Source organism: Tupaia chinensis, unplaced genomic scaffold (genome assembly GCF_000334495.1).
Source record: "Tupaia chinensis unplaced genomic scaffold, TupChi_1.0 Scaffold000316_1, whole genome shotgun sequence".
NCBI classification, from domain to species: Eukaryota; Metazoa; Chordata; class Mammalia; order Scandentia; family Tupaiidae; genus Tupaia; species Tupaia belangeri.
Genome location: NW_006159809.1, coordinates 2695459 through 2763587, shown reverse-complemented (window position 1 = coordinate 2763587; position 68129 = coordinate 2695459). Strand labels below are relative to the sequence as shown.

The following is a 68129-nucleotide window of genomic DNA, read 5'->3' as shown; positions in this document are numbered from 1 at the left end:
TGCTTTCTGGAAGCTCTAGGGGAGAATCTGTCTCCTTGCCTTTTCTAAAATCCAGAGGTTGCCTGACTCATGACCTCTTCCTCGACCTTCAAAGCCAATGATGGCCCGCTGAGTCCTTCTCACGTCACTTCACTCGGACTCATCTTTCATCATCAAATCTCTTTCTGTGATTTCTTCTGTCTCCTCTTCACTTTAAGGACCTTTATAATTATACTGGACCTACCCTGATAATTCAGTATAACCTCCCTAATTTTTTTTAAGAGAGATTTTTGCTATAAGGCATGTGTGCTCATCACAGAGACAGAGAGAGAAAGAGAGAAAGGAAGTGAGAAATCACTCTCCAGGGGAGATGGCCACACCACAATCCCTACTCCTCCATTCTCCTCTCAGGATTTTGGGCACACACACACACACCTGATGTCAGTTTTAAGCCAACAGGTCTAGGACTTGAACCGTGGTTGATAACATGGGAGTCCAGTGACATAACTATTATGCCATCTGCTGGTCCCTAACCTCCCTATTTTAAAGCCAATTGATTAGCTATCTTAATTCCATTTATGACCTTAATTCCACTTTCCATGTAACATAATAGATTCTAGAGATGAGGATATGAACATCTTCATGAGGCTCTTGTTCTGCTCTGTAAGTCCCAGTGGTGGATTTCTGGCTCAGAAATAGGCAGGGTATCATAGCCCCAGGAAAAGAACAGAGTTCATGATAGAGCTCCAGTTCTAGTGAGGAATAGAATATAAATTTAGAACAGAAGAAATACAGATCGTGTGGTCTGAGAACTCACATGGTGAGTTGAGGGGATGTTTATGTTGGGTGGGGATAATGACAAAAATCAATGCCCATATCAAATCGTTCTGTATGTACTTAGATGCTAGTTCCTGCTCCATCCTGGCTTCATTGACTTCATCCAAGAACCAAGCAAAGTGTAGCAGTCTGAAAGGAGGATGTTGGAAACTTCCATGCAAAAAGACAAATGGAGTTTGGAAATAGTTTTTTGCACTTTTGTTCACTCTCAAAGGCAAAAATCTGTGGATCATAAAAATCTCCTTAGAAACCTGTGAAAATGTGTGTTCCATCTTCCCCAAATTGTATTTTCCATCTCATCCTTTGAGGTAGGAAGTTAGGGAAGAGCAGCTTTCCAACGTTACCTCTAAGTCTATATTACTAGAACTATGTTATGTAGCCTGAGGGGAAATGGTGCCACTTCAGTCTTCATCAGTTTATAACCCATTGTCTGAGCACTTGATTTGGGTACCCCATTGTGGGAGATCTTAGAGAAGAAAAACCTAGGAACACTATCGACTGAGGAAACAGTGTCTGAAGAAGTTAGAGACAGTTAGCTTGATGATAAAAGGATTCAGGGAGGTGCTGTAACTATTTGGATAGTAAAAGTTCTGTATGATCTAAAGGGTCAAAACCCATAAGCAGCAGCCTCAGAAAGGCAAATTTTGTCACAATATATAATAAGGATATCTAGAGTAGTTTGGCAGTTTCAGAAGACTGTAGGTACTTTGACATGAGAAAATTTTAGGAAAAGGTCAATGGCTACCCATAGAGGGTCTAAATTACACCTAGGGGGTTAACTAGATGAGCTTCAAGTCACTGTAATCCTGTAGACTCTTCAATTCAGTGAATCCTGGCAACCTCGGCTTGAGTGAACATTTTAAAGTAGACCAGTAGGTCATTGAAATCTCAACCTACTGTCTTGGTACTATCTTTCTCATGTTTTATGACTCAACATTTCTCACTCCTCAGGTATGCAACATCTTTAGTACCACTAGTCCTCTATAGATATGCACTAACAATACCTTCTTAAATCGAATTAAACATAAACATTTGTGCCTTAAGCTTCATTCCTATATTTTATCCACTAGGCTCACTTTTTTTTTTTTTAAGGTTTTCTATAGGATATGTGCATTCACCAGAGAGAGACAGAAAGGGAAAATGAGAAATCACCTCCCAGGGGACATGGACACATCACAATCCCTTCTCCTTCATTCTACTCTTGGGATTTGGGGCTCACACATGCCTGGTATGATTTTCAAACCACTGGATCTGGGATTCAAACCATGTGGGAGTCCAGCATCTTGACCACTATGCCAGTTGCTGGCCCCTAGGCTTACCTCTTTACTCCAGCCCTGGGCATGACTACCAATGCCTTCAAGTACAATCTGACAGCACCTCTTCCCATCTCTGCCACACATTTCTTTCTTTCTGCCCCTTTGTTTTCTCCACCCCCACCTTCCACATGCCTGCAGGACTTGCTCAGCCATGCCAATCTCTGGGCAAACCTGGAAGTGAGAGAGAATGACATTCATCAATGGGGGTGGGGGCAGAAGTTGCTTGGTAAATACTCTCCTTTTGCATCCTTGAGTGAATAATTCTGTATTGCATTTTAAATGGCTCCTTAGACATTCCTACAGTGGTGAAAAGTTTGAGACACACCTTTGGATTATTCTTCCTTCCTTCCCTATCCTTTCCTTCTTTCCTTGAGATCATTTCCCAGTATAAACTATCTGCATGCAAACTCTTTTCTTAGATTTGACATAGTGAGGAAACTTAGACCAGGAGAATTATACTTATGAGAGACTTTACTCATTTACCCATTTATTCTAAAAAAAAAAAAAAAAAAAAAAGAAAGAAAACTTTAGGCATTAATGAACAGATGTGTAAATTTTCACTTTAGGTGTAGCTGCTTAATCTCTTTATAAGGGCACAGTCAGCACTTAAGGACATGCAGTTTGTAAAAACTCAGTATAGACCTTTTCCCTTAGCTATATTTCATCACAGGAAATACTCGAATGATATAGGTGCAACTGTGAGCCATGGAGCATATATTTTTCTTGGAAAAATCTAAAAGCACATGACAAAATCTCCTTTGGAAATACTTGTAGCATAGGAAGGAAAGTTTGTGAAGGAACCTGGAAATAAAGCTGATTTGAAGTTGAAAAGAAACTGATTTCATCAGAGAGACACATACTCCCTGAATTTTTAAAAGCAAAAATCTATTTTTCTCTTAAAAATCTCCTATCATAAGCCCTGAGTAATTTATACAATTATAGAATTCTACATTCTAAATGAGATTTCATATCCTTCATCCAAGAGAAGTAAGGCTTGGAATAATTTTACTCCAAAGTCCCTAAAGAACATAAAATTCAATTCATGGAATCACATTATTACTGGGAAGATCGATATTTTTTTCAATAAATGAGTTTAACAAAAAGATTTAATTTAATCTCCAAGTTTATAAGGGTAATTCTTGCTTGTTTCCTGCAACTATTACCATACTCATTTCAGGTTAACTGCATGAATAATATTATCCAAGCTGTTTCTAATGATTGATCTGTGTAATAAAAATATTTCTGTATACTCTTTTCCTTAGAAGAAATTAAAGAACTTTGCCAGCATTAGTCAAAGCCTCACAATTTGTACAATGAATGCTCAGAGCAGTCAGCTCTGAGTCCTCACAAGAGTACACGGTTTATTCAAAACTCGAGTTCTCCAATAAGATACGTTGTAGGCAGGATTGTTCCTTAGAACATTCTCTCTTCTTTCGCTTCTTGAAGGTCTTATTACCCCGTGTTACAGGCTCTCTCTGTCTGCTCTCGTCTCTCTATATTTTATCTCTCCACCCTGATGCCTGATGTCTCCTCTTCTCTCTTTCCTTTTCCTCACTGCACCCTTCAACAGTATTCACCTGGGCTACATACTATCCCTCATCAAGTGCAGTTAAATGTGGGGGGGAGAGAGACACTCCATTTAAAGGCACCAACTTTCTCTAACAGAGTTGCTAAGTAGAAATGAAAGACAATGTCCATAATCAGCGTTTTGAAGGAGACACTGTTAGGGAAAAAAGAAAGGAAGACAGTGTCAGAATTTTCTGTGAAGTCACCAGCTTTGGACTGTGCTGGCTGATTCTATGGTATACTCAGTGTAAAGCGCTCTTAAATTTTTTGTCAGATCTATTTCCTGTTACAGAAGTTGTGAGTGTGCACAGGCCCATGGGGAAATTGCAGAGCATGAGGTTATAGATGGCAGAGCTGCCACTTTCCATCACATACCTCCTGACATGACAGCCTGTGGCTGTGGAAGAAAAGTGGCTGCAATTTTCAAACTCCCTCTCTCAAACTCTCTTCCTTTCCCCTCTGCTAAATATTAACCAGATCAAACACTCTTGGAGCAGAAATAAGAAACCAAACACCAGGACTAAAATACTGGGAAGACAAACCTATTTAACTTATTTGACTTGAATAACTGCTCCATATTACTGAGAGCAAACAATCATTTCTCCTCCTGGCAGATATAAAGTCTTGACATTTGGGAGTGAAATGAGTTTCTGTTTCCTGTAGTAGAGATTTCTTGCTCATGGGAATGTTTAAAAGGGGTCAGTGGCTTGGCAATCTCCAGTCTGCTTTTATTATTATAAAAATATATAATTTGAGTTTAGATTTTAAGCTAAATCTTTCAGAAAACCAATGGCATATTTCTTATTCCCCTTGGAGTCAAAAAATGTGAGATTCAGAAGAGATTCTCAAAACAAAACAAAACAAAAAAACAAAAACAAAAACCCGATCAACCCTACTGTTACGGCTAAGACTGGGACCCAGAAAAGTTGGGACCAGCAGATGGCATAGTGGTTATGAAGCTGGACTCCCACATGGTCTACCATGGTTCAATGCTCAGACCTGAGGCTTGAAACTCACACAGGATGCATGAGTGTGCATGCCCAAAATGCCAAGAGGAGAATGGATTGTGGTGTGGTCATCTCCCCTGGGGGGGGGGTGATTTCTCACTCTCTGTCTCTCTGTGTCTCTCTGGTGTGCACATGTGCCCTATAGCAAAAATATCTCTTAAAAAAAAAAAAGACCCAGAAAAATGAAATGACTTGCCTGAGCTCACATAATTAGATGTGACCCCTCAAGAGACTGTTTATTTTGTATAGGTCTCTGTGGATCTAATGGTGTCTCCTAAAATAGGTGGTTTTTCTTCTTGGTAAATCCTAGCAGAAGTATTGGGTACATTTTAATGACTGTCCACCCATCATTGAAAGTCCCTGACATTTGCATGTTTTCCTCCTTCATTCTCATTATTAGACCATTTCTATGCCTCTATAAAATCTCTTATTAAAGTCTCTTATTGGGGCCTCAGATAGTAAGCATTGGCTCTAAGATTTTGAGATACCCTATATGGCTTCACTCATTTCTCCACACAATGAAGATTTAAAGATAACAACTGCAATGCTGGGAGCTGCACCTGGATATTGGACCAAAGACTTGGTAAAGTAATTGTTGTAAGATGCTATAGGCTAGCGGATATTTATGTAAATAAACTATTTTCCTTCAGTGGGGCAGGGTTGTAATAAAGATATGTTTATTGGTGCCCAGTCTAAGCAGTCTGTTATTTCAAGCCAAAGTATCATCTCCTCATAATAATTTTTTTTCTTTAAAACAAAATAACTAAAAGAGAACCCCGAAATATATGTTTTCAAATGTTTCTCTTTGGAGAAAAAAGTCTACTTGCATGTATACTGGAGATATTCAAAGTCCTTTGAAAATACCAAAGTCACCCCCCAGAATATTCATTTTCCACTAGGTTTTCCCAAAATCAGATCTTAGATCTGATCACACATCACACACCAAAAGGAAAAAGAAAAAGACCATTTTGTCACCAGCATTCAAACCCAATAGTAGGACAAATGAGATCCAAAGTCAGAGAGCAGGTTTGACCCCTGATCTGTCCCAGGGCAACAGGTCTGGTGCCCACTGCCACACAGAAGGATAGGATAGGCAGGTAGTTGTCCTCTCTGCATGCATGCAAGGAAGAGAAAGAAGAGTTCTAGTCCCACCATGTTTTTCTTTTTAACAATTATTTATTATTATTGTTTAATTTGATGAGAGAGAGGGAAAATGAGAGAGAAAGTGAGAAAGCAAATTGTCATGTCTGGAACTGGAACTGGAACTGTGATGAGCCAAGTGGGAGTCCAGCACCTCAACCACCATGCCACTTGCCAGCCCCTCCCACTGTATTGTTAATGCCTTTCCAAATGCTACTCCCAGAAAACTCAGCCCTGTCAAATGTCTTTCAAAACTGTCTTTCCAGAAAGAGTCGCCTCCCTTGGAGATGGATGAAGCGAGTGGGGAGCAACTTGCTCTTGAATCATCAAAAGGTGTCGGGGCATGAGGATGGTGAAGAGTGAACCTCAAGAAAGATCTAGGGACCATTTTGAGAGAAGTAGCCCATGTGAAGCATTGTCTACTTAGGGTGATGGTGTCCTTCAGTACACATTGCACAACCTGGTCAGAACCTTCAGCTGCCCAGAGTCACTGAATCCCATCCAAGATGGAAAGTAGAAAACAGAGTGAATTCTTCCCTCGTGTCAAGGTCGGATAAAGGTAAGTCATGGCCTCTATTGACCTATTCTTAAAAATTTAGGGAGCAATGGGACCAGCAGGTGGCAAAATGGTTACATCGCTGGACTCCCACATAGTCAACTGCAGTTCTAGTCCTAGACCCAGTGGCTTAAACTCACACCAGGCGTGTGTGTATACCTGCCCCAAATCCCAAGATGAGGGGAGGAGAAGAGATTGCAGTGTGGTCATCCCCCCTGGGCGGGGTGGGGGGTTGATTTCTTGCTTTCTGTCTCTCTGTCTCTGACTTCACGGTGAGTACATGCGCCCTGTAGCAAAAAGTCTCTTCAAAGGGAGGGAAAGGACACAGAAATGGAGGATTGTTGATACTAATGTGTATAATAATATCTTTAACTAGACTGGTATGCAGTGTATTCATGCTGAGAAAATTTTACCAGCTGTGGTGATGTACAGTGATTGAATGTATAAAATAAATTTTAAGATAGAAATAGAATACATCAAATTGAAAAAAAAATGTAGGGAGCAATTCCAAACTACCTAAGCTGCTGAAATCACCTTGCTATTCTTCCCAGGAGGATAGGTGGGAACAGAGATGAGAATTAAGAAAAAAGCCACATATGAACCAGTAGGATTTCCCCAATTCTCTACTGATGTCCCTGCACAGGGACGTGTCCCCAACCCCGGAGAATACAGTCCCTCCGGCATTGTATTTGGACAGAGAACTGGGGTAGGGGTAGTAATTGGCCTCTAAGGGAAGTCATGGAAACAATACTCCAGGCTTTTCCTGCCCATCTTCTTCATTACTCCACCCTAGGGGTGAGTCCTGAAGACAGATTTAAACTAGAGGCTTTTACGATCATTAATTCTAGTGAGGAGATTTCAAGGGGTTAAAAGGCCTCTGTGTGAAAATATCTGCTTGTTTCAGTTCTGATGCCCCACGTGGTTAATTATTTTCTCAAACTGTAGAATCCTAGCTATTTTCTTTCAGCACTTAAAGCTATCATTCCCTTATCATCTCCTTGCCTCAGCAGCTTGCCAATGTCCTTCACACGGATAGCTTTTGTATTTTATCTGGCTTCTTTGTTTCCTCGGCAGGAGTATTGGACTATTGCAAGCTACTCCCTCATAGTTGTAAGTCAAGACTCCACTCTTAATCCTGGAAAATATATATACCTTAGTATCTAGTGTTAGAAGTTCCCTGTACCAGATTTATTTCCTAATTATATAAGCTATTATTGCTTACTTACCCACAAGAACTTCAGAATCTCAGTATCAAATCAGCCCCTCCCCATGTCACTAATTCAATCAAATGTTTAAATTTCTTTGGAAACAATTTTTGCAATATTGAATATTCTCTATTCAGAACCAGGACATCGCTCTTTATCAAATTCCCTTATTTGTTTGTTTGTTTTAGAGCTTTATTTTTAGTAGGTCCTGAATATTTTAAGTTAAATTTAATCTTATATATTTTAATTATTCCTGTCAATGGGCTCTTTTTATAATGACATGTATTGTTTATTCTTGAGTATGTGCAAACTGTGTTGTTGTATATAAATTTTTAATTGATCATCTTAGTACCTTCCTAGCACTTCATTTCCTTGGTTGTCTAGGCAACCGTCACATGGAAGTCATCACTTTGTCATGTCAATTCCAGTAGTTATCCAACTTAATTCTTTGCCTTGGCTTGCTGCTTTTGACGACGTATTCAAAACGTTAAACAACCATGGTCACAGTGGTTATTCTTCGGAGCTTCCCTTTAGCGGTAGTCCTCCCACATTTTACGGTAGTGTCTGTAGTTTCCTCATGTTAGAAAAACAAACAAAACTATTATCCTACTTCAAAAAGAGTTCTGTCAGGAGTTCATGTTGAATTCTATGGATGTTTATCCAACATCTGTTTATAGAAATGATTTCCCTGCAGTGAGATAGCACCTCATAGCTCTTACAATGGCTATGCTATTAAAAGAGAGAACCCTAAAACATGACAAGTGTTGGTATGGGGGGGTGGGAGGGAGGGAGCCCTTGCGCACTGCTGGTAGGAATGCAAATTGGTACAACCAGTAGGAAAGAGTATGGAAGTGCCTCAAAAAAGTAAAAAGTAGAAGGGTCCTTTGGGGCAATATTTTTCAATAAGAATAAAAAATGTGAGCTTTCTCCCTCCCCCACCCCATTTGCAAGTCTCAAGTGAGTATCAGAAATCCAAGCTGCCTCTGTCTTTAGAGCTGGGCTGATGTTTGAGGCCTCTGTAGTGCTATGTTTCTCTCTACTCCACACCTGTACCCTTCCCTAAATAGTATCTTCCAAAATGACTCCACATAGAATTCAAAATTCCCTGAAAACTAACAGACTACATGTATGACAATGACTGATTATGAAGAAATTCTGGAAGGTAGGTCCACTGAAGCTGTAAAAGTTCTCTGACAGAAGTCCATGCAAAGGTTGTTAAAATACCAAGTGTGTAAAGTCATAAGATTGTCCTTAGTCCTTCCAAGACATATTGAGTGAATTAATCATGCTAGGAGCTGGTGTCATTTTATAAAAGTTTATTAATGTCTTGAGAGAGAAAGAGACAGAGAGAGACTCCTGACAGCATCTTGCCACACTGTGATCATCCTACCTCCTGCAGCCAGGATCATAGGTGTGCCCACAGGTGTGTCCAGTGGGTTCAGGTCAACTCAGGCTCCAATTCAGAATCGTGCAGCCCCATCCTGTCACCTGCACCACTGCAGCTGAGCCATAGGAGCTGGCATCTTAAGGTGACTCCCAGTTTCAGCCGTTAGAGAGGATCCTTCTCAGAATGCAAATCAAGGAGACAAGCAATGGCAGCAGAACTTCAGCGTTCTGAAATCTCCCTGCCTTGCTAATGCAGTGTTGTATGGAGAAGTTCTCTGAAACGCCTCCAGGCTCCTCTGTGCTGAGATATGCCATACTTCAGGGATATAGAAAAGAATTATGGGAATAGGGTGAGGAGAGAGCCTGAGATGGTATTTCTGCCCGTGGAAGAGGAGGTTGGCTGGAGTCAAGTTAATGAGCACTTGACGAAGAGCTCCAAATCCGAATTGAAAATATCTTCCTACTGCAAAGGAGACAGTTCTGGCAAAATGCTGAGAACTATCCACAAAGCTCGATGTGTCTCTTCCCTTGGTACCTGTGATTACTAAACATTCTGAGACCCTAGCTCATTGTTGCAGGGACTTTGACAATGGTAACTGATCATACTGGTGGCACTACTGCTCTTGGAGAACAAAATGGCTCAGTAGTCCCAGCAGAGAGCCCAGTCAGGGCTCTGACAGAATGGTGCCTGGCAGCCTGGAAGCAGTTTGCTCACATATGCAGGTAGAGGGAGGTGTTCCCTGTCTTCCTTGCATCAGTGAGGATGTGAATGCTGTCAGCTGGAGCAATTCTGTCTGTTCCACTTGGGGATGGCCACGTTATATGCTAGGCTGCCAGTGCATCAAGTAAACTGAAACTAGCTGATTGTAGTTCCAACCATTTAACCATTTGCATTGTAAGTTAGCTACACGTGCATGATATTAAAGCTTAGGAAGCACTAAAAGGTCCAAAGATGCTGGGTCTTGAGGAAACCCCACTGTTGGTTATCTTTCCACTTGCCATGCTCAGGTTTCCCTCTGCACCTCCATCCTCCTGGTTTCCCAGTGCTGTTGCTAGAGATACTTCAGGCCAAGAACTCTCCATCTGTCCCACAACCTGCCTGCACTTCCAGCCCCAGTCCTTCCAAATTAAGGTATCTCCATGGGTCTCTTCTAATGGCTCTACTTTCTTAAGTAGAACATGTGTGGGATGATCTGTGCTATTTCATAAATCTCAGCTTGTCTGCCCCATTAGTGCTAGAAACTCTCGTAGCAGGTAAATACTAAAGGCCTCCTTCTTTCTCTTCCAGAAGAAGGATCGAGAGCAGAGAAAGGAATTTTAGGCAAAAAGAATGACACGATGATATGAAGATGTGAGACAGCTGGTATCCTGGGGCATGATGAATGACTTGCCGTGGATGTATTACAGTGTACAGCAAATGGAGCAAAGAGGAAGAACGAGAGAATGAAGGAGAGGGCTGAAGTGGGGTAGTGAATGGATTTGCATGTCATGGGTGCTCATTTTCTACTGCTATTGTAACCAGTTACAATACACTTAGTGGCTTAAAACAACATAGACTTATTACCTTACACTTCTGGAGGTCAGAAATTCAAAATGAATCTTTACAGGCTAAAACCAAGGCGTGTTTTTTCTGGAGATTCCAGGGCAGATATGTTTTCTTGTTTGTTTGTTTGGTTGGTTGGTTTTTGTTTTGTTTTGTTTTTGTTTCCGGCTTCTACAGGCCTTCTGCTATAGGCCTTATAGCATTTAGGTCTACAGTGACAATCCAAAATCTGCTCTTTTTTTTTTTTTTTTAATTTAGTATTTCTTGTCATTGGTTGCAGATGCCCCCTGGAGAAAGACAGGAGAAGGAAATGAGAAATCACTCCCTGTGGGGATGTCCACGCCACAGTCCATTCTCTTGACAGGCGGCCCCTCCCCTCATCTGCAAGGGCATCGCTCTATCCTCCACTTCGGTTTACATGTCCTCTCTGAGTCTGACACACTTGCCTCCCTCTGTGTTATAAGAACCCCTGTGATTACACAGAGTTTACCTGGATAATCCAGGATAATTCCCCATCTCAAAGTCCCAGACTGTGGAAAGATGACTAGCTGGAGTTATATTAATGGGCATCTTGATAAATCTAAATATTCTTCAACGAGTGGATGGTTAAACCATCTACGGTACATCAACATGATGTAATACTACTCTACAATAAAAAGAATTACAGACACACGTGGGACCAGGTGCTGTGGTGGTTAAGGTTCTGGACTCCCACATGGCCAACCATGGTTTGAGTACCAGACTTGGTGGCTTGAAAATCACACTGGACACGTGTGCATGTGTGTCCAAAATTCCAGGAGGAGAAGGGTTGGGGAGGGATTGTGGCATGACCATCCCTCCTGGTGGTGGTGGTGGGGGTGGTTCTCACTTTCCTTCTGACTGTCTCTTTCTGTCTCTCTCCTCTCAAGTAAACACATGTGCCCTATGGCAAAAACCTTGAAAGAAAGGAAGGAAGGAAGGAAGGAAGGAAGGAAGGAAGGAAGGAAAGAAGAAAGAAAGAAAAAGAAAAAAGAAAGAAAGAAAGAAAGAAAGAAAGAAAGAAAGAAAGAAAGAGAGGAAGAAAGAAAAAGAAAGAAAGAAAGAAAGAGAGAAAGAAAGAGAGAGAGAGAATTACAAGTACACACAACAATCTGGACAAAGATTCAAAAATATTTTTTCAAAGATTTTTGAATCTTTGAAAAAAAAATCCTCTTGTGCTTTATGCCTCCATTTATATAACATTCTTGAAATGATGAAAATGTGGAAGTAGGTAACAGATTAGTGGTTGCAGGGAGTTAAGGAGGGGTGTGACAGTTATCAAGAAGCACGGCGCAGCCCTGAGGTGATGAGACTGTTTTGTGTCTGACTGTATCAATGCCGATGTCCTGGCTGTGATAGCATATACCATATCTCATAAGACGTTACCATTGGGGGACACGGTAAAATATGGTATCCCTCCGTATTATTTCTGACAACTGCTTGTGAATCTACTATTATTTCCAAATAAAAACTTGAGTCAATAAATAAATAAAATTTAGAAAACATCAACTCTGATAGAGTTGGCCTAAAAGAAAAAGAATGCATTTAGAAATACTCGGAATGAACAATCCACGTGACTTGAAGTTGCGCGTGGGCTCTGCAACCTTTCTGAAGGGATGAGCCCTGAGAGGGGTGAAATTCCTGAAGGATTCTTCACAGAGACAGACACCCACAAACCTAAGTACAAAACTCTGGAACTCGGATAGTTTTTTTCATCACATATTACATGTAAGTAATATGTGATGAAAAAACTCAAAAGCAATGTGTGCTTATTGTTTAAAAAAAAAAAAAAAAAAAAAAACCTGAAAAAAGTAGTAAATGTCTGATGTCCCTAGAGCAGGGTTTCTCAATATCACCAGTGTTGACACGTTGGGCTAGTTCACCCTTTGCCATCTTCTGGGGTCACTCCTGTTCATCGCAGGATGATGAAGAGCCTCATTGCTTCCCCCCACTAGATGCCTGGAGCACCCACGTCCTACGACATCCAACAAATGCCCCACGACATTGTCAAATGTTCCTCAGGGGCATAATCGTCCATTTGAGAACAAGTATTCTACACTGGAGAAGGTGCCACTGCCAGAACTTGGCATATTTACTAGTGGACTTTATGTCTTTACTGTGTAGATTTTGAGCTCTGTGCTCAGCTCAGTCTCCTTCCTCTATGCCATCATAGGACATCGGGAGCCTCTCCTAAATCATGATGGGTATACCATGGCTCATTGAACTACCCCCCACCCCAGTACTGGAAATTAAAATTGTTCTCAATTCTACAGCAGTGTAAAAAAATTCTGTGATGACCACCTTACACATCAATCATTTTCTGTCACTCTGATGGCTCAAGATAGAATAGATGAACCAAACATCATGAAGATGTCTTTAAATAGCATGAGCAGAACTTGCAGGTGGATCCCTTGGGCTAGGAACATAGTGTCCACTGTAGGAATCACTCAACACATGCTCCTGAAGTTGAAAGGCACCCCTTCAATAACCACAACAAAGTCTTTCTCTAATTAATCAAAAATTAAATGAATGGAATGTCTGTATCTTAAATTTTATCCAGTAAGTATTTCTTAATCTTAGGAACCTGCCTCTGCGTGCTCACTAACAATGAGCCTTGGCAAATGTCAGATAAACAATGAAGAAACCAGTACTTATGGAGCCATAGGAACTGTGTTTTCCATGCAATCAATAACTACACTTACATTTTGCAAGTCACAACCTTCGATTTATTAAATCTAAGGTATCCTGAAAAGAGCACCCTCATGTCCAGGTGCTCCGGATGTTGGAAGTAGTTGGAAATCACCCATATATTTATCTTTTGATTTGACAGCCATTTAAGTGAGGTTGTGGGACATGCTCATCCAACTAAGGACAAATTGCACTAGAAAGAAGCCAATATGAAAAACTGACCATAGGGAAGGTCGTCACAGTGCAAGGAGCCTCTTGTCCTGGCTGATGTTGGTGTAGTCAAATGTAAATTCTACCGTTATGTGACATCAGCAAATGCTGCCAGTGAACACACATGACATTTCTGGGATTTTGTAGGTTATAACTTATTTACTCTTTTTTTTTAAAAATGGAATGTTGTAGAATCATAAATTGCATATAGTAAAGGTAGATATTTTTGTAAAACCTTTTGTCAAATATATATGATATATATTTAAACACACACATATAGAACGTGGTGTGAGTCTTAGTCCATTTATGCTGCTGTAACAGAATAAAATAGACTGGACAATTTATAAAGACTAAGAATTTGGGATCAGGAGATAGCATAATGATTATGTCACTGGACTGCCACATAGTCGATTGCGATTTGAGTCCAGATCTGGTTGCTTAAAACTCATGCCAGGCACACGCATGTGCATGCCCAAAATCCCAAGAAGAGAATGGAGGAGAAGGGATTGCGGCATGGCCCTTCCCCCTGAGAGGTGATTTCTTGCTTTCTGTCTCCTCTCTGTCCCTCTCTGCCTCTCTGGTGAACACATGCACCCTCTAGCAAAAATCTCTCTAAAAATATAGAAATTTGAGTCAACTAGGGTCATAGTGATTAAACCAAATGGATCCCACTTGGCCAACTACATGGTTCAAGTCCCAGACTGGTATCCTGAAAAACACTCTAGGCTTCTGTGTGTGGCTCAAAATACCAAGAGGAGAATGGAGGAGAAGGGATTGCAGTGTGGCCATTCCCTATAAGGGGTGATTTATTACTCTCTCTCTCTCTCTCTCTCTCTCTCTTTCTGGTGAGTGCATGTGCCCTATAGCAAAACTGAAGGGAAAACCATAAGAAACTTATTGGTTCACAGTTCTGGAGGCTGGAAAGGCTAAAACTGAGGGGCCATCTCTGGTGAGGACCTTCTTGCTACAGCATATCCTGATGTAAGGTATCAGATGGTGAAAAAGTACTTATTCAAGACGAAGAGAAGGGTTGCTTCGTAGCACAGTAATTAAAAGAGGCAGATCCTACATGGCTGACTAGTTCAAATTCTGGTTTTGGCAGCTTGAAAACCAAGTCAGTGAGTGTACGTGCATTCCTAAAATCCTGAAAGAATTGAGAAATAACAGAAAAGGGATTGTGACATCACCACACTCTATTGGGGAATGCTTTCTCTTCCTCTCTCTCTCTCTCTCTCTCTCTCTCTCTCTCTCTCTGTCTGGAAAATGCATACAACCTCTGGCAATAAGAAAAGAAAGAGAGAGAAAAGAAAAGGGGGTTAAATTTTGAAGATAACAAATTCACTCCTGTGAAAATGACATTAATTCATTTATAGGGACAATGACCTTATGGCTAGCTTGAAGTTCCACCTCTCAATACTGTTACAATGGCAATTAAATTCCAGTTTCAACACAAATTTTGAAGAGGACACCAAACCATAGCAGGGTCTCAGTCAAAAATATTTCAAACCCACTGATAGAGAGAGATGGGTATGTCAGCTTGGTTTCTCTGAGAAGCAGACACCAAGATAGAATTAGATATGCAGATGTATTGGTGGAAACAACTGCAAAGGAGAGCAAGAAAGGGAACAGGATAAGGCAGAAAGAGCCAGACCGTGATGCAGGTCTGTCATCTGAAAGGAGAGAGAGTAGAAAGGCAGGTGGGTGTAACAAGTCTAGCGCTTAGTGCAGTGCTAAGACAGTCTTGTAGGTGGATGGAAACCTTGGAGCAAACTTTGTCTTTTAAAGGTTACTCAGCAAAAATTGCTCCTAGCCCTACGAGTGTGTAGCCTTGGCCTAAAAGCAACAGATCTTAAAGTAGAGGTTTAAAGCTTGACCAACCAACTGAACTTTCTGCGGCAGGTTCTCCAGAAGGCAGATCCTGGATTGCCACACAGAGGTAAAGGGGGAAGTTATCTTCATATCTTAGGTCCTTCTCTATGATATTTTTATGAACTACTGGTAGGAGTATACACCCCCAAAGAGAGAGACTTCTTGGGTTCAAATCCTAGCTCCAAGGTGAGAACTCAAGTGAGATATGTGAGGCCCCTATGGCACCATGATAAGGAGACATTTTCTCCCTAAGAGGCACTTGTATAACCCTGGGAGTGGGTCCTTAGGAACTCTAGAGCAGGCCTTGCCCATATGCGTCATTTACAGTTATGTCACTTTGGATCAGGTGTTTAACCTCTGTTTCCTCATTCACAAGTGGAGATAAGAATAATGGGCCAAATTCACTGACCACTGTGAATATTAAGTAAATCAATGAGTGCGAACCCTTGGGACAATGCTTGCCATGTAGTAAAGACTATGCAAGGGTGGACAGCCTGTACTATCATCAATACCACACTTCTATTAAAAATGAAGAATTTTAGGCGCCATCACACCAACCGAAACATTTTTGATTCAGCAAGCCAAGTGTGGGATAGAAGAATCTGTCTTTGTAATCTGTTCCCTTAGCTGTCCTTATGCAGACCCAGCCTTTCTTCACCGACAATCCTTTCTTAACTGACAATCCTTTCTTCCTGCTCAGCACCTGCTGCCCAGTTTTATAAATCTGTGACCAAGTACCACAGCATGAAGGGTGAAGCCAAACTTCCCCAGGGGTGGTTTCAGTCCAGAGAAAGCTGTGGAGAGAAACTGCAAGGGATCAGGGGCACAGTCACATCACGACACGGCTTTGCCCACGTCAAGGTCTCTCCACCTCTGCTTGGCAGAGCCGTGAGAAGCCGATGACCCAAGGTCTCTTGCCAGCAGGCATACCTATGCTCTGCACTACTGTAGCCCCATCTGAACTGAACCACTGAACCCTTCTGCTTTCATCTCTTCATAGGTCTCTCATCTGAGTCTCTGAAACCTCCTCCCAAATGCAATTACTCAGCTAGTCACGGTGTTCTCAGTCACAACAAGGGTCGGATTTGTGAGCTGCCTTCCTCTCACACATAGGGAAGCTTCGTGTACACACTGAGAACACCTCCGAGCTGACTGCCACGGGGCCCTCCAAGGCACTCGCCCACAGCTTTGAAATCCATCATCCTTGAAACGCAGCCCAGGAGAGGCACACAGGTGCAATTTCAATAGGGGCACAATAGCTTCTGATTGGGATGCTATTCCACCCCTGGCAGAAATCGGCTGCAGCGTAATCAACAACTTTGTATTAAATGACAGCACCACTCCACAGTTACCTTATGTTCTGAAGGAATCTCTTTAATATGGAAAACACAGAAAGCTTGAGAAACGAAATAACTCTGCCCGATTCTCAAAGAGGAGCTGAGGTCGGAATGAAAAGGCCCTGCTCCAGACGCAACCTGCTGACAGTATGATGTTCAAGGTGACTGATAGGTATTGGAGATGAGATCGGCCTTTTCCCCAACAGTCAGGTTTTGGACAATAGAGAACACAAGAAAAGCTTACTTCTGAGGGAAGAACTATGGCAGGAAAAGTCTGTGTATCTCGTTCTAAGTTAAAGAAGTGTGTGTGGGTGTGGGTGTGGGTGTGGGTGCACGTGCATGTTGTTTTTGTACTGGTAGCTAATCTTCAATGTAGCTATGAATGACACGTTAATCACTGCAAAAGTTTCATGACAGCAAAAACACTTTTTCTCTGGCCCTTTAAAATATACTAATAACCAAAGTCATTTTGCTTTCTTTACAATGAAGATTGTGCAAGTCACTGACCAAGAGCCCAAAAAGTGAAGGTATTTTTCCAATGACTGTTTAATTCACCCAGGCAAAAATCAATAAGCAGCATGTGGTCACAAAACCTAGGAAAAAAAAAAAACCAAAAAAACAGAAAGATCCTTTTCATTTCTCATCAGTGTGTCAGTATGGAGAGCATAATTTTCAGTGCTACATTCCTCAGCCATGTCTACAAAATGTATGCATGCAAAGCACTAATTTACGTTAAAGAGATATGGGCATTTGTGGGGTGGGAAGTCTGGTCATTTTCTTGGCCTGTACTTACTTACCAATGCACAAAACAGCGAATACTGGCAAGCAGAATCCCAGCACTAGGTTAACCCCACATATTTGGCACATAGAAAGGCAGAATTGAGTGAATAATTCTGTTTGACCCCCATGTTTTTCTGCCTCCTCACTTTGCTATGAATGATAGGTAACAATGAGGTGAGGAGGGTAATCTGCGGCCTCTTCATGCATGTAAATTAAACAAGTTTCCTGTTGTGCAACTAATTATCCCAAAGCTTAGTGGCTTAAGACAGCTTCTGTGACACAGCAGTAACGTCACTGCATCCACATGGGAAAGGGCCTCGGTTTGCACCCCAGAATCTTCCCAAGCATGCTAGGTTCACCTGCATGTGCCCTGGGCTGGCAGAAATGGAGATGGACCACATCATGAGCACGCCGTTGTGGTGCCTGCTTCTTTGTTTCTGCCTCTGTCTCTCTGTGTCTCTGGGCATGTCTCTTCCATGAAAGAAAGACACTTTTTAAAAAGTTAAAAAAGAGAGAGAGAGAGAGAGAGCTCCTGTAGGCCAGAATGATGGAAACAGCATAGCTGGGTGGTTTGACTTAGTGCCTCAAAGCTGGAGTCATTTGGGGCTAGAAGATAGGCTTTCAAGGTCACACACATAATGTTCCTTTGTCAATCGTGGGTGGAGACCACAGTTTCTCAACTCATGGACCTTTTCATAGAGCTACGTGAGCATCCTCATGACATAGTGGGTGGCTTTCTCCAAGGGAAGTGACACAGAAGAAGGGTGGCAAGGCAGACAGGATCCCCAGTGATCTCAGGAGGTATATCCCTGCTGGGGGTGCCCAGTTGTTCTGTTCAAGCTGTTTCAACTCTGGCCATTGGGAACAGTTTCAGGCCAGTTCCCATGCACCTTTGACTGGCTCTCATTCTTTCTTACATTTGCTTGTTTTTGATTTGATAGAGGGTATGTGCATTTACTGGAGTAAGATTGAGAAGGAGAGAGAGAGAGAGAAAGAACCCCTAAGGGGGGATGGTCACACACAATCCCTTCTCCAGTTCTCCTTTTAGAATTTCGGGCATGCATGCACCTGAGCCCAGCATGTTTTTCAAGCTGCTGGGTCAGGCACTCAAACTACAGGGTCAGCCATGTGGAGTCCAGCTGCCTTAACCACCATGCCACAGGCTGGCCCATGCCTTCATTCTGGTTTTGAACATTTCTTTATTTTATGGTCCATAAGGTGCTCAAAACTTATCTTGTGTTTCCCTGTCCCCAGCCCTGAAACTGACTATTTCTTTTATTGAGGAATGATGTTTGTAAACCAAGACCTGTGTGTCTCGTGTGCTTATCGTTATTAGGATATTATAGTTTCTTGGCCTTCTTAAAGGTCAGAGCTAAAAAAAAATGCACTTTAACTTTTACTAGATATAATATATTTCACATATTTGAAAGTATTTAAAGAGGTTTGTATTACACGTATAACAAAAACAAGAAAATAAAAATAAATGTAAAGGATTCTATATTAACAAGCTTAATATTTCTTGGTCATCTGAATTTGGCAAAGCAATAAGATAACTACAGATGGGAATGAGACGTACACTCCATCTTTATGGAACTTCATAATATCTACAATATGTGACAAAATAACAAGCCAGCATTGCCCCAGATAAACACTTGAGTAATAATCTGACTAGATATGATGAATGTCTGTCTATTTGACAGATATCTCTGGTCCTGATGGCTAATAGTCTCCATGTGCTTTCGAGCCATTCTGATAAGGAGTTCTTAGGCGTTACCCAGGCATTCAAGCCTTCTCTTCTATTGTTTTATTTTATTAGAGCAGTAAATTCTTGGATATTGATCATGAAACTTAGCTGCTCTTGAATGAAGAAGATGGTAAAGGACTACTGAAAGCTCTTGGCTTAAAGTCTCTGAAGTGTGACCAGAGAGAATTAACTCTCTGATACTCTAATGCTTTTCCCGATCAGCGAGAGGAGCCATCGCTCTCTTTGGTGATTATTTAACACTTGGTGAGACCATGCCCTGCTAACTAACCCAGACGGATGAGGGAGCACTCACGAGCACATATAAAATTGAGACGATTCCCTTAGCCAATTCATACAACCTGTCATTAAAGTCAGGGTGTGAGCTTCCATTAAATTTAGGAAAGGAATGCTTTCTCCTTTATGCAAAAGGGCCTTATTTCAGGGATTTAGACCTTACTATTAGGAAATCGACTTTTTCCTCAACTATCTCCTGAAGTGCTGCTGGAAGTTCCATTATTAGCCCTCCCCTCTCCGCTTTTATATTGCCCTTTCTTCTGTTAGATTCAAGAACTGGAGTGCGGCAAGCAGGGAGTTACAATCAATTCAGTCTGGGTCAATAAACATGTATCGAGTGTCTCCTGCAGACCAGCACTACACTGGGCTTCGGACACAGGGCTGAGTTAGATGCATTCCGGACGTAAGGGCCCTGTAGTCTGAGCAATGCTTTCCCAAAGCCAGCCCAACAAATAACGAATGGTTACAACTGAGGTCCTTGTTAAATAAATAGAAAGATCCCTAGGCTCTAGTCCAGAGATTCTGATTTAATGGATCCAAAGTTCCCCAGGTGATTTGCTATGTACTCTGTAATCTAATAGAGATTAAGTCACCCATAAATTACTTGCCATGATTCTGTATTTTATAAAATTCTATAAAAGAAATATCTACAAAGTGCAATGGGGCAAGTGATTCATACTGACTGGGGGGATGAAGTGGGAAATCCACAGGGTAGACACAGAGCTCAGATTGGGCAGTGACAGATGAGTGTGTATATGGTAGAAGGGTGTGAGAAAGCAAGAAACTTAGGCAGAGAGAAAAGTTTAAATGCAGATAGTGAGGAGGGAAAATGCAAGGCATTGGGGTGATCCCATAGCCTGGTGGTTAAGAGAGTTGTTTCGTACTGCCAACCAGATTCAAGTCCTGCCCCAGCAGTTTTGAAAACATGATAGGTGCATGGGCATGCATGTCCCAAATCCTGACAAGATGGAGAAATGGAGAAGAGGTTGTAGCATGACCATGCCCCATTGGAGGTACTTTCTCCCTCCCTCTCTCTCTCCTTCTCTGGCCAGCACATACATCCTCTAGCAAGAGAAAAAGGAAAAGAGAAAAGAAAAGAAAAGAAAAGAAAAGAAAAGAAAAGAAAAGAAAAGAAAAGAAAAGAAAAAAAGGAAAAGAAAAGAAAAGAAAAGAAAAAAAGGAAAAGAAAAGAAAAGAAAAAAGAAAAGAAAAGAGAAAAAAAAGAAAGGAAAGAACAACAGGAAAGGAAAGAGGAAAGGAAAGGAAAGGAAAGGAGGAAAGGAAAAGAAAAAGAAGGCAAGGCAAGGTAGGTTCAGGGTCAACTAATTCATAGGTAGCTGTGATTTGAGCAAAGCCAAGTGGGATAAGGCAAACATGCAGACAAAGGGCGTGAAACTGGGAGAATTCACAAAGAGGCCACAAACAGGAAAATGCATTGTTATTGATATAAATGTATCATTTATTCATTCATTCCTTTATTCAACAAATATTTATGGAGCACCCTTGGTGCTTACTGTGAGTGACAAGCTTCTCAGATGAAGGAAAGGAAAGCATGAAGCCCCCCCCCAACCCCCCCCCCCCCCAGTAAAAGGGAAAGTAAGAATGCTTAAAGATGACCCACTTTAGCATTTCAATGCTAAAAGTTGAAAATGCTGGGATTAGAGCCCCAGCCTGGAGATTCTTGAGATGGAGTTCATTTGCATTTGAGTAGAGAACTGGAATTAGATGAAACAATGTATGTAAAAACTATTTGTAACTACTTATTGTTACACAAATGTTCTGACTGCTACATAGTCTTACAAAAAATAGTGATCTGTGAAGTGTGAGAGGAAAAAGGCCCCTAGAAAAATCATTACCAAAGGGTTGATTTATTTCTGTCAGGCATTTTGGAACCATGAACTTATAGAAGCAGGGGCTGACAGCACATGTCAGAAAAGGAGGATGTTTAAGATTCTAACTTTCAGTTCCTTGATTTTCAATCATAAAGTCTCCTGTTGTGGGCTCTGAGCCTTTGGTACTGATCCTGCTCAGAAAAATCTCATTTACCCCTAAAAGAGAGGTTTAAGCAATGGAGATATGTTGCTAACCCATTTTACCTTTTACTTTCTTTTCTCTTCTTTCTTTTTTCTGTTTTTGGTTATTGTTGTATTCTGATTTTTTGTTTCAAATGCTTGAGGGTTCCCCTTTTGTTGTTTCATCTTTGTCATTATTTCCATTTGCTTCATTGAACTTTTTCCCCTGTGGAGAGGTACAGGATAGACCTTGCTGATCTGAATAATGATCCAGTGCAAGGTCTTCTAGGTCCCTAGGAGCTTCTCTGTTTCTTCAAGAAACCTGGGATGAGAACTATAAGAATCAAAGTCTCAGTGTCTTCAGAAATAATGCTGGACCCATGTCTTAGCTCACCATAATGAAATGTCATGGACTAGATGGCTTCAACAACATGAATTTATATCTCAGGATTCTGGAGGCTGGGAAGTCCAAGACCGAGGTGCCAGTGGATGTAGTGTCTGGTGAGAGTCTGCTTCTTGGCTGATGGAAAGTCACTTTCCCAAAGAGTCCTCCAAAAGTGGGGAGAAGGAGCAAGCTGTCTAGTCTATCTTCCTGTACAAGCACTAATTCTATCATGAGGACCTCATCTTCATGACCTCCTCTTAACCTAATGACCTCCCAAAGGCTCCATTTTCAAACACCATCACATGGGTGGTCAGTGCTTCAACCTAAGGGGGGGAGGGGGCAGGCAGGGTACAAATCATTCCATAGTGGTCAGTGGCTTTCCAGAGGTCAAGACCCTTTCTCTCCTTTTGTGCCATGGCTGGGTCTGATAGTTCTTGATATTTATTCCTTAAAAGCCACATGGGCTGTGAAGTCCACCTCACATATGCTATAGCCAAATTCATTGTTATTCCAGAAAATACATACAAAGAAGTCATGAGAACAATGACAGACCCTGCATCAAAGATAGAGGAGCAGGCGTCACCATCTCACTTTTTTGATGTCATAAATTGCAGCTTTCTCCACAGGTCAGGTTAGATTCATGACAGATACATGGTGAGTGGGAACTTACGAGGTCACGCCAATGAGCTTCCTGTTCAGCTCAGGAATGACCTTTCCATAGCCTAGACAGTGCCCGGAGATACAAGGACAGCCCTAGCCATCACACCAGGTTTCCAGAGAAGCTATCTGAAGCTTCTGTATGGCAGTAATAGTGTGGACAATGCTCACCTATCTCTCTGCAATGAATGTTGTCATGGTGACCTTGACCAAGAGGAAGACCAAGAGTTTGTTTGTGCAGGAGACATTACTGACAATCTTGAGGGGGTCGTCATGTGTCTCATGACTCCCTGTCTCCAGAAAAACAGCAGCAGCAGCAGCAGCAGGATGGGCAGAGATGATGAGCCTTGGGAGCTGCTAGTGAGCCCCAGCCGTCTATAAGGTAGTAAAGACGCCGGTGGATTCCACAACATATTCACTTGATGTTGTAAGATGAAGGTCTGCTTCCCACTGATCACAGGCTTTTCAGTCTCAGCTTTGACAGTGTCATTGAACTTGCCATGGAAAGAATCACTTGAGAACTATCGCTAGTGATAACTGCGTGGTTGGAGTCCATGCAGGGACAAACTATTGGCCAGTGTTGGAAATAGCTTTGCCTAGGGAACAGGCATCCAGTTTACTCTAACTTTCAAGTCTTAGGAACATAGCTAGCACTATGCAAAAAGGCACGGCTGGCCATTGAATGGAAGGTGCTTTTCTTAAAGGAGGTAAAATGACGACAATGATTCCATGTACCTAAGCTCACATTCTCACTACAGTAACAGAGAAGAAAATATTTGTGTAAACTCTGGAACCCAGGCATGGATGCCAACACATTTCAGAATACTTGGAGGAATTTCTTAGATAAATTGTGCAGAAGGAACATCTAGGGGCTGACAGGAGACCCTTGGAGTGAACATAGACGGTAAACACATGGCTAAAGAAGTTCCCAGGTCTGGTGCATGTAGCCCTTTGTGGCTCATAGGAAATGTGTTTTACTTGCCCATTGATACCACTGAGAAGTTTTAACGGGTAGAGTAATATATGTTTCTATTTTTCACAGATTAATCTAGTGACTGTAAGGGAGATATACTGAAAAAAGGCAAGAGTAGAAAAAGCAGATCAGTTGAGAGACCTGAATTAGGGTAGTTGATGTAGATATGGAATAGAGTGAATGAATTTTCCATGTGTGTTAAAGGTGCCATAATAGAATTTAGAATTGGATTGGATATCAAAAGTAGCTGCCATGCCAAAGAGCATATGAAAAAATGCTAACATTTATTATGATAAGGGAAATGTAAATCGAAACCACAATGAGATACCACCTACCCCAGTCAGGATGGCTGATTTAAAAAAATAAAGAATAATAAATGCTTTTGAAACTGCAATGAAAAGGGAACTCTCCTACACTGTTGGTGGGAGTGTAAATTAGTACAACCACTGTGGAAAGCAATATGGGGGTTTCTCAAAGACCTACAGATATAACTACCAATTCCACTCGTGGGTATCTATGCAAAGGACAGGAATACACTCAATCAGAAACACACTTGCACATCCATGTTCAGTGCAGCATTATTCACAAATGCTAAGACATGAAATCAGCCCAAATGTCTAAGAACCGATGAATGGGCTAAAAAAGTGTGGCACATATACACTATGGAAGACTACTCAGCCATACAAAAAAAGATGAGACTCGCATTTGATAGAAAGTCGTTAAATGTGGAGGATTCAATTCCAAGCAGAGCAAACTGCTATGAAAGAGAGGCATTGTATGTCTCCAATTAACATATACCGAATATCTATGGCAGAAACTGAAAGACTGGGAGGCATAAAAGCATAGACAGCAACTGTTGACACTAGCAATTTGGGAGAGCAGGAAATTGGGGTAGGAGAGAGGAAGTCAACGGGGAAGAATAATAACAATAAAAATGTTTATTTTTAAAATTATTTTATTTCACTTTATTTATTTATTTTAATTTGACCAGAGAGGGGCAGAGTAAGAGAAAGAAAGGGAAAGTGAGAAAGCAAGCCACCGGGTCCAGGACTCAAACTATGTGGGTTGGCCGTGTGGGAGCCCAGTGTCCTTAACCACTACAACCACCTATCAGCCCCAATTTAAAAACGTTTAAAAAGTAGCTTTCTCTGGGTGGTAGAATTGGAAGATGATTTTTAGTTGCCTCTTTTTTTCTTTTATTCAATTTATAGTTATGCTATAATGAACATTAATTATTGCCATATTTTTAAAAACTTAAAAAAATAAATCCCCACGTATACAAAAAAAAAAAAAGAATAGCTAAATGATGTACATGGCAGATCCTGGAAGATAGTTTCCAAATAAGAAAAACTTTGAAAAGAAAGAAATCAGATGAAAGAGGAGCAAGACCAGCAGCCAGCATGTACTGATACATAAGGGGGGAGGGGGGGTAGAGATTTCTGCATCTCTCTGTTTGGCTAGGGCAGTGGTTGTCAGATTTTTTTTCCCCAGCACTGGAATTCTTTCTTCAAATAAAATCTACAAGGAGGCTCTGTAGACAGTAGGAATTACAAAAGCACAGCTCTGGCTGTAGGGCTGTGAGGCCCTGAGCCCACCTGCCGCACTTGTGCCTGAGGTTGGGTCACTGGCCCTCCCTCCACCCCTTCCTTAGGAACAAAGGCTGAGGCACTTCTGAGAGTGAATCAACAATGGTTTTGTCTTTCATTTTCTGCTTTCTTGGCTTTAGGGATTTCAGCAGAGGCAGCTCTGTTTGATGCGTGCAATTCCCGAGTAACAGACAAAGCTAAGTGGAAGCCTGGTTTCAGCCCTTAGTCAGTCACAGCCACTGTTGTGCACTGGTCAAAATAAACATATTGTGAAGGCAGCATGGCACTGATTAGAAAGATGCTATGGACTGGAAAACAAACAAGAAAAAGAAGCCTTCTTTCTTTCAAAGAAAGAAAAGACCAATGAGACATGGGAGCATGACTTGCAAGCAGAATCCCTGACCCAAGTAGGGATTGAACTCTTGGGTCTTCTGTTCGAATCTAGGTGATTGCTAAGGACACCTAAGCAAGTCATGATGTGGATGGAGCAGAGTCGGCTCAGCAAAGGTGAATGGGTCAAGCCTTGTGCCTCGTTGGTCATCACTACCATTAGTCTGTTATCACTTGGTCAATGATAACACCTGTAAAAAGAAATGCTATTTTTTTCATTTTTAGAATTTTTAAAATTCATGAGAGAGTGTGCATACATGAGAGAGAGAGAGAGAGAAACAGGAAAGCGTCCTTCACAGGGCTCAGGCATGCCACAATCCCTTTCCTCCAATCCTCTAGACTTGCCGGGATCCTGGACATGTATGTACATGTCTCACATTTTTTTCAAGATATTTGGACCAGTGACTCAAACTGTGGTCTGCATGTGGTGTCCAGTTCTGCAGTTCAGTACACTACTGATTATGCCAGGCTGGGCCTGGAAGATACAATTGATATACACATGAACTTGCACTATTCTCAAGGATGTTACGCTAGTTCAAAGAAGCCAATATCAAAAGGTAATATACTGTATTATCCTGCTCATGTGACTTTTTAATTTTTTTTGCCAGATGGCATGTGTATATGCTTGGGGAACAGAGAGAGCAAGAGAGACAAACCAATCCCCAATGGGGCCTAGATACACCACAATCCACTTATCCATTTCTGTATCCCATCAGGATTTTGGGTACATGAGCATTTATCTAAGCATATTTTTCAAGCCACTGAACCGGGATTTGAACCATGATCATATCCTGTGATCCACTATGTGGGATCCAGCTCCCTCTACATGGCAATTGACTTTATATGACATTCGAAAAGAAAAACTATAGAGGAGCCAGGTGGTGGCACAGTGGCAAAATGCAGCACGACAAGAGGCAATCCACAATGAGAGGTTCACCGTCTAAGTCTGGAGACCTCCCTCGTATGCTGGGCACAGACATATCTCTGATCCTGGAAGTCTGAAGTCTGGAGACGGATCTCAGCATCAAAATCCTGCTGGGGATGTTGTTTCTTGCTTTTTCTCTTGCTCAGGGAAAAAATAATTAATTAAAAGAAATACCTTTTAAAAAATAGAAAGAAAAACTATAGTAATGGAGAGCATCTCAGTGGTTGCCAGAGATCTAGGTGGGGTGGAAGTGCAAATATAAAGAGATAGCATGAGGCCATTTGGGGGCCTGTGAAACTGCTCTGTATCCCAACTTGTGATGGTGGCTACGTGAATCTACATATGTATTAAAATGAATGAAATCCATACATTTTTTATTCAGTTTTATTTTATTCAATCAGAAGGATGTGAATTTACCAGAAAGAGACATAGAGTGAGAACAAGTAAGGAAGTACCCACCATGGAGGATGGTCACACTTAATTCCTTCTCCACTTCCTCCTTTCAGGATTTTGGGTGTACACACTGACTCAGTGTGTTTCTCAGGCCTCTGGGTCCAGGACATGAACCATGGCAGCTGGCCAACAGGATCTCACTGCCTTAAACACCACACCACTGGCTACCCCAAAAATTCATAAATTTTTTCAAAAGAAAAAAGTCAATTTTACTATATGGTAGTTTTAAAAATAAAAAAATAAACTATTTTTTGAAAGAGATTCTCACACCCAAAGAGACAGCAGAGAGGGCTGATCTATAAGAGATAGAAAGTAGAGATTAAAATTGCTAAGTGGGGAGGGACTAGCAGTTAGAGTAATGGCTGTCGTTGGACTCCCGTGTAGTCGACCGTGGTTTGTGTCCCAGACCCGGTGGCTTAAACTCACGCTGGGCACGTGTGCGTGCATGCCCAAGAGCCCAAGAGGAGTACGGAGGAGAAGGGATTGCGGCGTGACCATCCCCCTTGGGGTGATTTGTCGCTTTCTATCTCTCTGTCTCTCTCTTTCTGGTGAGTGCTTGCGCCCTATAGCGAAAAACCTCTCCCCCGCCCCCTGAAAAAAAATTGCTAAGTGGAGAGAAGAATTTCAGAGATGAACCAAAGTTGTACTGTATTTAGTTGCTCGGAAGAACTTGTAGTTCCATTCTTGGGTTCCATGAGACCATCTTATGTTCTTATAATGTCCCTTTTGTGTTCAAAACTAGTTCTGCTATGCTGTTTCATTAGTGACCCAGAATTTTAACTAATGTAGTAGGAATTTCTGGTTAAATTTTGCATTGGTTGCTCTAGAGCTAGAGGGAAGCTTTTCTCTTTATAAGCATAATAATGACTGAATAGCTACTTTGCAGATAATAACACCTCAGTGTTTATAGATTTTACCACAAGGATACTAAAATCCACATTCCAAACTCCTGACCTATGCCAAGACCGTCTCCCTAAGGTTTCCACATAATGTTGAGTGCTCATTAAATCTAAGAAATTTTTTAAGTGATATTTATTGTTATACACAATTTAGCTGACCATATGAAGTAGTTTCCACAGCATGCCAGGAAAAGTTCCACGTTGCCAGCCTGCTAGTAAAGTTTTCTTCCAGGGTAGAGGTGAACATGAGGGAGGCCTATGTAGATAGAGATCAGTTTCTCTTCTTTCTATGTCTTTCTTTCTTCCTTTTTTCTTTCCTTCCTTCCTCCCTTTCTTTTTCTCTTTTCTTTTTTTTTTCAAATTACTTATAGTAGTTTTCTTTGGAAAATTATAATCATGTACATTTATGGGGTGCAATGTAACCTTTTAATACATGTATACTATGTGGAACTATTACATAACTCTAATTAACATATTAATCACCTCACTGACCTATAATTTTTAATGGTGAGACACTTGAAATTTATTCTCTAAGTTATTTTTGACATATATAATACATGGTTATTGACTATAGTCATCTTGTTGTGCAATAGAGTTCAAAAGCTATTTCTCCTGTCTATCTGGAACTTGTAGCTTTTAATCAACAGTCTCCCATTTCCAAGCTAGAAATATCATACTAATGGCTTTCAAAATATACTGTAAGTCCATAGTAAAAAAAATAGCATGCTATTGGCAAAAGAGTACATATACAGATTAATACAACAGAACAGAGAACCCAGAAATAAATGCATGTATGTATATACAGCCAGTTGGTTTCTGACAAGAGTGCCAAGAACATCTAATGGCAGCAAGACAGTTTCTTCAATAAATGGTGCTATGAAGATTGAACATTAATATGCAGAATAATAAAGCTAGATTTCTATTTTTCAACATATACTAAAACTGACTCTGAATGGATTAAAATGTAGGCATAAAATTTGAAACAATGAAGCTACTAGAAGAAAACATAGAGGAACTACTTCAGGACATTGGTACTGACAAAGAGTTTATCAAGAAAACCTCAGAAGCACTGGCAAAAAAAAAGCAAAAATAGACATATGTACTTATATCAAATTTTTCCCTGTTTCCTTTTGCACAGAAAGGAAACAAGCAAAGAGTGAAGAGATAACCCACTGAATAGGAGAACATATTTGCAAACAATCAGATTATACAATACAAAAAACTCAAATAACTCGATAGCAAAAAAGCAAATAACTCAGTTTTAAAAATGGGTACATGGGACTGGTCGGTGGCATGGTGGTTACGTGCAGTGGATTCCCACATGGCTGACCGCAGTTCAAGTCCTGGACCTGGCAGCTCGCTTTCTTGCTTTCTCTCTCTGTCTTACTCTGTTCCACTCTGGTCAAAATTAAAAGTAATAAATAAATAAATAAATAAATTTAAATATAATAATTCAAAAAAATTTTAATGGGCAAATTACCTGAATAAACAGTTCTCAAAGGAAGACATAAGAATGGCCAACAAATGAATTTTAAAAGTGCTGAATATCACTAATCATTAAAGAAATGCAGATCAAAATTAAAAAAATGAAAAATCATCTCATCCCTTACAGAATAGTTATTATCAAAAAGACAAAAAATAACAAATGCTGTTGAGGAAACAGAGAAACGGTCATCTTTTGGTGGGATTATAAATTAGTACAGCCATTATGGAAAATGGTATGAAGGTTCCTCAAAAAACTAAAGTAGAACTTCCATATGATCCAGTAATCCTACTACTAAGTATACATCCAAAGGAAAGTAAATCAGTATGCTGCAAAATATATCATCACTTTAATGTTTATTGCAGCATTATTTCCAATAGCGAAGATAAAGTCTGTCCACAGGCAAGTGGATAAAGAAACGTGGAACAAAGATACAATAGAATATGTTAGGGCATTTAAAAAGATGAAATTATTTCATTTGATGGGTTTATTTCATTACTTTTCATTTTAAATTTATTTATTATTTTACATTCATTCACTGATCATCAATACAGCATACAAAATACAATTTCTCATCCAGAATACACTGTATAGTAGTTTAATCATACATGTTACATCATCCACAAATAATTTTCCATTTCTTGTTGCTTAAATATGTGTGTATATATCATATACATATATATATATATATACATATATATGTATATTATATATATTTTTTTCTTTTTTTCCCCCTATTTTTCACCCTCTTCCATTTCCCACCCTCCTCCCTCCCTTGTCTCTGGTATCTAGAGTTGCTTTCCATTCCTTTTTTTTTCCCTCCCAGATTGAACTTTAAGATATTAGGAAGAAACATATAACCCATCAGATGACCAGAAATCACTGCAGAGGCACAAGAAATATGAGAAACCAAGAAAATACTTCTCCCCCAAGTGAAAAGAGTAACTCCTCTTCATCCATAGATAGTACAATGGAACTCATAGAAATGTCTGATAAAGAATTTAGCATATTCACAGTGACAAAGCTAACAAAAACTGCAAGAGAAGAGAGACAATGAACTCCAGAAGATGCAGGGAGAAAGAGTCATGAATTCCAGGAGGTGAGAAAGTTCTTGTATGATCTGTCATTTGATGTTAAATGGGCCTGGAAGACTGCACTGAGTGAAATAAAGCAGGCACAGAAAGAGAAATATTATGTGTTCTCTCTTAAATGTGGAAATTGGAAAAATGGTCTCACAGAGTAGTGGGAAGAATGAATGCTAGAGCTGGGAAGGATGGGGAAATGATAGAGGGATATTGATTAATGGAAGTAAAATTGCAGATATATTGAAGGAACAATGTCTAGATGTGGCATAGGGTGTCTACTTGGAAAAAATGAAACGAAGTCTTTAAAGGAAGAAGAGTTTTGTCATGCTTCTACACAGGGAAGAACTATCTAGAATGAGGAGATATAGTGAGAAATAGAAATGGCAACAACTTTCCATGTATCTCAAAGTAACTGAAAGGGGAAGATTTTGAATGTTCCCAACATAAGTAAGGACAAATGGTTCAGATGATGGGTATGGTAATTATCCTGACTGAATCATTACTCATTGTATTCTTGTGCTGAACATCATATTGTGTCCTCACAATTACGTACAATTATTACATGTTATTTAAAAATTATTTTAGAAAAAGTTTAAAAAGAAGAAAATCTCCCAATTTCCTCCCTCTCTATCTTCTAGCACCCAACTACTAGTCATCATCGTGCTACTTTCTGCTTCTAGGAGATTCCACATATAAGAGATTATTACATGGTATTAGTCTTTCTGCATCTTGCGTATTTCACTTAATATAATGTCTTTCAATTTCATTCATGTTGTTGCACATAACATAATTCCCCCCCTCTTAAAAGTCTGAATAGTATTTAATTGTTTATATATACATTTTCTTTGTTCACCTATTGAGGATCACTTAGGTTGTTTTCATATCTTGGCTATTATGAGTAGTGCTGTAATAAACATGGGAGTGCAGATATCTCTTAAATATATAGTTTTTAATTCCTTTGGATATATACCCAGAAGTAAGATTAGTAGATTATAGGATAGTTCAAGCCTTAGGTTGTTTGTTTTGTTTTGAAAGTCTTTGCCATAGGGCACACGTGCTTGTCAGAGACAGTGAGAAGGAAAGTGAGAAATCACCCCCCAGTAGGGATAGCCATACTGCAATCCTTTCTTCTTCATTCTCCTCCTGGGATTTTGGGCACTCATACATGCACACCCAGTATGATTTTTTTAAGCAGCCAAGTCTAGAACTCAAACAGTGATAGACCAGATGACAGTCCAGCACCTTACCTACCACATGACCTGTTGGTCTGAGCCTTAAGTTTTTGAGGAAGTTCCGTACCATTTTCTGAAATAACTGTACTAAATTTACATTCTCACCAATAATATATAAGAGTTCCTTTTTCTCCAAATATCTGGCAATACTAGTTTTCTGTCATCTTTTTGATAAAAGCCATTCTAACAGATATAGGGTGATATGTCATTGTAGCTTGTTTGTTTTGTTTTTAAGGGTTTTGCCATAGGGCACATATACTCACTAGAGAGACAGAGAAAAATAGTGAGAGGGAAAATTAGAAATCAGTTCCCCTCCCAAAGAGGGAATGGCCACACCAAAATCTTTTCTCCTCCATTCTCCTCCTGGGATTCTGAGCACGCATGCACATGCACTTGCACCTGGCATGAATTTCAAGCCTCCAGGTCTGGGACTTGATCTGTGGTCGGCCATGTGGGAATTCAACACTTTAACTACAATACCACTTGCTGGCCCCTCATTGTAGTTTTAATTTGCATTGCCCTAATGATTAGTGATGCTGATCACTTTTTCCCCAGAAGTGAAAAAGTACTGGGGATATCCAACATGTTCATTTTAATTTTCATGGAGATTTATTTGACCTCATTTCTGATCCCAGGAGGGCCAAATGCTGTGGACACCTCACTTACTCAGGAATGCACTTTTCATTATACAAGAGATAAAAATGAAAACTGTGCTAGGGACATTCATTTATAGGTTCACTAATGTATATATCAACATTCATAAACTATCATTTCCTTCAGTTCACTGAGCATTTGCTAAGAAATCAAGATGCATGAAACAATAGTCAAAGGCATCACAGATGCAAGAGGGAACCAGACTTTCCAGTAAACACCTATATACTGGAGGCCAATCAATATTCAGAAACGGCACCAAGCAAGGAGTAGGAAACAGAGGTGACAAGGGGGCTGCTTAGATACAGGGACATGTGTCTTTAAAGAATGAAGAGTATGCCAGGCTTCCAAACAGGGAAGAACTGTTTAGATCAAGAGGACATAGACTATACAAGAGGGTATTACAAGGTGAAGGGAAGCTAAAGACGCATGTAAGATCAAAGTCAACGTCTTGGACTTTGTCCTGAAGGTGATGAGCAACCAGGCAGAGTTTTAGGGATGAATGGGATACAAGCATACACATATTCACATTTTAGAAATATCACTGTGGTGGCAACAGAGATGACTAATAATGGATTTGTAAAATGTAATATTAGGAGGTCTATCAGGAGCTCAAAGCTGTCATTCAGATTTGGAATCAAGTGGCAACAAGAGCAAAGTTGAGATGATAAATTCAGAAGGGAGAATTAATATAATGGTAACTCGTGGGATGTGAGGTTGAAAGAAGAAAGAGACCACGATGCTGTTCACGTTTATGCTTCGGGATCGCAGACACAGCAAGGATGGTGGTGTCAAGAAAGAAGAAAGGCAAGAGGAAGACTATGGTGGAAATGAGAATTACTGAATTACAGAGGGAAGCTGTTTCTTTCCACTAATAAGACAAAAAAAAAAAAATCCAAACAACAATAAAAGAGCCAGCAGGTGCTTGCTGCTAACAAGGGACAAAAAAAAAAAAGCAACAACAAAGCCAACAGGGAGGCCTGTCATTGAAACAGGAAGTTTATTATGTCGATACAGCAATGGCTGCATATCTTGTTTTATATCTCTAGTTTATGCAGAAGACACAAAGAAAGGGAGCTGTAGGATGAGGGGCCTGGAGAACTTTTGTAAGCCAAGAAATAAGGTGTTCTGAAATAGTGTCCTCATTTGCACGGCTCCTGGCAAGCCATTGTAATGTAGAGAGTGGGACAGTGCTGATGTGCAGCTCCCAAGGTGAACAAACACTGCCCATGACATCAAGTTCAAAGGATCATTTTAAAATTCAGCAATCTAGTCACTAGCTGTGCATAAGATTAGGTTTGGGGAAAGTTTAAGACATTTTAGAAACTGTGAGACTGGGAAAAGTCCTTTTGGCTGGGAGATTTGCTCTTGGGTCACCAAGACTTGGTGGAAAAAGAAGGAATAGCGGTTTAATGCAGAATTTTATATTTTTGAAAAAGGAGAGAGATGGGCTCATACATACCTTCCTGCTCCTCTAATAAGCAAAAAGACAAGAACAGCAATTTTGATAGATTGAGAGGTAAACATGTTTCATTTTTAAGGTTGATTTTATAAAATAGAGTTTAAGATTTAAAGGCATTGGGGCCGGCAGGTGGTGTGGTGGTTGGGGGCACCAGACTCCCACATGGCCAACCGTGGTTCAAGTCCCGGACCTGGCGGCTTGCTTTCTCACTTTTCCTCTCTCATGTGCTCTCTCTCGCTCTGTCCCTCTCTGGATAAATCAAAATAAATAAATAAACTTAAACACGATAATTCTTTTTAAAGAACATGAAGATGTAAAGGCATATATCACTGTGGGGGTCAGGCAGTGGCACAGAGGTAGACCCACTAGGAAATGGTCTGTATTTCTTTTCTGAAACCTGCCTGAGCGTGCTGGGTGTACGAGTGCATGTGTCTACAATTCAGGTTGCCCGAGGTTGGGGATGGGTCACACCATTAACAACCTGTTCAGGGTACCTGTTTTTCTGTCTCTGACTCTCTCTCTCTCTCATGGGAAAAATAACCTTTTTTTTTTTTCAAAGAACACATATACCATGATACTTGTATTCATAAAATTTACACTATAATAGAAGCTGTCTTAAAAAAATCTCAACTAATTGGCAGGTAGACCAATAATCCTCATCCTCTAAAAACTCTAACTCACCTCAGGCTATGTAGTTACTTTCTAGAATGTCCTGGTTCCTTCGCATCCATCATTGAATTGTTAGCATATTAAAAATATTTGTGAAGCCTTGACCATGGCACAGTGGTAGAATGTGACAGCACACATAGGAGGGTTCCAGGTTCACATCTGGAGACCTTCCTACACACTCAGGAACTTGCAAGTCCCTGATCTGGGGTGGCTGAGGCTGGTGATGTTTCATAAGAACAAGACCATATTTGGGGTGTTATCACTCTCTTTCATTTATGAAAGAAATAAGTAAACTTTAAACAATTTCAAATAAAAAAGCTTATTCTTCATCTAACTCTACTTGGTGTTTACATGCACTGTACTTAAGTATTCTGCAACCTGATAAAATGTGATCGTAGAAAGAAAGAGTTAAATGCTTTAAAAGACTTGATAGGCTAGGTGGTAGCACTGTGGCAAAACTCAACACTCTGCAAGGCAGTTCCACATGGAAGGGTTCCTGGTTCAGGTCCAGAAATCTCTTTCCATACACTGGACACATGCTTGCCCATGATCTGGGACTGGCTGAAGGCTGGGGGTGGATCACGGAACAGGATCACTGAAATCTTCTTGGGATGCTATCTCTCTCTTTCTCTCTCTGTCTCTTTCATGACAGAAATAAAAAAAAAAATAAAATAAAATAACTCAGTACAGTGAAATTGATTTTAAGAAATTGTTGGGTTGAATGAGATAACTATAAATGACCAAAAGGAAAAGTAAACATCTAAAAAGAACATATATTCAGAGTTTTTTGCAAGTGACTTCTAGTTTTCATTTTACTTTCTAGAAATGGAAAATGGAAATCAAAAATGATGCATTCTAAGTGTGACCTAAGTTATACAGATCCTGCAGAACTCCAGTCATGGGATCTAAGTTCTAAAAGCCATATTTTCATATCAGAGATTTCCATGTGAATATATTCTTGCTATAAGCTAACATAAAATGTTATTTTACACAAAAACGTGCCCTTTTGATTAACTGCTCACCTCCTGGCCTCTGTGAAAACAGATGAGAAAGCATCTGCTCTAATACTTTGCCCATCTACTCATGCAGCTTCAGTTATTCTATGCCTCTCACATCTGTATCTCTAGGACAGACTGGTCTCCTAATTTAGATAAAACTGCTTATTAAATATTGCATTTACATGTACAAAATAAGAAAACATCCAAAATTATGTGCACCCCCCAAATCCAACCTCAAGTCTTCATCTCCTTCTATATTCATCTCTAATAGTCCATTAGCCCACAGCCCAAACTTAGGCTGCATCCCCCACCTCTTCCCACCACCACCACATCTAGTCAATTTCTTGGCATGTTTGTGTGTGTGAGAGAGAGGTGGATGCAGACTTACCTGTTAAGAGCCCTTCACATCTAGGTAGTTCTGTCTAACCACTGCCACTCTTCCACTTCTGGCCACTGACAGCTCTCTCTTGGATTACTGCAACAAGCTTCTAATTGATCCCTCTGCTTCAAACTAGTTTTAATTCAATCATTCTCATTACCACAATGACCTTTCTAAAATGTAAGTGGGATCATGTGAGTCCCTTGATGAGTTTCTTGATTAAAATTCTATGGTTTCTCCTTCCATTCTTATAATATCCAAACTTAACATGGTTCACAAAGACCTGCAAGGATAAATTTGTCCTTTAATTATGGCTCCCACTTCAGGTATTACTGCTTTTCTTTTATGCTCTAAACGCCAGCTAGATTAAATATCCTTCCCTCTGGGAACACTCTACAGTCTCCTGTGCCTGCCCATCCACCCCTCTCCTTAAAATAGCACCTCCTCCTGGATTACTCCCATGCATCCTATAATTCTCAACACAGACATTGCTCCCACACAGCACCTTTTCAGATCCCCCATTTCACCAGACTGGCTTTGATGACCTCAGAGTTCCCCAAACACCTATACCTTCCCTTGGCATTTGCCACTCTGGGTTGTTGGCTATCTGCTTCTAATGGCCATAGCAATGTCTTATTCCCTGCCGAGTTCACAGCACCTGGTACGGTAGTTTCTCAATAAAGAAATGTTGAAGGAGGGTTTAAAGGGAGTGTTATCATCTAACCACAGGACCTTATTTTTGAAGAGCAATCTACCTACGTTTCCTGGAAGCTTGGTCCTTTGTGCTCTTAGTACTAAGTACTCTAGTACTGTAATACTAATATTTTATTTCCATGGGCTTGCAGAGGTAGCATATTTCTCAGGATCTACTCTTTCCTCTCAATAAAAATAATAGGTATCCACACCCTCTCTTGAAACAAAGCAGATCTGCCATGAGCTGACTTGTCTTCATTTTATAGTCCTATATTAAAGTCATCTTTTGCATGCTGTGATGATGATTAGGGGATGAATATAAATTAATCAATTAAAAAAAGTTTCAGAAGAAAGAGAAAAACATAAAACTATTTTTCTCTAAATAAAACAATGCATATTTGATGACTGCAGTAAGCTATATAGTCCCAGCTAGGTGCTACTTTATAGTATGTTCTTTCTACTCACTGAGATTTATGCCTAAGTCAGACAGGTGTTCATGGATATGCATATATCAGCTGCGCTTGCTATTGGAAATATTTAGATTAATTAAGTTCATTAGGGAATAAATAAAGTGGGGGGAAAGGCATAGAAAGCAACCATGGATACCAGAGACAGTGTGGGAGGAGGGAGGGACATGACAGAGGGTGAGAGATAGGGAATCAAAGATGGCAAAAATAACAAAATATACAGGAAACAAATGGAAAATTATTTGTTGACAATAACACGTATGTTGATGTGCTTGATTGAGCCAAGACACAGTGTATTCTGCATGGGAAATCTCATTTTGTTTGCTGTAATGATGTATAGTGAATGAAAGTAAATAAATAAATTAAAAAAAAAAATAGGGACCCAGCAGTTAGCATAATGACTATCACTGGACTCCCATGTAGTCGACTGTGGTTCACGTCCCAGACCCGGTGACTTAAAACTCACGCTGGGCATATGTGCGTGCGTGCCCAAGATCCCGAGAGGAGAATGGAGGAGAAGGGACTGCAGCATGGCCATCCCCCCTGGGGGGTGATTTCTCACTTTCTGTCACTCTCTTCCCCTCTCTGGCGAGCACACCCGTCCTGTAGCAAAAACCTCTCCTAAAAAAAAAAAAAAGTAAAAAAAAATAAAGTCATCTGTTATCCATAAGGTAGGGCATGGGATTTCATCTAATGCAAGGGATTGTATTTTCTACAAGAGAAAGTGAAAAAGTTTGCATTAATCTATTTATTTAGCATGTACTAAGCTCCCACTGTATGCCATCATGTTCAGAGTCAGACTAAAAAGGGGTCCATCATAAACACTAGACCAACTTGGAAGGGCATGTTGAAGAGAGGCTCAACAGTTTCTTTTGTTTTCTTTCATTTTGTTTTTAAGAGAGATTTATGCTATAGGGCGCATGTGCTCCCAGAAAGACAGGGAGAGACAGAGAAACAGAAAGCGAAAAATCATCCCCCAGGGGGATGGCCACGCTGCAATCCTTTCTCCTCATTCTTCTCTTTGGATCTTGGGCATGCACACACACGTGCCTAGCATGAGTTGAAGTCACCAGGTCCAGGACTAGAACTATAGTTGACTACATGGGAGTCCAGCTACATAACCATTACATCATCTGCTGGTCCCAGAGACTAAACAGTCTTTGCCAGGTGAGACTCTACCCATATCATTCTGAAAATTTGATATAATGAGAACAAATAAGATAATGATGACTCCAGGGATAAAACAGCAAAGATGAGTTCATTTTCATTGACTAAACCTGGTTTAGGCCCTCGTCACTTGTTTGTTTTAATGGTTTTCTGTTGGGTCATTGGAAAAGCCATGATGGATTTTTCTGTTTTTCTATGCAAAACTGTATCATGACTTCTCCAACAACCCAATTACTTATCTCAGAAGGTAGCTTAAACTATGATTTTTAAAAAATGAACTGTCAAACACTTTAAATACATACTTCCTTGAAGAAAGTATTCATATGCGGTACCTACTAGCTGAGTAAAATTGTGTTTGCCTTCTCTGAATAGATCAGATTCCCTTCTGTCCCTACCTCGCTATTTAAGTCACCTGTAGATCTGCCTGTGAGCTTTTAAGGTTATGATACTTTGGCCCTTAAAGGCACTCACTTGTCATCCCAGTTATTCCAGAGGCTTAGCCAGGGGGACTGCAACATAATGAGACCCTGTCTAGAAACAAAAAAGAAAAAGAAAATATTATGATCTTTTATATTGAAAGAAAGTCACAACTCACCATAAACATAAAAGGCATATTCAGCTTGAACCCAGCTTGGCTTTCCCACATCATTTCTTCTGGATCCCAATAGTTTAGTTTCTCTAAATTAATGAAAAACTATTTTCCAACCCACGAATGTGCTGTCTTAATTATCTGGCCAACACCTGTTTATAAAGGATGGGGAAAAGAGTCATGGGGAGAGAAGACAAGCTATAAAGAGGCTACAGAATGTCTGCCCAGTCAAGGCATTAGAAAAACAAGCCTAGAGACCTGCAGTTAGCGTAATGGCTATGTCGCTGGACTCCCACGTAGTCGACTGCAGTTCGTCTCCTGGACCTGGTGGCTTAAAACTCACGCCGGGCGTGTGTGCGTGCGTGCCCAAGATCCCGAGAGGAGAATGAAAGAGAAGGGATTGTGGCATGACCATCCCCCCTGGGGAGTGATTTCTCGCTTTCTGTCTCTCTGTCTCTCTCTGTCTGTCTGGCAAGCGCACACACCCTATAGCAAAAACCTCTTCAAAAAAAAAAAAAAAAGAAAAGAAAAGAAAGAAAGAAAAACAAGCCTACATCAGGAAACCAGAACTGAGCCTCCATACATAATATGGTGAATCTGTGCACGGTCTGAATCTACGCTTGAGTTGGCAGTAGAATAAACCTCTCCATTGGTGGACCAAGTAAACGCGCTGTGGTCCTGCCTGCTGATGCTGCATCAGTTTCCACACCACCACAGTCAAAAAGCTGACAAAAGCAGCAGCCTGATGTAGTGTTTGTCATTACCATGACAGCCATGGCACAACTTGGTTGACAACTTTGGCAAAGGATAAAAAAGCAGAGAAAGGACAGGGACTTAGTGAAAATGTATCCTAGGGCAAGATCAACTGTATTATAAAGGGTGTTTTTGTTTTTGTTTTTAGTTTTTGCTATAGGGTTTGTGTACTCATCAGAGAGAGATACAGAGAGAAATAGAGAGATCACTGCCCTGCCCCCCAGCCACACTGCATTCCCTTCTTCATTCTCTTCTTGGAATTTTGGGCAGGCACACACACACGCCTGGCATGTTTTTCAAGTTGATAGGTCCAGGATTTGAATGACCAAGTAACCCATGTGCAATCAGCCACTTTAACCTCTGCCACCTGCTGGCCCCTATAAAGTCTTTTTTTTTTTTTTTCTTTTAGGTTTTTGCCACAGAGTGTAGGTACTCACCAGAGAGAAACAGTGAGAAGGAAAGTGAGAAATCACTTTCCGCCCTCCCCAAGGAGAATGGCCATGCCACGATCCCTTCTCCTCCATTCTCCTAAATTTTGGGGATGCACACACATGCACCCCACGTGATTTTCAAGCTGCCAGGTTCTAGACTCAAACTGCTGTCAGCCTTGTGGGAATTTAGTGTCTTAACCACCACACCACATGCTGGACCCTAAAGTCACTTTATAAGTCAAAAATATAAAATTATTTGCTGTTTCAGTATTATTGTAAACACTAGTTTTCTTCAGTCTAAGTATGGGCAACAGTTATGTGTCTGTCCAGTAGAGGGAGGTCTCTCACCTGCTTTCAAAGATAATACTCAATACACAGCAATGCTCAGATTTACCAGGGAGAAGAAATGAGAATAAAAACTTGAAAACTTGTTTGATATAAAATCATGTCAATAGGTTTATAGTCTACCAGAAAATGGGAATAGAATACATGGGTAAGCTCCTGGACAAAGTTCTCTTCAGTCTAGACTCCCTGGGTTGCAGAAAGATATTAACACATGTTCTTGTCTGAGGGTAGAATGTTTAATGAAGGATGCAGGGTCTCCATCCTAAGCAGTTCGAGCTGGCAAGATATAGAGGATTTCTGTGTTCAGGGATGGTGGTGGTCAATTCTGTGCTTGTGACAAAATTCTGTGCTTGTGACAAAATGTGCTTGTGACAAAATGGATCCCATGAATAAATATCGATATTTTGAGCTATACCATGGTGACCAAAACCCAAGATTCTGAACCTACACACCTTACTGAATACAACATCCAATACGAAGAAGGGCCATAAGAAAATGCAAACTCTTTTCCATCCCAATCGCAAGACTTTTTTAACGGTCTCCTGATAAATTAAGCTGACTTGAGGGAGTCTCAAACCAAGGTTTAGAACAAAAATAGATTTGTAGCATTTTCAGTTCTTTCCCTCAAAGATTTTAACCCTAATTTCACCCTTCTTGGTCTTGCTTCTCTGATGGTGAATAAAGGTGGCCCAAACTCTGGGCTGGTGAGTGGCATAGTGGTGGTGAAGGCAGTGGACTCCCACATGGCCGACCACAGTTCAAATCTCAGACCTGGAGGCTAAAAACTCATGGTGGACATGTGTGTATGTGTGCCCAAGATCCTGAGAGGAGAATGGAGGGGAAGAGATTGCCGCATGGCCATCCCCCCAGAGGAGATGATTTCTCTCTCTCTCTCTTTCTCTCTCTCTCTCTGTCTCTCTGCTTCCCTGGTGAGTACATGTGCCATATACCAAAAATCACTCTTCAAAACAAAACGAAGGTGATTCAAACAAAGGATAAACTCAAGGAAAACACACTTGAAAGTGGCAGGGCAATTTCTCTCCCTACAGGTGGGGCAGAGCTTGGCCAAACCATTGGGTTATATGTGTTATATTTGAGGCCTAATGGACTTTTTAAGGGCTTATTTTTAAAAATGTCTTTGAGGCCTGCAATGGCTAGTTGGGGGCATTAACTTGACTGAACTAAGAAATACCTAGGAGCCTAATAAAGCATATTGTGGGTATGTCTGTGGGGGTGTTTCCAGCGAGATTAACATTGGAGTCTGAGTAGATTAGGTAAGAAAGATCTGCCTTCATTGTGGGTAGCCAAGACCCAGTCAAGGGGCCCAGAATAAATACAGAATATGGATGGGTCTGGGCTGGAGAGAGCAGGATAGACTTCTGCTATTTTGGACTTCAGAACTCCAGGCTTGTTTGTCTTCAGACTTCAGGATTCACACCAGTGGCCTCCAGGTTCTAGAACTTTGCTGCACTTCAGCCTATGAACTACATTGTGGGCTTTCTTGCGTCTGAGGCCTCCAGACTGGGACTGAGTCATACTCTACCAGCATTCCATCATCTCCAGTTTACAGGAAGCCTGTGGTGGAACTTCTCAGCCTCCAAAGTTATGTCAGCCAATTCCCCCAATAAATCTCTTTTCTCTGTCTATGTGAATCTGTTGGTTCTGTTTCCCTAGATAACCCTGACTAACACAAGGTCCAAATCAAAAACTGTATCAATTCTTAAAAAAATGAAAAGAAAGCTATAAAACAAACGTAGAAATAGTGGAGCTAGCCACGGTGGCAAATACTGGTAAGATGCTGTGCCCTGCATGGAGGTCTGAGTTTGATTCCTAGCCCATCCTGAAAGTTAGGCACATTGGTGTAATTACACCTGTAATCCCAGTGACCCAGGAGACTGAGGCAGGAGGATTGCAATGGCAAGGTCCTGTCAAAAAAAGAAATTAATATTGGCAGACACCTGTGTAGTTCTTGCTGTGCCTCAGGTTCTGTTCTGAGAGCTCTCCTGTTTCCACATTTGCTCTTCCTTGCATCACTCTGGTATGGTCATTCCCATCACCATGTTTCAGTTGGGAAACTGAGGCACACAGCAGTTAGTTCTTATGTTAATAAACAATAGGGTCAAGATTTGAACCCAAACATCTGGGTTCTGAGTCCTTGATTCTGGATCTCTAAGCCAGAACACCCCTCAAACCAGTGCATCTTTAATCCAAATATCTATAAAATATAACATTCTGTCAACTGGCATTGACTGCAACCCACCTCTTATAATTATGTATAAATTTCATTTAGAAGTATGTAGTACATTTTAGAAGGTTCAATGTAGTGAGGTAGGAGAGGCTGGGGCCTACCGAAGTCTTAAAGTGGCTCCAAACTCAGGTCCTCAGAGCCTCAAGAGCCTTGTTGGAGAACTTAAGAAGATAACAGAGAGTCACATAAGTCACTACTAGTAACTTACTGCTCTGAGTCAGGACCTGTATGAAAGTGCCATTCAGAGTAATGGGAGAAATGATGGACTATTCGATAAAAGACACTGGGATAACTGGTTATTCCTGGGGAAAAATAAAATTAGATCCCTAACTCACTTTATTAAAAATCAATTCTAGGATGAGTAAAGTATACAGAACAGACTCTGCCTTTTGGCTGGAATCATCGTCTTCCAGTAATTCACCAAAATGAAGAACACAAGGGGAAAGAGGACAGGCACCTGATGCTGCCAAAGGAACCACTCCATGTTTTCTAAAAGGCATATATATATATGTATATACATATATATATATGCCTTTTAGAAAACATGGAGTGGTTCCTTTGGCAGCATACATGCAAATCTAAAAGAAAGGTGATATTGTAGACATCAAGGGAATGGGTACTCTTCAAAAAAGAATGCTCCACAAATGTTACTGTGGTAAAATGGAAGAGTCTACAATGTTACCCAGCATGCTATTGGCATTGTTGTAAACAAACAAGGGCAAGATTCTTGCCAAGAGAATCAATATGCGTATTGAGCATATTAAGCACTCTAAGAGCAGAGATAGCTTCCTAAAACGTGTGAAGGAAAATGACCAGAAAAAGCAAGAAGCCAAAGAGAAAGGGACTTGGGTTCAACTGCAGCACCAGCCTGCTCCACCCAGAGACGCACACTCTGTGAGAACCAATGGAAAGGAGCCTGAGCTTCTAGAACCTATTCTCTATGAATTCATGGCATGATGGGTGCTAAAAATGAACTAATCTGTGGTCTACAAAAATGTTTTTCTTAATTGAGTAGAATTATGTTCTCTTCCCTAAAGCAAATTTTAATTGGGCTCTAATTCATTTTGTAATATCTTTATTCAAATTTCATAATTTTTAGTTGAAAGATGTTAGGTGGCTTATTATGCAACAAATAAAACTCAGTTGGTTAGAAAACAAAGTGAAACAGGTTCAAGTCCCAGACCTGGTGCATTGCTTTCTCACTTTCTCTCTCTTTCTTCTCTCTCTCCCCCTCCCTCCCTATCTGGTCGAATTAAAATAAATAAATAAAGTAAGTTAGTTAAAATAACCCTAAAGAAAAAAAAAAAGTGGAACAAAAAGACCAGAATTTTTAAACTTTTAGAAAAAAAAAATGTAGGTGAATATCTTTTTGGGTCCAGAGTAGGTAGGATTACTTGAACATGTCACAAGAAAGCCTGAACCACAAGGGGAAAGACTGATAAAACTGACTGCTCTAAAAACAAACCCAAAAAAAGGAGTCAAACTTATGTTGAACAAGAGACTCCATGAACGAAATTAAAATTCAAGCCACAAACTGAGAGATTTACAAAGCATATAATGAATGAAGTGTGCTATCCAGAATTTGTAAAGAATTACCACAAATCAGTAAGAACAAAACAACCTAGTGGGAAAAAAATAAAAAATAATATGAATGAGTAATTCACAGAAGAGGAACCCTAGATGGCTAATAAATATGTGAGAAGACACACACCATCACCAGTAATCAGGGAAATGCAATTTAAAATAGCAAGGTATCATTTTATGTACCAAAGGAACAAGATGAAAATAACTGATAAAATCATGCACTGGCGAGCTTGGGGAGGAAGAGGAATTCTTCTATGAGGATTCTGAGAGTGTAAGCTGGTACATTTGAGAAGAAAATGAGCAATATTTGGTAAAGTTGAAGAGGCATAAAGCTACAGCCCCAAATTCAACTTCTGGGTCCATGCTCTATAAAAATTCTCATCCGTGAGAAAGATACATAGAAGAAGGTTCGTAGTAGCATCACGTGTAACACACACACAAATGGATAAACATAAATGAGCATGAACAGGGATAACTAAGATGTGATCTATAGAAGGACTTTCATGCGGTGCTTAAAGTGAATCACAGTGACTTGCGTCAGAAAGAAGAACTCTCTAAAAAAAATCACGTTAGTGAGAAAAGGCAAATTGCAGGATAATGCATACAATTTTAAAACAGGGAGAACAATGCCAGACATTATTCATAGGTTTGTGTCTATGTAGTAAAGCACAAAAACTTGCAAGGGAATAATAATAAATTCAGGAATGACAATTTAGGATAGTGATTCTCTGGTGAGAGAAGGAGGTTATGGGAAAAGGAGAGAGAATACTAGAAATCCTACCCATATCTGTTAGAATCGATTACGGTCTGGAGTTATTCATAATATAATTCTGTGAACTTTTCATTGTAAGTGAAATATGTTGTAATGAGGAGGATTTAAAGAAGGCTAGGCTTAGATGTAAGGTCACAAGCCTTCATTTGAACACCAGAATATCCTAGGCTTTTGTAGTGGACAGGGAGGAGGACGTGTCAGGTGCATTTTGTCACTAATCAATAGATTCAAGGAAAATGTGCTACCATGAGGTGGGAGAGGCTGGAACAGACGGAGTCAGATCAATATGTGTCTTCATTTGCCCCAGGCAGTCTACATTTATGCTTGATGTTTGGGGTAATTATTAATAATGCCACCAGACATTAAGGAGAAAAAGAGAGAGGCAAGACATTTATGGGGCACAGAAGCAGATTATTATCTATTGATGATAACGTGTATAGTGTCCCCAACTGGACTGGTGTGAAGTGTATTCATGTTAGAAGATTTGCTTGACAAGCTAAGTGATGTACAGTGATTGAATGTATAAAAGAAATTAAAATAAAATATATTTTAAAAATGAACATTTCTATGAAGTTTATCCACTGTGATGTTACATTTCACCCTTAGTAATTAATTAATAAGTATTTCATGAGGAGATATGGTGAAACTACTCTCTTTTTCATTGTTTTATATTAAATAAATATATTTTTAAAAATGAAATAATGCCCACTTCCACTTTCTTAAGTACCCCAGTTCAGAAAATCAAGGAACACGTCTGCCCTCATGAAAAAACCCCTTCAGCATCTGTACCCACAGAGCTGGCCTATGGGTCCCGGACACAGGGTGTGTGTGGTTGTAGCCAGAGGGCTCATTAGATGAATGACACACAGACACCAGGGAAATTCAGAAAAACAGCCAAACAGCAATAGCAGCCAGATTGCCTGGTAACCAGTCTTCAGTAGCTCTTTTATCTGAAAACGGAAGACCCCAGAGTTTTCACCTTTTCTTTAGAATTTGTCAGTTTAGAACACAGGACTGTGGTCTTCTCACCTCAAAGACAAGGCCGACAGTGAAAAACGCCTACAGGGTTAAGCTCAGAGACATCCTCGTGGACAAAAGTCACTTAGGGAGTTCTGAAAAACAGATTATTGGATTCCAACGTCAAATTATAGGTTTGAAACCTGTGGAATTATGGCCCATGGGCTCCATGTTCTTAAACCCTCCAGGTGACTCTGAGGCATGGATTCCTGGAATTTTGTAATAAATAGCAGAACTCTAACAGTTGTGCTATTTTCGATGGTTACTTATTACTGAGAGCTGAAGATATACATATAGTACATTTAAATCCTCAAGTGTCTGACAGAATTTCTCTCCAGCTCTTGCCTTAATTTAATGATTTTCTAGCCTCATTAAACTATGCAACTTGTAGTCAGCCCCTTCTTGTGGCTGGGTGTCAGTGACTGAGATCAGGAGAAGACTGAGACCCAGATCGGGAACATGCCTGCCATGGCTCCTCCCCAAGGCCTATGAACGAGGCATCCGTGAACACAGAAGTCAATGCCAGGCCAAGGAACACCTGATGATTGACCTGAGGGAGCCCAAACCCTCATGGAAAACCCCAGTCCTGGTTATTGGCCAAACCAGATGCCAGAGGACTTCTGGTTTCTGGACAAGACACTCCAAAGTGAAATTCCTTTCCAGAGGGCTTGTCCTGGTTCCTACTGGGTTTCTACAAGAGTGGGCTAAAATTTAGAGTTGGATGGGCTAAAAATTAGAGTGGTTAAGGGCACTGGACTCCCACGGGGCTTACTGCAGTTCGAGTTCCAGACCTGGCAGTTTGCTTTCTCACTTTCCCTCTCTCTCCCTCTCACTCTGTTCCTCTCTGGTCAAATTAAAATGAAAAAATAAATAAAGTTAAATAAAATAATCCTAAATAAATAAAAATTAGATTTGGAAAATTGTCCCAGGCTGAAGTAAAATGTATTAAGACATTTCGAAAGATCATTTTTTTCCTGCATATTCTGCTCTTAATTTTGTTGTTGCTGTTAAAGGTATTCTTATTTATTTATTTAATTTGATTTTGTTCCTTGAATAGTGTCCTTGGATTTGGCTAGGAATTGCTGAATTTAGTTTAGCTTTTTTTTTTTTTTTTTTTAGAGAGAGATTTTTGCCACAGGGCCATGCACTTGCCAGAGAGACAGAGAGAGACAGAGGGACAGAAAGTGAGAAATCACCCTTGCCCCATGCAGGGGGGATGGCCATACACAATCTCTTCTCTTCCATTCTCCTCTCAGGACTTTGGGCAAGCACACACACGCATCCAGCGTGAGTTTGAAGCCACCGGGTCTGGAACTCGACCACAGTCAACTATGTGGGAGTCCAGTGACGTAACCATTATGTCATATGCTGGTCCCAGTTTAGCATTTTTTTTTTAAAGAGATGTCTAAGTATCAGGGGAAGTGAACCTGTGGCTGGTATTCTGCAAATACCAGTGAAGGATACACACCATTGGGCACCATCTAAGCCTAGTGGGGAGAGGTGGCCTCTCTTTTTAATGTATTGGCATTGAATTCTTGATGAACCACTAATACTGTGTAAGAAACGTGGGCTCCTAGAAATTATTCACATTAAGTGGTGGAGAATTATCTAAGTACATGTCAGGCATAGCTCTGAGATTTTAGATATTTGATCTAATTAGAATTTCACATTTTCTTTTTTGGTTCTTTTTTATCTTTTGAGGGTAGGAAAAGTATTAAAGCCGTAAGTACCTTCATTTCCCCAAGGTCTCTGAGAAATTGGGGTCAGGCTCAGAATTCTCCCTTTTATCATGTCCCAGGATACTTTTGTCACTGGTCTGACCCAAGTTGATTGATTACCTCCTGAAAGCATGGTTTTCGACCTTTATTGAGCTTCAAAACCACTAGGGGATTTTTTTTTTTTGAGAGAGAGACAACAAGTGAGAGACCAGGAAGGGAGAGAGAAGAAAGCAGGAGGAAGGGGGAAGGTGAGAGATATTTTTGACAGGGTCTCGCCGTGTAGAGATCCTTCCTGTAGAGGCTGTAGAGATCCAGCCTCCTACCTGGGTATTCCGCAGGTATGTGCCACTGCTCCCAACCCATTTGGATTGGCCTAGCAACCAAATCTAAGGCTCCTATGAGGCTCAGCCACCATGCAGTGGTGTCCTCCCACTTGCTCCACTGTGGCTGGGCCACTTGGGAAAATTTTCCATGACATTTTGTCCAACTCCCACCTAGATTAGTTAAAAGATAATATCTGGTAAGTAGACATGGACAGAGTGATTTGTTGTTGGTTTTTGCTTTAAGGCATGTGCACTTGCCAAAGAGATGGAGAGAAACAGAGAGACAAAACATGAGAAATCACGTAACCCCACCCAGGGAGGATGGCCATGCCACAATCCTTTCTCTTCCACTCACCTCTTGGGATTTGGGGTATACACGCACATGTACCTGGTGTGAATTTCAAGCTTCCAGGTGCAGGATTCAAACCACAGTCGACCACGTGGAAGTCCAGAGCCTTAAGCACTACATCACCTGTTACTGGTTTTTTAAATAAAGTTCCCATATATAAAGTGAACCATAACTAGCCAGAGCCTGAAAGTTTCAGTATTAAAATGGAAAGTCCTGCACCAGTCAGGATGACTTGATCCCTCTCAGCGTGGGTAAGGTTCCTGTAGGATCATTCCCTGCTGACTCTTACTCCCTGTCTCACTGCACCCTTAAGGAGCAAGCTCTAGAGTCCCACAGCTGGTATGTAGACTGTTCCATCTTCCTCACCAACAGGATTCAGCTTGAAGGTATGGATAAAAGAATCACTACCTGGAACCTTATGACGCTGCTATCTGTAAGCTAACAAAAGGATGCCAACAAGACAGAAGATGCAACGAACCTGGACAAAGGTGGCGGACAGAGGAGAGTGGATCTACCTTGCCTATAGCCAGAGGGAGAGCAATGACCACAACCTTTGAGACTACATGGAAAGAGCAATGATAAGTAGGGGCTTTAAAAACAGCACTCTGTGTTAGTTGATCTTTCTTATTGTTTGCTTATTTGTTTGTTTGCTTTTCATTTTGCCAGAGGGTGCATGCACTTGCCTGAGAGGAGCAACAGGAAAGAGAGAGGGAAAGTGGTAAAACACCCCTGGTGAGAATAGTCACATCACAATCTTTTTCCCTCCATTTCTCCCTCCTTTGGGGAGTTTGGTCATGTATGTACATATGCTCAGCATGTTTTTAAAGGCAAGACTCAAAACTGTGTATTTGGCCATGTGGGATCCAGCCATCTGAACCACCAAGCCATAAGTTAGCCCTCTTAGTACTCTTTATGAAGAGATTAAGGATTCCTTTTGCAGCATGAGATACTTTTGCTCCACTTAGCATTCCTCCTCTTGTAGGGTTGGCTTTTGTTTCTTTCAGGTTCTCTCCTGTACTGTTCAGTGCGGGGCAGTCAGTGGGACCATTGGGTTATGTGTGTGGTGGAACCAGCACTTATCATACTTCAAAATAAAGGACATTCGGGGGTATAGAGAGAAGCCTGATTTTTGATGTGAAACGAAGTACGTGAATGTTAAGTAGATTTATACACAATGCAAAACAAAGCACCTGAATGTTAAATAGATTTGCATACAATGCAAAGGTCCTTGTGGTGGAGGTGAGCTAGTTGAACTACCCAAATCCAGAGACAAAGCTTATGCAGAAACTAGCTCATGTCCTTGGAGCGCTCTTCTGAACAGAGCCAACAGAGCCTTTGTGACAATCTATGTGCCATGAGCATGATCTTTCACGACTTGGATACATTTTTAAAACGCAGTCATGCCTTATTTAACAATGGGACTACATCCTAAGAAATACATCACTGGGCGAATTTGTCATTGTGCGAACGTCATAGAGTGCACTTCCACACACCTAGATGAGATAGCCCACCGCATACCCAGGCTATGTGGTGTAGCCTACTGCTCTGCTGGTGTACTGTTGGCCTAAAAACCAGGGGACCGCAGCTAGCGTAATGGCTATGTCACTGGACTCCCATGCAGTCGACTGCGGTTTGCGTCCCTGACTCAGTGGCTTAAAACTCATGCCGGGCGTGTGTGCATGGGTGCGTGTGTGCCCAATATCCCGAGAGGAGAATGGAGGAGAAGGGATTGCAGTGTGGTCATCCCCCCTGGGGGGTGATTTCTCGCTTTCTGTCTCTCTGTCTCTCTCTGTCTGTCTGGCGAGCACACGCACCCTATAGCAAAAACCTCTCAAAACAACAACAACAAAAAAAAACATTATGTGGCCCATGACTACCTTGGCATTTTCTGGGCATTGTTAAGGAATCGTCTCAGTAAAAAGATGTTGGATTCATGAGCAGGTTCTGTTTGCCACGAAATGCCCAAATTAAACCCCTAAGGGCAAACAAGTGTGAATCAGGGCAAAGGATGCATTTGTAGACACACTTCCATTTTTCCTAACAATGCCTGTTCTGGTTTTTAAGGAATATGAGTTGGGATTATGCAATGGGGCAATAAGCTACATAAACTTTTATGTAAATGTTTTTGAGTTGAACTTAAGAGGTTACATTGCCTGAAAAGCACCAGGTATATGTGTGTGTGTGCCCAGAATCCAGAAAAGGGAGACATAAAGGAGAAATGAAGGCGATGGGATTGTGACATGACCACGCCCCGTTGGGAATGTGCTTTCTCTCTTCTTCTTTCCCTCTGCGCAGTGCAGACATCCTTTGGCAAATTTTAAAAAGGAAGAAAGTCTTCTAAAAAATGGTACCTTTAGGCCACCCACCCACGTCCTCAAGATCCATAAAACATGGACAGAAAGAACGCAGATTTGTCCTCTCTATACCATTATATATATATATATGAGGGTGGAAAACAGATTTGAGCTAACAACTGGTACATATACCCTAGCCTCTAAAGTACAGCGAGGTTCTTCACTTGACCCTCCCAGACCCTCGCCTGATGCCTGAGTATTTAGACTAGCAGGGATGGGTGGCAAGGAAGGTTTTGGTTAATGCCTCAGCACAGGAATCCCTGTGGTGTTTTCGGGTAGAAAGCATTCAGAATCATTTCACTTGTGATAAAAGACAGCCTTACCTACTTTGATATTCTTAACAGCTTCACAACTCAGTGTACACTAGATCACCTTTATTGTTTTTTCCTCCTTACCTGAATGTGAAGTCTGAGCCCATATGTCAGTATTCCCCCTTCAAGCTTTTCCTACCAGGAGGCCCAGCAAGGTTGAGGGAAGCTTCTCCAAGTGTGGTCTGAGGACCACCCACAGAAGAAAGGCCATGCCCCAAGCCTCCTGTTTATCAAGTACCCCACACTCTCAGACACATTCCAGTTCCAGAGCCACTACTGCAGTGCCCAGTCCCCTCCCACCACTTCCTAATCAATTGTTCCTTATTTCATGACCTTTAGTCATTTACTTACCAAAACCCATGGGAAGTTAAGCTCTACCAGGACTAGGGGATTTGTCTGTCTCGTTCACTGATGTATCCCAAACTCTCAGGACAGCGCTGCTCACATGGCAGCTGCTGGATAAACATGGGCTGGATAATGACGTGTTTGTGGAGTGCTCACTGTCGTCAGGCATGGGCTAGTCCCAGGGGGGGACGCAGCAAAGCAGGCAGGCACAGGCCGTCCTCCCAGCATCTGTGGAGGAGGGCAGGAACTAGCAGTCAGGTTGGCAGACTAAACACACAATTATAATAGTCTAAGGAGTGTTATGATAAAGTGTGGTGAGAATAATATCCGGGTTTGCTGAAACGAATCGGGAGGCCACAGAAGAGAGGGAAAAGCCTGGCATGGCTGTCTTTATTGCTCAGGTGCAGATGGCACCTCCTTGGCCTGACACAGCCTGTTGGAACCCACACGGTCTCTCAGAGGACAGAAAAGGTGAGGCACAGACTGAGTGCCAGGCATGGGATAGAGTGTATAGAAGAGCTCCGTAACTTCAGGATGGGGAGATAAGCACAGAAATCTGGAACAATAAATGTTTTTGTTTGTTTGCTTGTTTTTTATTTTTTATAATTGTGAGAAGACATGTGTGATCTCCAGAGACAGAGAAGCAGAGACAAAGAGAGAGAGAGAAAGACAGGGGAGAGGGGGAGGAAGAAAGAACCCCCCAATGTGGCATGGTCATGCTACAATTCTTTCTCTATTATCCTATTCTGTGGGATTTGGAGCATGCATGCACATGCACCTGGCATGTTTTTTCAAGACTCCGAAGCCAGGATTGGAAACATGGACAGTCATGTGGGATCTAGCTCCCTTAATCATCAGGCCGTGGGGCCAGCTCCAACGTATATTTCAACGTCAGCAAGACACTCAAAGCTTTCCTTACACCCATGGCCTTATCCAGAATACAAGCAGCACAAGTCAGAAAGTAAAAAAGAGGGGAGTCTTATATAGCATGTAGCAGAAAAGGGGTTTTGGAGAGGGTTACAAAGCCACAGTGTAGTCAGCAGCTGGGCTGGGGGAGAGAAGGCCGACAGAGGATGTAAGTTTTATGGCCAGAAATACGAAAGCATGGTGAGCCACCTTCACAAGAAGAAGACCCATGAAGTGATGTGTTGTAACCCTGGGCATCTCCATCTTCAGTTCTTCCCTTTTCCCCCTACATATTCAGACCATCCCTTTTGATTTGGTAGTCCATCTCTTTCTATAGGCAGACTTTGTTCTCTTTATCCTCAATAAGAAAGAAAAGTTTTGCTTACACCTGCTGCTTGCTTTTCTTGGACTGTGAATTGTTAAAATTGTCCTTTTTTGCTTTGCCTACAAGGAAACTCAGAGTTACGGTCAATGCTAAATTAAAATCACCAGATATTCCTAGGCTTTGGGCTAATTCGTTTCCTATTCTTTCTTGTTTTCACTTATGTATTTTATTTTTCCCTGTTTAAACAGTGGGACTGCAATTGTTTTTATGCTTGAATGCTGCCTTAACTTTTTGGGGTGTTTCATGCAGGTATGGATTCTGATGAAATAAAGCACATGTTCATTTTCTTCCATCTGCCAATCCTTTAACCCTCCCCTGACTACAGTCTCAATGCCATGAGAGCCCCTTTTCCAAGGGCCATTCCCTAATCTCCATAATAATCCTCTGTTGTGATTCACTGAAGACACCAACACACATCTGGGAAACCTCTCCACCCCCTCATTTTCTCCTTGAGTTCTATTTGCTGGTCTTACCTGTAGCTCCCACCCCTAACTAACCCCTAAAGCTTAGTGGTCACCATTCTTTCCTGTCTCTTATGCCCTCCTCCACCCCCTGTCTCCCAGATCTTAGTCACCCATTCCACTCTGGTGGAATTCGTGTCTTCTTTCCTTTCACAATGCATTCCTCCAGGGAAATCAGGCATTCAGTTAGGGGGGACCTAAGTGAGACTTTGTTCAAAGATTCTCACACCCTTCTTCCAATCCCTGAGCAATGGAATGAACTTAGCCAGGGTCTTCTTTGTGTATTTCAGTCCTGCTGCTTGGCAAATGTGTGCTCACTCATTCATAGCTAAGGCTTCTAAGCCCAGCATCATTCATCCCACTGTTTGACAGTTGTGCCTCCCAAACCCTTTGAATCTGAAATTAGTGTCACTACAATGTTATGATTCATTGCTCCCACTCTCTCTCTCTCTCTCAAGATTGTGGTTGTTTCTATTAAGTAGCTCTTCCATTAAGGTGGAAGAGGCGATGTAGAACACACACGTATGTCCTCCCAAGTTCCCTGCTTTGTGGGTGGTCCCAGCATTTTGTTGTAAATACAGCCTCTGAGAAAGGGAGGAAAATGAAGCCATGCTTGTCTACTGCTGAAATTTCATTTTTAACAGTCACCAGTTCTTGTTCACAGGCGTTGTAGGGATTCTATCCTCTTTTCCTTTAACTAAAAGACAGTAAAAATAAAAAGGGGGGGGGAGGGTGCAACTATCTATGTCATAGTGACTCCGAGTTCTCCCGAATTCAAGATGAACTTTAGCCTCTTCCAGTTCGGCTGATACAGAACAGGAAAACCATTCATTCGTCCAACAAATGTTTGTGGAGGAGGCTGTATTATAGGAGCTGGGAATACGGCAGTGAATTCCTTGTGGAATTTATGTTCCAGTGAAGGGAAGCCAGACAATAAAACGTGTATACATGATGTAATGTTGGATTGTGCAAAGTGTTGCAAAGAAAAAGAAGAAGGTATTGTTGGATAAAATGACCAGAAAAAGCCCCTCTGGGGTATCACATAAGCAGAGACCTGAATGAAATGAGAGATTTTTCCTCCCTCCCTTGTCAATGGCAGACATCAATCATCATCGCGGCCTTCTATTCTTTTCCATGGAGCCATCAACCCTCCACTCAGCACTCCAGGCCATCACGGCCATTTGGCTGGTGTTAACATGCATAATCAGGTCTACTTTCCATCCTGTTCCAAGGGTGAAACAAAAACGACAAAACAAATAAAACCCCTTCCTTTTCTAAAGCAAGAAGGAAAAATATAAAAAAGAGTGACTATAAGTACCAGATTACATCCATCTCTGTTTAAGTCTAATGACGTAGGATTGATGGTCTTCTCTTGTCATAAAGACACAGAGTTTCCATCCCTTTATGATGCTTACTCTGTATGTTTGAGTTTATAACTCAGCTCTTGAGTAGTTTATGACCCTTTCACAGTCATGGGGCTCTGAATCTATGTAGGCTGACCAGTCATAACCACCAACTTTAAACTGTGGATATTGTGTGTCCACAAGCATAGTCCCAAAGTTCAATGTGAAACATGTTGTGAGTGCCATATTTCCCTTGGAAAAAATCCATTTTTATGAATAAAAGCACTCTCCTATTACATACATCTCTCAATTTTCTTCTTATCCATCTAATTACTGAGCAGTTACTGGCTGCCAGACACAGCATAAAAGATGAATAAGATACATTGTGTCTTACTCAAATCTTACACAAATACCAACAAAGGATAAAACGAAATACTGTAATTCAGGGGAGATCCATATCTAATCCTCTTATGAGTATTTATAAGAAGTATTATCGTATGTTACAAATCACTACCTCAGTGATCATCAATGACTTCCAGTTGCCATTCTAATGAAAATCTTCATTCTATTTGTTTTTTCCTTAATCTGAGGACTCTCTCCTTTCTCCAATTGCCTCTCTTAGTTTCCATGATTAGGCACTATCTTGCTTTTGTTCTCCTCCATCTTTCTTTCTCTTCAAGATCTCAATCACTCCCAGAGATTTCATATCACTTGCATGTAACTGAGTCTCAAATATGTATCCCTGGTTACAATTTCTATGCTGTTACATTCTACTGAGGAATAATTTTGGAACCTGACATTCTATATGTTCAAAATCAAACATGTTGACTCATGTTCATAGAATCATGAGCTAGATCCAGGCACTCCAATAAATTGGTGTTCTTTTAAGCCACTAATTTATTGTATTTTGTTATAGCAGCAATGGAAAACTAATACCTTTATCAGGAATTAGGAATTGAGTATCTTCTCTTCTCATCTCTTTCCTTCCTTTCCTTTCTTTCCCCTCCCTCTCCCTCTTCTCTCCTCTCTTTTCTGTCATTCCTTCTCTCTTTGGTGTGCTTCTGTGTGTGTGTGTGTGCGTGTGTGTGTGTTGATTTTCTAGGTCAAGGTCTTTATATTATAATCCCCATAAACATCAGTTTTGACTTTACTGGCTTGGTATAGAGGAGAGAGTTTGTCTTTTCCAATACTTCTAGCAAAAGCCCTACAATTGCATTTTCATTTAGCTAACTTGAGACACCAACAATCCTATAAGCAATCACATGACTAACATATGGAAATAGTCTAATTACTGAAGTCTGTCCTTGGAAGCTTTAGATAAGCTTCAATCTCATGAACTGAGAGTGGCTTCAGGCTTCAGCTCTCAGAGACATCTTTGGATGCATCCTCCCCTTTCTTGTTTCTCAGTAATAAATCTTCAATCAGTTGTCATATCTTCTTGCTTCTGTAACCAAACTAATAAAAAGTCTTCTACCTAAATCCCATACCACAAACTACCTTTTCCAATTCAGATGAACTTTTCTAGAAGGACTGTGCTGATGATCTTCTGGCTCATAAACCTTTCAAGCTCTCCATTGCCGAAAGAAAAATGGCCAGTCTCGTTAGCCAGTTCTCAAAGTCCAACCCTCCAGAACCCAGATCCAACCTACTTTTCCAGATGTACTCCTCATCGCTCCTCTAAATAGAAGCTAGTAGTTGCCAGCAGCAACTACTCACAGTCTCCAAGTCACTCCACCTCTCAAACTTTCTCTGGCTGTTTCTCACAGTTAGAATGCATCACTTAGTGCTTTTTGACAATGTCCTCATTACTCTTTGGGCCCAGCCTAGAGATCTCTGTGGATATGTCAAGAAGGAGATTGTTATGTAGTGGTTTAAACTTATTTTTAATGGGCAGAAATGTGGATAGATGGGCATTTTCTGCTAACTTAAGAGGATATACTTTGTCTCATAAGATTCCCACATGTATAAGGATACATTGTTTACTCACTAAGGACCTAGGTAAATAAGAAATAGCCTATTGTCCTGGCAACTAGAATATAGTGGTAACAAAAGGCAGATACTATGAGTATATGCTGTTCTTCAACTGGCATAGAAAGTGCCTTGCTTTAAGAAAAGATATCTAATAGATGTGTATTTACTTTCCATGTCTCGATATATTTATTTTGTCTTCTTTGTATCATGGAATTTTCATTCTCCCTAAAACTAAACACTTCAGAGAAATGGAAGCAGCTCTGTGTCTCTTTTTCCCAGTTGGTTGTTTTCTTAATATCCTTGGGATTTCTAGAACTTTGTGTCTTTTAGTCTTATTTAGACTTTACGAAACAACCATCATATACTTTCTTATCTCCTCTGGCAGACTGAGGTAGGAGACACAATCCTCTTGATGTCTTCAATATAGTAAATATTTAGTAAATACTTGACACTTGTTGAAATGATGCCAGTGGAAACTCCAGAATCTATGTCAAACAGTCTGTAGGGTTAAAAATGTGTGATTTATAAAATTCCACTCTCTCAAAGATTTTGCTCATATTAAACAATAGAATCTTCAGATATAATCAGCAGTTATGTATTTGTTCTTCTTTACCAAAAGAAGACATTTTTTACACTGTTGACAATTTCAAAGAGCCTTGCAGAAAATAACTCAAAAGAATGCAATTAGTACCACCATCTTGTGGAGTAATAGCAACAACATTGAAATTGCTTACTCATTTCACAAGAGCTTTTGGATGCTAAAACTTCACACTGAGTTATTCATTCAACACATATTTACTGAGCACGTATACTAAGGCATATCATTGGGCTAGGAAAACTAAGACCAACTCATTGACCTCACAGAACTTAGAATCTCATGGAAGAGAGAGACAATGAAATAGTAAATTGTCTGCCTAAAGATCCTAGGTGCATAAGAGCAGTGAAACTCAGTTAATAAATAGTCTACCTCTTCATTTGCAAAATGTCAAGGTTAATTCTTAGGACTCAGCTTCGTATTCAGCCAGTGAACACCAGGATTACTGCCCTCACACTTTCAGAGTTAGGCAAAGAGGCAGAACTGAGCATCCTTCATGTTAAGAAGGACTTAACAGCACCTGTTCCATTCTTGGTCCCTAAAGAAGTCTTACCTATTGTCCCTATCACCTAGAAGAAGCTGGTAATGATGGCTGCAGACATCTTAGTAAAAGGGACATTGTGGGTGACTGCACCAACGTGTAAATTGGCTCCGAAAATTCAAAAACTACTTGAGGATCCAGCAATCCCACTACTGGGCATATATCCAAAGAAACTGAAATCTATATGTCAAGGGATGTTGTGTTTTCATGTTTATTATAGCACTATTTATAATAACCAAGATATGGAATCAAGCTAAGTGTCTATTAATGGGTGAATGAATAAAGAAAATGTAATGTATATACCTGATGGGATATTATTCATCCACAGAAAATCATGAAATCCTGTCCTTGGTGGCAACATGGGGGCACCTGGGGAACATTTATTAAGTGAAATGCTAAGCCAGGCACGGAATGGCAAGTACACATGATTTCATTCATGTGTGGAACCTAAAGAAGTTGAACTCATAAACATAAACCCAATATTTTGTGTCAGTTAAAAACAAAAATAAAACTATGGCCCAGCCTCAGTGATGCAAGTGGTGGCATGCTGAATTGCAGTGCTAAAAGCCACATGGCTGACTGGGTTCAGACCCTGGTCAACCTGAAACATCTCTGGCAAGTGTGTAGACATCCACGATCCTGAGGTGCTGGATGGCTGGGTTAAGGGACTCACAGCGTGAAGAGACCCTGTCAAGGGTACCTTTCTTTCTTTTTCTTTCTCTCTCTCTCACTCTTCTTTGCTTTTGGGTATGCACATGAGCTCTCTATCATGAATAAAATGAAATGAGAAGTTAAAAAAAACCCCACTAATTGGCCTTGGAGAAAACTTCCAAAAGTAGTTTTGAATTTTCATATTTTTATATTCATATTATTTATAAATAATTTTGTAGTATAGGGCCCTTTACCATTACAAACCCAAGTTTCTGAGAAAGTCTCAGAAATTTTATGTACTGGTATCTCTTTAAAGGCCTGAGACACAAGCAGGAACTTATCCCAAATTTTCATTTTAACTCTACATTGAGTTAAATGGTTTAAGAAGGCTCTTGGTTTTATGGGTCCTCAGCTCCAAGGGAGTGATTATTGGTGATCTGAGAAAGGTTGTCTTAACAGATACTGGGTTCTTCAGTGAACAATTTCTGGAATAAGTATATCATTTTGAACCTTAAATGCTGTATCTCTAACAAATAACTGGTTGCCAAGGACACCACTATGTGCAAACTACTGAAAGCAAAATGATTGGATGGATCCTTGGTCAGAAGGAATAAATCTTGTACTAACTTAAGAGGCACGTGGAGATAAATACGCTGATTGACAAGGAAGTATAGAGTTCATGTGGCTGACATAAAAACACACTCATATAATACTTTGAGGGGCCCTTTCCTTCCTGCTGTTTTGCCAACAAGGATGTCAGCAGGTCAGCCAGGAGAGTGGAGGCCAGTCAGTACCTGAGACTAGCTGATGTCTAATCTCCCAGGTGCTTCAGTCTTCGAACTCCTTTGACTTTTCCTCCCTTGACTTTACGTCACATTTCACTCTTCAGTTCTCTCGGAAATCAGCCTTATACTGTGCTCTTCCTCGGGTACCTTTTCTAAGTACTGTCTAAAACGACCATCCTGTGATTAGCTGTGTTTTCTCTACTCTACTTCCTCTCACACCTTATTGCCTCTTACCCAGCACGCCTGTAGGAGCACGCTATGTTTGGTGAGACTCTGTGTTAAGTCTATGATTCATCAACCTAAGTAGGTGAATAGGGCTGATAAAGGTATTAGTTTTCCACTGCTGCTATAACAAAATACAATAAATTAGTGACTTAAAAGAACACCAATTTATTATCTTACAATTCTGGAGTTCAGGGTCAAAACCGAGTCTTTTTAATTGCCAGAGGGTTTCTGTGCATGTTTGTCAAGCATCAGAGGCCAGGGATGGAACCAGGATCAACCATGTAAGACCTGGCTCCCTTAACCACTAGGCTATGGGGTCAGACCTCAAAATGAGTTTATGGAACAAAAATAAAGGTGTCCACAGAGCTACATTACTCCTGCCTTTTTCTGCTTCTGGAGGCTGCTCATGTTCCTTAGCTTGTGGGCATGTCACTCTAACCTCTGCTTCTCTGGTCTTGACCCTGATGGCTCCTTCTTAAAAAGACCCTCATGATTACATTGGACCCACCCAGATAATCCAGGATCATCTCCCACCTCAAGCTCTTTAATTTGGGACTAACAGATGACATAATGGTTATGTTACTGGATTCCCACGTAGTCGACCGCAGTTGGAGTCACAGATCAGGTGGCTTAAAATTCACATCGGGCACATCCCTGGAGGAAAATGGAGAAGGGATTGTTGTGTGGCTTCCCCCCAGGGGGTGATTTCTCAGTGAGCACACATACACACCCTATAGCAAAAAATCTCTCTTTAAAAAAAGAAAAAAAAATCTTTAACTTAATCACATCAGAGAAGTCTCTTTTTTCTATACAAGGCAGAACATTCACAGGTTCCAGGGGTTAGGCTATAAATATATATACTTTGTATGACAAAAGGCAAAAAATAAAGGTTGGATGTAAGTGATGTAGCCATTTAAAATGTAACTCCTGAAAATGTAAAAAAAAAAAAAAAACACTCCTAAAGAGAAAGATGGCGCCGGCCATGCGGTGCGGGCGGTTCCACTGTGGCCAGTGCCCGGGGGCTGCTCTGAAACGATTGGGAAGGACTGTAGCAGAGGCTTCAGCAGAGCCGGCTAGGCTTCCCTAGTCTTCCATGGGGACCAGCATTAGCAGTTGAGGGTCCAGCCGTATTTACAGAACCAGCAAATGCTACCAGTCCAAGTAAAGAGAATTCCATTGAATTCCAGCCTTTTGGACAATATCTTTTGGATGACGGCTCCTAAAAGCAGACGCAGCATTGACGTTAACCAGTGTAGGAGAAGAAACCCTCAGAAGCTTATAAAAGTTAAGAACAATACAGACATGTGTCCCGAATGTGGTCATCTGAAACTGAAACACGTGCTTTGTGGCTATTGCTATGAGAAGGTGTGCAAGGAGACCGAAGAAATCAGATGACAGATAGGGAAACAGGAAGGGGGCCCCTTCAAGGCTCCTGCCATGGAGACCATAGTCCTGTACACAGGAGAGATACCGTCCGAACAAGATCAGGACAAGAGGACCATCTAACGAGGAAGGAAGCAGCCCTCCTGGTTCACCCAAAACTGACAGCCAAGGTGTTAAAAGAGGATAACTTCACATTGAAACATTTATCCTGACAAAAAAGAAGATTATTTGTTTTCGTGTTGTTGCTGTGCTTATTTTTAAATCATCAATATAGTTTAAAATGTTCTTTATAAGTTTTGGGGGGGATCATTTGAAGATTCAAGAATAAACTGAAAATATTTATTTATACAAAGTTTCAATGGACTAATATTTGTTTCCACTATACTATGAGGTTTTAAATAAATGAAATTTCCAGAACAAAAATAAAACAAATAATTAAAAATTTATAGCAGAAAAAAAAAAAAACACTTTTAGCTGATCAATTGTACATAAATGGATGGTGGTTAGATTTGGACCATGGGCTATAGTTTGCCAAATTCTGCTCTATAATTTTACCAAATACTTCCTTAGAAGCTCATGCTGTTCAGCTAAATCTCTTCGGCTTTATCTTGCCTTTGTCACTTAGTGACATCCTGGTCACTCTTTGGTACATGTTGAAGATGTATCACCCACTGGAAGAAGTATCTAAGATGGTAGGAACAGCTTCTTGAATCCTGAATGTGCAAAAGTCTAGCCTTTCAAAGAAGCAGTAATATCACAGAGAGAAAATACATTTTTGTTCACATATTTCCTTTCCATAGAAAGTTGCTGATTCAGAGCAGCCCTGTAGTGTAGCAATTAAGTGCATGTGTGGAAAACAGATCTCATATGGCCAACCAAGGTTCAAATCCCAGCACTACTAGTTTGAAAAACATGCCAGACACATGTGCATGTAGGCCCAACATCCTGACAGGAAGAGGAAATGGAGTTAAAAAGTATTGAAGCGGGGCTATGCCCTATGGGGGAATGCTTTCTCTCTCTTCCTATCCAGCAACCACATGCAACCTTAAAAAAGTTCCTGATTCAGAAATGCATTCATCTTAGTCAAGAAACTTATTCCAGAAAATCTAGACATTACCCTGAACACCATTTTTGCAATGTAAAATATATATAAGATTCAGTATTGTAACAGGTCATAAGACACATCAGGCATCTCCATGAAAAAGCTAGAGACTCTGGCTAAAATTAATACAAATTTTCCGGACCATACAAGAACATTTTTTAAAGAATTTTTTTAATTAATCTGTGGGTCTTTTTGGACTATGTGGAACTGGTTGCACAATTCTGAGTCTGAATGTACTTCCTAATAAAGTTTCTGGCCTTGGGCCAAAAGAAATCTTTCTTTTTAGAGCCTCTGAGATTCCTTGTATTCTTCAAATGAGAGCTGGAAGGAAAGGTCATTTTTAATTTCCCTGTCACCACCAATAGGCTCAAGTCTCTGTCTACTTCTGAAAAAAAAAAAAAAGGAAGCAAAAAGGAGAGAGATGGCTAGGAAAAGAGATTTCCGATCAGCAGTCCCCACTCTCGCGGCCTAAAGTATGGCCTTTCTTATTAAAAAGGAGATAAAGTGTCTGAGGGTCAGAGTCAGATCAGATGAATGAGACGAGATAATATTGAAAGCAAAAATAATACGGGATTTACAATGTAACCCTTTTGGAGACAGAAGAGTCACACTCCCAGTGATTAAGTTTTAGAAGTTCTCCTTTATTTGTTCAAGCCTTGAAGGACTGGAAAATTGGTAATCAATGAAGTTTAATACAGCCATTGAAGTTCAAGAAGAAACACTCATGCTTTCTAAACCTGTGGAAATTTTGTTAAGACTCTCAATGTCAGGTCAAAATGGGAAGATGTACTGAAATCTCTACCACGGAGTCACATCTAGGTTTGTTTAGAGGAAGATGGGAGAGACTCTGAAGCTGAAAGAGAACAAAAAAAAAAAAAGATTAATGGTACAGAAAAGAATAAATGAAGCCTATTAAAGCAGATCTTTATAAACTTAAGAAATCATCTTTGCCACAGTCAAGGCCTCAGAGCTCTGTGGAATGACGCACAGCAGTAGAGTCTATTACATAGTCCCTGAGATTTGACTCAATACTTTATTGATTCAAAAAATGTTTTGGAAGATGCTACTCTGAGGTCCAGCATGTACAGTGAGACTGCCAGAGGGAGAGATTCAATACAGATTTAATTCAGGGGCTGAGAAAATAAGGTACAAGGACAGATGCAGAACAATCACATGCGTGGTAAGCGTGCAAGGAACAGTGGGGGCACAAAGAAAGAATCTGACTTTATTTGGAAAAAGAAAAGAAGATATTCTTAACTCTAAGTGAAAAGCAATGCATACGTATATTTTAAATTTTATATAGGGCACGTGCACTCACTGGAGCATGGTCTTTCTTATGAAAAAGGAGAGAGAGAGAAAGTGAGAAAGCATTCCCTGGGGGGAATGGTCACACTTCAATCCCTTCTCCTCAATTTTCAGGACTCTGGACATATTCACACATGCACCCCATGTGTTCTCCAAACAGTTGGGTCCAGAATTCGAATAGTGCAGTTGGCCATGTGGGATCCAGCCACCCAAACCACTACACTACTGACTGGCTCAACAATTAATTCATACCTTTAAAACTTGAAAAAAAAAGTTATTAATTTTCACATCTATAATTAGAAATCAAATGAGGTCATCAAGCAGATTTTGTATAGCTAATACTCCGTGTGCTACCTCTTTTTTTTTCTTTTTTTGCTTCAGGGTGCATGTGCTCACAGGAAAGACAGGGAGAAAATGAGAAATCACCCCTCCAAGGGGGCCAGCCACACCACAATCCCTTCTCCTCCATTCTCTTGTCAGGATCTTGGGCACACACACATATGTGCCCAGCATGAGTTCCAAGTCACCGAGTTCAGGACTTGAACCACGGTCGACTACGTGGGAGTTCCGTGACATAACCATTATACCATCTGCTGATCCCAGATGCTACTTTTTAAAATGCTAAATCCAATATTTCAGGTAAGAAAAAAATCAACTATGACACATTTTTGTGTAGAAAAACAGAAAAAAAACATCAGGACTTTTCTGATAACCCAACAGTTAACCAATCTGCACTGACAATTAGTAGATAGACAATCCTTTTTTGACTACGATTTTTAAAAGTGCATTTTAAAATTAGTACACTCTCAACATAGGTTGAGAAGATGAAGAAAGACAAGAAATGGGGCTGATTTTGCTTTGCCCAAAACTGATGAGAACTGCTTTAGCTTCGTTTTTCAGGACTGCTACTCTGCTACGCATGATATTGAAACTAAAATAGATGGAAGGTATTTTCTGACCCTCTTCACTTCAGTGAAGTAGAATATAAGATATGTACATATGGGAATAAAATATAAAAATAGAAAGGGGGCCACCAAGTGGCACACTAGTTAAGGTGCTGGATTCCTTCATGGCTGATCATGGTTCAAGTCCCAGACCTGGCAGTTTGAAAAATCATGCTGCGTATGTGTGCGTGCATGCCTAACATCCCAAGAGGAGAATGGAGGAGAAGGGATTGGGTGGGGCTATCTCCCCTTGGGGGTAATTTCTCACTTTCCTTCTGTCTCTTGGTGTCTCTTTCTTGTGAGTGTGTGCACCCAATGGCAAAAACCTTAAAAAAAGGAGAGAAATACCATGAGAAACACAGAAATAAATATGAAAATATTTAGCACAAAGAAATGAAAGGCAAAGAACAAGTTAATTTTGAATCGAATGTGACTTACCTGACAGGGAGATGGATGAGGAGGCAGAGGAAACAGGGTTCAGTGAGTACATCTTAGTCTGCACTGCATATAACCAATCACTGCTGAAAGCATACAGTGGGACCAGCTCTGGGGATCCTGCTGCAACCCCAGAAGGAGAAAGATCTCCTACCTTTGAGCCACAGGTGAATAATTTCACAACGGCCTAGTAAAAGCAATGAGCATAGCAAGCACAGGATACATGGGAACAGAGGATAAAATTTAGCCCTGCCTGGAGAGGTCTTCAAAGGTTTCCTGGCGAGGAAATGCTTGTGCTGAGTCTTTATATGGGTGGAAGAGTGAGTAAAAGAGAATAAGAGAAAAGTATTTTAGGGAGAAGTAATGATCAGAAGAGTGTAGGAGGGAACTATCACCAATTCAATTTTGGAGAACAAAGGAATGGGCAAGAGGGACAGGAAATGAAGTCTTCTATAGGAAGAAGCATGCTCTTTAGAGGTACTGTAAAAAGCATTGTGAAGAAATGGAGGGAGGGCTTAAAAGAGGACCTGGTACAGGAGCAGCTATGCATTTACGAGAGATCACTTCGGTAGCTATATTCAGGATGATGTGGAAGACTCAGGACAGTTTGGGGACATTTGCAATAATTCAAGTGGGAGATGATAGGGCTTAAGCTACACTGTAGAGGAAGAATAGATCTAAGAAATAAGCTTGACTTAAAATTAGGAAGATTCTCCAATTGGTTATAGGTGAATGTTCAAGGTAAAGAATGCAGCTAGGGATCAGCAGTTAGCGTAATGGCTATGTCACTGGACTCCCACGTAGTCAACTGCGGTTTGCGTCCCGGACCTGGTGGCTTAAAACTCATGTCGTGCCTGTGTGTGTGCGTGCCCAAGATCCCGAGAGGAGAACGGAGGAGAAGGGACTGTGGCGTGGCCACCCCCCCGCCCCGCCCGGGGGGGGGTGTGATTTCTCACTTTCTGTCTCTCTCTCTGTCTGGCGAGCACATGCGCCCTATAGCAAAAACCTCTAAAAAAAAAAAAGAATGCACCCTGAGTTAGTCCCAGATTTCTGACTTGGGTAATCTTGTAACTTGCCTTGTCATTAACTGACAGGAAATACAGGTGGAGTAGTAAGTTCAGGAGAAGGTGAAGCAATTTAGGGAGTTGTCCTGTAATCTGTTATATAACAAACCACTTCAAAACTTAGTGTCAATAAATAATTCCACATCGTCAAAAAAAAAAAAAAAAAAAACTTAGTGGCATAAAACCACCACTACTTTGTTAGGCTTATGGACCCTGTGGACTAAGAAGTTGGATAGGGCTCAGTAGGGATGGTTTTTTTCTATTCTACAATGTCTGAGACTTTGGTTGGGAAGAGTCACGTGATTAGGGGACGAAATCACTTGGAAATCTAATCACTCACTGCTGGGGCATTGGTGGAGATGGCTAGAAGGCTATGTTCTGCACTGTAAAGTGTTCTGAAGCGTCGCCGGCCTCTAGCCACTAGATACTGAAAGCATCCCATCTACCCAGTGGTTACAAACAAATGTCTTCCTGATATTGCCAAATATCTCCCACGGGACAACTGTGTCCTGCTTCTGCTTATGAGGGCTATTGGATTATATGCATCTGAAACTTAGGTCTATAAACAGACATAACAAATCAGCATCTACAGCCACTGCAACATATGAGATATCTCAGGGTACACAGGGGAAAAAGAAAAATCTGAGGTTCAAGGTTAGAAAGATGGACCCACATTGAAGGGAGTGAGGAAAATAAGAGAATATAAAGGGAAATGAAAAAGAGAAATAAAAAACGATAGTAGGAAAACAAAGAAAGACAGGAGAGAGTGGGGTAGTGTCTACCAGAAGTGTCTGTCCTGTGCCCTATCTTCATTCTCTTCTTAGTCAGGCCCAGCCTCCTACCTCCCATGACTAGTCTGGAGACGGACACACTTCACAAGCCAGGCCACATAGTCTTTCCCGGTGATTTTGTCCTTTGAGCCATGGAGTAAGGTGGTTCTTTTCTCATTTCCATCAACTGGGATGACATAAACTGGAAGTGCTTCTGGTGTACTCCCTGCCACGGGGCAAAGGTTCAGCTGGGTGGGTTTAGATGTGCTGTGAGTTGACAATGGCTACCTATGCCCCAGAACTCAGGAAGAGCCTCTTAAGGGAAGTTGGAGGGTGCTTCCTCATACTTGAAGAGGACTTCTTGGATTCCTAAGACATTTTACACTTCTAAAGTTTTCTCAGACTGTGTCGGCTGGTGCTTCTCTGCAGAACTATGGTAGGCCAGGGAAGCTGTAGTAAAAGCATCCCTTCTGTGCTCTCTGTGTGCTACTGATTCTGAGCTAGATAAGTTATGAAACTGTGCCAGACACACACACACACACACACACACACACACACACACACAACCTCTGAGCTGTGTGGAAGCTTGATCAGTAACAAAACACACTATACTATTGTGTGTTACAGTTTCATCTGCTGTAGAAAAAAATAAGACCTCCTCAGGGGAGAGCAGAGTGGAGACCTGAGACAGGCCAGCCTTTTTGTAGTAATTGAATCCCTGGATACAGTTATCCCTAAAGCCAGATTCAACCTTGCCCTTCCAGTTCAGTGAATAAATACCCCTGAGTTGGATATCTTTCTGTTACAAATGTAAGTGTCCTAATACAGAAACTAGAACCAAGAGTGAAAGTAATTTACCTAAAATGCGGAACTGGCTGAGTCTAAATAGGGAAGGCTGGAAAGCCAGAATTTCTGTATGGAAGTAAAGCATCTGGTTAAACTATTACCTAGTATATATTGTGCCTTGGGAATGCCCCACCACCCCCCAAAAAAGGGAACACTGCAAACATGTTAGAAAGGCATAGGCATGAGAACTAGGAAAGTCAGGTGCCCCAGAACCCTCCCAAACACCTCCTCAGTGGTAGCCCCTGCCTCACAGGGTCATAACCTCTATAATCAGTTTCGGATGTGTCTTGGTTAAGAAGATTACTCCTATTTGTCCCACTTTTCTAAGGAGCAGAGCTCAAGATAGATGATGTTACTCTAAAGCCAGAGGAATGGAATGATCTCAGCAACTATTAGTAAGAGACTAAAACTGGGACCAGCAGGTAATGTGGTGGTTAAGGCGCTGGACACTCCCACATGGCCAACCTCAGTTCGAGTCATGGATCTGGTGGCTTGCGTTCTCACTTTCCTTCTCTCTCTCTCTCTTTCTCTCGGTCTCTCTCTGGCCAAATTAAAATAAATAAATGAATAAACAAAATTTAAATAAGTAACTCTTTAAAAAGAGAGAGAGAGACTAAAATCACAAGAGTGGGGATCCTGATGCACACATGCTGACTTGAGATATTTGGCACCGATCATTGGCTGATGTGGCCACCCACAATGGCCAGCCACTGAGGGTTTTAAGCAAACTGAATTTCTTCCCAGGAAAACAAAGATTATGTTTGCTCAGTTCTTAGGCAAGTCTACCAAACCCCCATAACAGAGTGGGCTGCGGGAGCAGTAGAGGCCCTGTGGAGGAAGTCTCCTGACCCTCCTGGTAGGTATGGTGGTAAGACAGACAGGCAGGGGAGCTCTTCCCAGCAGGAAGGCTGTGGAGCATCCAGCTAGGCTGGCTAAGAAATCTACCCCTGGCAAGAGAAGGAGCCAACAGACAGCTCAAGCTTGCAGTTCCTGTTTATCGGTCTAGAGGATGTGCTTCTTCCTCTACAACCCTCTTCTAAATGTGGCACAGCCTTGCCTCTCTTCTTTCCCCACCAACTTTCTCCTTCCATGTGGGCCGCCATCTTATCTCTAGCCTTGGGTCAGTCTTCTATTCCTCTAGTCACCCAGGCTGCAAGCATAACATAAAACCTATAGAAAACGAAAAGCCAATAACCACACAGAGGCTACTTCTCCATCCTAATCCTTGAGGGGGTTA

General features: G+C 40.9%; 1 pseudogene; it reads left to right on the top strand.

Annotated features, from left to right (window-relative positions):
- Window positions 1-9360: 9360 nt before the first annotated feature.
- On the top strand, window positions 9361-60588 carry LOC102482947 (39S ribosomal protein L32, mitochondrial pseudogene; annotated as a pseudogene).
- Window positions 60589-68129: the final 7541 nt, after the last annotated feature.